The sequence below is a fragment of the Physcomitrium patens genome, chromosome 19, assembly GCF_059467195.1.
Source record: "Physcomitrium patens ecotype Gransden chromosome 19, ASM5946719v1, whole genome shotgun sequence".
Lineage (NCBI taxonomy): Eukaryota > Viridiplantae > Streptophyta > Bryopsida > Funariales > Funariaceae > Physcomitrium > Physcomitrium patens.
In genome coordinates, this window is record NC_143428.1 from 6,149,408 (window position 1) to 6,221,496 (window position 72,089).

The 72,089-nt window shown below is 33.8% G+C and overlaps 4 protein-coding genes and 2 long non-coding RNA genes across 7 annotated transcripts; 5 read left to right on the plus strand and 1 right to left on the minus strand.

The window, feature by feature from the left end:
* The first annotated feature begins 19,209 nt into the window (after positions 1-19,209).
* LOC112296094 (putative protein phosphatase 2C 59) lies at positions 19,210-23,695 on the plus strand. Of its 2 annotated transcripts, XM_024548253.3 has the most exons (9): positions 19,210-19,373; positions 19,475-19,731; positions 20,843-20,970; positions 21,211-21,309; positions 21,509-21,667; positions 21,935-22,021; positions 22,359-22,450; positions 22,582-22,656; positions 22,856-23,695. In XM_024548253.3, the coding sequence occupies exons 2-9, from the start codon at positions 19,658-19,660 to the stop codon at positions 22,985-22,987; spliced, it is 846 nt and encodes a 281-aa protein (XP_024404021.1). In that variant the 5' UTR covers positions 19,210-19,373; positions 19,475-19,657; the 3' UTR covers positions 22,988-23,695. The 2 variants fall into 2 exon arrangements, with proteins under 2 accessions (XP_024404021.1, XP_090100822.1); XM_090244696.1 differs by lacking the exon at positions 19,210-19,373 and having other exon boundaries at positions 19,472-19,731.
* A 5,854-nt stretch (positions 23,696-29,549) lies between these two features.
* Positions 29,550-32,257, plus strand: LOC149987366 (uncharacterized). Its single transcript, XR_016498711.1, has 3 exons — positions 29,550-29,811; positions 29,988-30,138; positions 32,127-32,257. It is a non-coding gene; the product is annotated as an uncharacterized LOC149987366 (long non-coding RNA).
* Positions 31,467-32,311, minus strand: LOC149987367 (uncharacterized). Its single transcript, XR_016498710.1, has 2 exons — positions 32,170-32,311; positions 31,467-31,811 (listed from the first exon to the last, which is right to left on the minus strand). It is a non-coding gene; the product is annotated as an uncharacterized LOC149987367 (long non-coding RNA).
* A 4,316-nt stretch (positions 32,312-36,627) lies between these two features.
* On the plus strand, positions 36,628-46,300 carry LOC112295975 (myosin-1). The gene is made up of 23 exons (XM_024548036.3): positions 36,628-37,697; positions 38,066-38,167; positions 38,333-38,476; positions 38,744-38,900; positions 39,079-39,106; positions 39,384-39,549; positions 39,731-39,794; positions 40,005-40,018; positions 40,288-40,372; positions 40,519-40,622; positions 40,834-40,972; positions 41,134-41,252; positions 41,443-41,595; positions 41,732-41,821; positions 41,997-42,074; positions 42,323-42,481; positions 42,715-42,924; positions 43,357-43,562; positions 43,819-43,957; positions 44,136-44,265; positions 44,582-44,728; positions 44,869-45,095; positions 45,241-46,300. Exons 1-23 carry the CDS (start codon positions 37,014-37,016, stop codon positions 46,003-46,005), a joined length of 4,110 nt encoding a protein of 1,369 aa, XP_024403804.1. The 5' UTR covers positions 36,628-37,013; the 3' UTR covers positions 46,006-46,300.
* A 1,531-nt stretch (positions 46,301-47,831) lies between these two features.
* Positions 47,832-49,665, plus strand: LOC149987368 (uncharacterized). The gene is made up of 2 exons (XM_090244697.1): positions 47,832-48,538; positions 49,361-49,665. The coding sequence occupies exons 1-2, from the start codon at positions 47,900-47,902 to the stop codon at positions 49,472-49,474; spliced, it is 753 nt and encodes a 250-aa protein (XP_090100823.1). The 5' UTR covers positions 47,832-47,899; the 3' UTR covers positions 49,475-49,665.
* Positions 49,420-51,801, plus strand: LOC112295976 (coiled-coil domain-containing protein SCD2). The gene has a single exon (XM_024548038.3). The coding sequence runs from the start codon at positions 49,669-49,671 to the stop codon at positions 51,352-51,354; it is 1,686 nt and encodes a 561-aa protein (XP_024403806.1). The 5' UTR covers positions 49,420-49,668; the 3' UTR covers positions 51,355-51,801.
* Positions 51,802-72,089: the final 20,288 nt, after the last annotated feature.

A 72,089-nucleotide genomic window follows, 5' to 3' on the forward strand; every position in this document is an offset into this window, starting at 1 on the left:
ATTGTCTCTTAATCTCCAATGAAATTGGCTCATCAATTCATCTTCTCCATAATTTATATCACATGCTAATTATTAGAAATCTAAAGCATACATTGATGCATAACACGTTCATTGTCAAAGGCTTCAAATTTTAGTTATTGAAGAACAAATCTTATCATGTTTACCAAATGCTTTCGCAAATGCTCCCAAAAATGATTCAAAATTGTACAATATAGGAGATTTTTTTTCAAATAATGGAGTAAATCAAGATAAAACTTGATCTGATAGCAAGGTTCCAACCAAACCAACACAAGATGCTTTAGTGGAATATCATTGAGGTTGAAGCAAGGAGATTAGTTGTACTTGATTTAAAAAGCCTTGAAATTTTGAGCGGTGTCATGATGTAATATGGATAACAAGTGAAAGGGTGAAGAAAATATCATGTTTTGAGGATCTCAATTCAAAAATATTGTAGCAAATTATCTTGGAAAAATAGATATTAGTCAAAGGGTAGAAAAATTAAAGGTGCTAATGCTGCCTATTTACAAATTATGCTTCTATTTACTTTGTAAGGCCATAAAAAAGTAAAACAAGGTAGATTAGAAAAATATATAATATAGGCATATGTAGGAAGGAGTTAGGAGTGTAAATTAGTAAAAATTACCTCAAGAAGACAAAAGTTAATATCCAAAGAGGAGCAGTTATGAATTTGGATCGAAATCAGATCATGAGACACAAAACCATGCTTTGACAGCGACTCAAGGGTTCTTTGGGAGATCAGAGAGTCAAATTAGGGGACAAAATTGTGGAGGATTTTTTTGAGAGGTGATTTCGTGTCGTTTGGATCAGTATTGGATTTTTGAGGGATTTTCAAAGCGAGTGATGTTCTTTGTGAATTTAGATCTTTGAGAAATAAAACCGGTTTACAAATTTTTGGATTTCGTGACTTTTGTAGCATTTTTATAGGTGAAAATTTAAAAACTTATTGGTATGCTTGTTGTGAATGTGTACAAGAGATTTGGGATCAATCGAATGGCTAGATCGATACATATGAAGGTTTTTGTGGACTAAGGTCTCGAGATTTAGGGTTTTGAAGACCAGTAAGGTTTTCTTAGATATCTAGCAATGTACCAGTTGGTTTTATCAGTAGAAGACTTGATTTCCTATATGCAAGTAAAATTTGGAAGAAATTGAATGGTGGAAAAAGGACATATTGGTGCTATAAGTTTGGCATTAGATTAGAAAAGGAGAGGCCGGCCGACATCTGAGCGGAATTTTGAGGTCATCACCTAATTGGATCTTTTGTTGCAATTTTTTTTACCTTCCACACCTAGGTGCTAGGTGCATTCTCAAGCAAGACTTCACGTATTACGACATATATGGTGAATCCGACATGAAACGCGTGAAGTGGAAGAAATTTAGTTTTCTTGGATTATTTGAATTTTGGAGAAGAAAGACAAGAAAGTTGGAAGAAGAGCTTTGGGTGATATGTGAATTGGAGCTTTGGATACTATCTTAAAATACAATGGTAATATTTGGATTATCATAGAGTATTATAAGGCTTTATAGATATGTTGGAGTATTGTGAAGTATCATAAGGTATTTATTGGAATATTTTGATGTACCATTTGGAGCATTTCAAGGAACATTTTTGATCATTGTAGAACAAAATGGAAGATGTATTATCAAGGTTTTTGGATATGCCGAATATTATGGATGGATCAAATATTAGTGAGTTTTTTTAAAGCTTTCTATATATTCATAGAAGAGCAACAAAGAATGCAAGCAATTGAAAAAGATATCACAAAGGCATTGTAAGGAGTCATCAACAAATTTGGGAGGTTTGAAGGATGCAACATCACTAAGTTTTTGCAAGTTTATACATGTGAGATGGAAACATGCCAAATCCCTGAGGCAAAGATGATCTCAAGCTTATATTTGACTATTGAACCTAGGTTTTAGAAAAAAATGAAGAGATTGCTTGAAGGAGGTATAGAAACATGGTCAAAATTTTAAGAACTTTTGAAGAAAGAATTTATTGATGGATATGAAGATAGGATTACTAAGTGAAAGTTTTTGAATTCGATAGAGTTTCAATCAAGCAAGCATATGGATCTTTATGAATTCTTGAAAGAATTTGATAGGAGATGTTATCAACTGTCACCCTCAGAGAGACGATCATTAGATATTTTAAAGGTAGATTTGTTTTTAAATAGCCTTGATGATGCCTTGAGAGACGAGCTTTTTATGTTTCTTATAGATAAATCTATAGAGAATGATTGTACCGATAATTGGGACAAATTGAAAAAAGTAGTGGTTGATTTAGCAATGCAGCAAGAAGCAAAAGCTAAAGAAGTTGTAATATTGCCTAAGAAATATTCTACTTTGGCTTCTATGCCATCTTTATCAATGCAAGGGACTAATCTTAAAAAAAGAGAAATGAAGGAGCAAGTAGAGGATTTTAATGGAGAAGCCAAATTTTTACAGATGAAAGAAATTAGATCTTATAGCAAGGATAGTGAAGGAGAGAACAAAGATTCTTTTCAAACTATTACTATGGAAGGCCAAGGTATCCAAAAATTTGAAGGTAATAAATATGAAGATCAAGGATTTGGAAACTAATGACAATGTAGTTGGAAGCTATGGCTATTCTATATTGAATAAGTTTGTACAAGTTGGTGGTGGAAATTAGGATGGAAAATCTCTTGGTGATAAAAAGATATTTTCTACATTTGAAGGATGTAAGGATGTGTTGCCTAATACTTTGGATTGTGTTGAAGAACTTAAAGTTGAACCTTTACAGAAAATGGATTATGGATCTATTAAAGGTTATAATCATGAAAATTGTATGAATTCACAACATTATAATGTGAAAAGTAGTGGGATTATGCATGGATATGATGAAGAAAGTCAAATCGCATATGGCTATGAGATCACATATGAGTTGGATAAAAAAAATTATGAATTTTTACATAATTATCATAAAGAGGGTTATGAAATTGAACAAGATTATGATACTAAATGTGGTTGTGAAACCACAAAGGATTATTGTAAAAGTTATGAGACTTTTCAAAAGCATGTGATTTCAAAAGGGCATGAGAATTTTTAATATTATGAAGTTATACAATGCTTTGAGACAACAAAAGATTATGATATTTCACAAGGATGCATTCAAAAAGATATGAAGGATGTTATACAAGATTATGTGGCAAATGAAGATTATGGGACAAAGGATAAGGATGCTAAGTCACTGACAATGATTAAGTTGATTGTAAGCACTTTTCTTTTGGACCAAGGTCAAAGTTACATAGATAATGCACGTGTAATAGAGACACAATTGGATTTTGACAAAGATGAGGTTTATCATCAAGTATGGAATTTAACGATTAAAAATCTAAAAATCTTCAAATATAAAGACATGGAAAATGGATTTAAAGATTACATGGATATCTTATATGGGACTTGGAATCAAAGAAATAAGAAAAAGGATACAAACAAGATGTATGTGGCTATGTGGAAGAGGTTTCAATTCAATCTTTTCATTTCAAATTTTGTACCTCACCAATGGTTTGGTCATGTGCAAAGGAGGATATTTGTAGATTACTTGTACATGAGGAATAAATGGAAACATTGGCATTGACCTATATATATATATATATATATATATATATAAAAGAATATTTGAGAGAAGTATCATTGTAAAGCAAGACAATGGAGGTATAAAAAAAGAGGGATACTCTTACAAGATATAGATGCCTTAGATTTCAATTTTATTGGGGAAAAAAAAAAAAAAAAAGATTTTAGAACAGTATCATTGTAAAGTAAGACTATGGAGGTATAAAAAGAGGGGGGGTACTCTTACAAGATATAGATGCCTTTGATTTAAGTTTTATTCAAAAAAAAAAAAAAAAAAAAAAAAAAAGAGATTTTGGAGAAGTATTATTATAAAGCAAGACTATGAAGGTATAAAAAGGAAGATACATTTATAAGATAAAGATGCCTTTGATTTCAATTTTATTGGGAAAAAAAAAAAAAAAAAATTAGAAAAGTATCATTGTAAAGCAAGACGATGAAGGTATAAATTAGAAGGTAAGTTTACAAGATATAGGTGCCTTAGATACTTTGATATGAGTTTTATTAAAAGATAAAAATAAAAATAAAAAAAATAGAGAAGTATCATTATAAAGCAATACTATGGAGGTATGAAAGAATGTACTCTTATAAGATATAGGTACTTTTGATTCTAGTTTATTGACATTCAAAATATATATATATATATATATATATATATATATGTTATGTGAATTATGAATATTAAAAGATGATGAAAGATTTTTGATATTTATCAAGAAAATGGATTGGAAGATTTTTGAAAGAAATTACATATATTGGATTACAGGATGATGATAATGGGAGCAAGTGAAGATATTCAAATAAAAACAAATATAAATAATTATAGAAGACTTTGTCAAAGATATAAATCTTTCAAGAAAACAAGATGACTTTGATTTGAATAGCAAATATAAAGAAGAAGAATTGGATGAAGACATTGAAAATATTATATGAATCAAACAAAGTTGGATTATTTGGTGCATACTGGAGGATGCACAAGTTCAAGGGGGGGTCGATGTTGTGATATAACATGGATAATAAGTGAAAGGGTGAAGAAAATATCATGTTTTGAGGATCTCAATTCAAAAATATTGTAGCAAATTATCTTGGAAAAATAGATACTAGTCAAAGGGTAGAAAAATTAAAGATGCTAATACTGCCTATTTACAAATTATGCTTCTATTTACTTTGTAAGGCCATAAATAAAGCAAAACAAGGTAGATTAGAAAAATAAAGGATATAGGCATATATAGGGAAGAATTAGGAGTGCAAATTAGTAAAAACTACCTCAAGAAGACGAAAGTTGATTTCCGAAGAGGACCAGTTATGAACCTGGGTCGAAATCAGACCCTGAGGCACAAAACCACACTCTGACAATGACTCAAGGGTTCTTTGGGAGATCGGAGAGCCGAATTAGAGGGCAGACTTATGGAGGGATTTTTGAGAGGTAATTTCGTGTCGTTTGGATCAATATTGGATTTTTGAGGGATTTTCAAAGCAAGTGTTGTTCTTTGTGAATTTAGATCTTTGAGAAATAAAACCGGTTTACAAATTTTTGGATTTCGTAACTTTTGTAGCATTTTTATGGGTGAAAATTTAGAGACTTATTGATATGCTTGTTGTGAATGTGTACAAGATATTTGGAGTCAATCGAATGGCTAGATCGATATATATATGAAGGTTTTTGTGGGCTAAGGTCTCGGGATTTAGGGTTTTGAAGTCCAATAAGTTTTTCCTAGATATCTAGTAATGAGCCAACTGGATTGGAGAGAATTTTGGTTTTATCAATAGGAGACTTGATTTCCTACATGCAAGTAAAATTTGGAAGGAATTGAACGGTGGAAAATGAGATATTAGCACTAGAAGTTTGCCATCAGATTAGAAAAGAAGAGGCCGGTTGACATTTGAGCGGAATTTTGAGGTCATCAACTAATTGGACCTTTTGTTGCAATTTTCTTTTACCTTCCATAGCCAAGTGCCCGATGGCATTCTCAAGCAAGACTTCACGTATTATGATAGCGGGTGCCATCAAACTTTTCTAGAAGGCTAATTCTTTGTTCTTTTATTGCTATTATTATCAGATCATTGCCTTGAGTGGATGTGCCTCCCATGTTTAAAGCATACATAGTCGTTTGAGAATTTGGACCATTTATTATAATTTGATGTAGTAGTTGAGGTGCTCTGGCTCCTTGACCATAATATATGATTATATATAGTTCTTCATTCTACTTTGACAAAGTCTTTATCTTGATCCTCAGTGCTTCAAGAGCATTAATAATAGAATCTAACTTAATTTCTTTGGAGTATATTATATTGACTTTTCTACCTTCTACTATAGAAAATCAGAGAAATACATGCCATCAAAAGAAAAAAACTTGATCTATAGTCTAAAACAAGAAATAAAAAGAATATTAAAAAATAGAATAATATTAGTCTAAGAGAGGATAATCTACAACTTCTAGAATGCTATAGTACTTCCAAGAAGAGAGATAATCCACTCTTTGTCAAGAAAGACCAAGCTTTTAATATTGCTTTATGGCAGTCTCAATAAATTGTTAGGGACCATATACAAGACAAGGATTCAAGATCAAGAAATGGAGTTAGCTTGACATTAGAACAACAACTGAACATAAGGCAAGAAGATCTTGACTAGACCACAAGAAGTGAGTTATCAAGACTGAGGATCTCCTCAGCCTTGATTCCTATATATACTAGGTCCTAAGAAGCTTCTTGAGAAGTTTTTATAAAGCTTGGGAATAAAGCAAGCCTAAGGTCCTTCTTTGGCAACTTCCTAAATCATCCAAAGTCTCTTAGAACCTTCCAAGATTTCCTATGACCGTCTAGAACTTTCTTAGAATCTATTGGATCTTTCTAAAATCTTTTTAGAATCCATTGGAACCTTTAAGAATCCTTTAGAACCTTTTGGATCCTTTTTAGATCCTATTGAAATGTTCAAGAACCTTCTAGAACCTTTTGAATCCTTCTTAGATCCTTCTAAAACCTTCAAGAACCTTCTTCAATTATATGTCCATGATACTTTGCATGACATATATCTTAACTTGTACAACAAGTTTTCTACATGGATGCTATATAATTAGCTTTTTTCATAAGTTATCAATATATATGGCACATGAGTAGCTTGTTAACTAAGTTTCTAACCTATCAATCAACTACAAACACATGTAAAGTCAAAACATCATTTAAAAAGCTTATAAGAAGCTTTTTTAGAAGATAATATGAAATTTATTTACTTTCAATTGTCCAACTTGTTATAAAGACAAGTAGTCTTGATATTACAACAAAGTAACTATACCTTGTCACCTACATTGAATTGTAGTTGTTTCTTTTTATATGCATCCGCATTGATCTTTTATCATTCTTGAGTTTCCTTTAATTATACCTTCATTGTTGCATGTAGCTCAGACAAATGATTTGCCAAATCTTCTACCATAGGATTATCAATTTTTGAAAGTCAAAAATATCAAGTCATAGATAGTAACCATAATTGGCAAAAAAAAAGGTATTTATTGCATAGAAGAATGCATTGTATTATTTTTAATAAACTTTACCAATGGCAAGAAGTTTCTCTAATCATCTTATTGATAATTGATGGTAGATCTTAAGTATTGCTCCAAAACTTGGTTTGTGCACTCTATGTGTCCATCAGTTTGAGGATGAAAGATCAAAAAAAGCTTTATGTCCATCTTTAGAATCTTAAAAAGAGTTCTCCAAAATCTTGATACAAATTGAATCCCCTTAACCAATATAATATCTTTTGGCAATCTATGATATTGATAGATATTGTTAAGTAAATACTTGGCAGTTTCTTCACCTGTGATAGATTTTGTGTATGATAAAAAATATGCCATTTTGGTAGAGTAATCTACTATCATGAATATAAAATCATACAAACTTGAGACTAAAAGATCTATAATAAAATCCATAGAAAAAAAAAAAAAAAAAAAAAAAAAAAAACCATGGTTGTTTTAGAATAGATAATAGTTGAAGAAGTCCATAAGATCATTCATAAGGCGTTTTTGACCTTGAACAAATGTCATATGATTGAACAAAGACTTTTACAACTTTTCAGATTTGCAGCCACTAAAAATCTTTGAGTATTAACTCTAGAGTCTTGTTGTATCCAAAATGTCATACTGTTGAAAAGTTATGACATGCTTGAAGAACACGTAAATGAGTTTCTTCTTGTAGCATATATAGGCATCCTTCAAAATAAAGTAGGTTGTTCTTGAATTCAAACTTAAAAATATCATAAGACTTAGAAGAAGTATTCTTGTTATTATGAATAAACAGATCAAAGGACATACTTGATTGAATTTGCTTGAAAAAAGTTGAAACAATAGTCAATGTTGATTTCACTCCTCAAAGATGAAATTATTTTGGCTTCTATAAAATTATTCTTTATTGATCAAAAGCTATATTTCTATCTTTAGATATAAGATAAGAATATCTAAAAAGTACATCACACAAACCTTATTATTTTCTTAGTTGATAAGTGATATTGAACTCAAATCTTGACAAGGACATGCTTCAATAGGACCTAGCCACGATTCAAAATACATGCTGACATGAAATATTTGATGTTCTTGTGATCCATATATATGATGACTGACTGGAAGTATCTTCAAAATAATAACGCCATTTTTAAAAAGAATCCACAATTATAAGAAGTTCTTTGTTGTGGATCTCATAGTTAAACTTGGCTATTGAAAATTTCTTAGAATAGAAAGCTAATAGGTGGAGCTTGTCATCTTTTCTTATATGCAACAAAACAACACCTATATCAAAATTTGATGTGTTTGTTTCTATAAAAAAGGACTTAGAAAAGTTGATGTCATACAAGATTGATGCAAAAAGAAATGTTGACTTCAAGGCTTCAAAATATGCTTCAGCTTCTTTATTCCAATCAAGTTTATCTTTGCATGTAAGACATATAAAAGAAGTTGCAAATTGAGAAAAAAAAAATTGATGAAGATTTGATAGTAATTGAAAAAGTTCATAAAGCATTACACATTTCTTATTATTCCTGAAATCTTTCAATGTATAATAGTTTGAATCTTCTTTGGATCTATCATAAGTCCTTTGTTGGAAATGATATATCTTAAAAAGTCAACTTGAATAGTATAGAATATACACTTTTTCAACTTGGCATACAATCCCACATCTTTAAATTTTTATAACATATGACAAATATAAACTTTATATTTTTTTATATTCTTAGAATAGATTAAAATACTATCTAAGTAATAGATAATAAAATCATCTAGAAACTTACAAAAAAAATCATTTATAAGATATTGAAAAGCAACTGGTACATTTGTAAGTCTAAAAGGCATGACATTATATTCAAAGTACCCATACCTTGTTTAAAATGTAGTCTTTCATTCATATCCTTCTTTAATGCAGACCAAATTGTATGCTCTTGATAGATCTTAGTTTGATTTAGTTGATCAAAAAGTCCAAATATCAAAGATAAAAGGTACCTATTCTTGATGGTAATCTTGTTGAGTCCTCGATAATCTATGCATATTTTCAGTGATGTATCTTTTTTCTTCAGAAATAAGATAGGAGCTCTAACATGAGATTTTGAATGACATATGAAATTCTTGGCTAAGTTCTTGCCAATGTACTTCTTGAGTTCAACCAACTCATTTTGTGATAAATTATAGATTGAACCAAACAGTGGCTGACTTTCCTCTTTAAGGTCAATTGAGTAATCATATGGACAATACTCTAGGAGAATATCTATATTTTTTTCTCAAAAATATCTTGAAAATCTTGATATTGACTCAAAATGCCACTTGAAGTCTTTCCATCATTAAAAATAGGTATGGCATAAATAACAAAAGGCCATCCTTCTTTTGTAGCATGTAAGAAAGCTTTTGCACCTATAAGTATGAGTTTGGCTACACTAGACTTATGGCTTTTTATAAAACTTTTAATAGTATTTTGAGGAAATCAAAGTTTATGAAAAATCCAATCTATCAAAGGATTATACTTTTCTAGCCACAATAAACTTAAAATGACCAAATTAGAAAGAGACCTAATTATATTAAAAATTACACAACTATTATGACCATTTATTACTACATCTATAGGAAGTATTCTGTAAATAATATCTCTAGAAGATAATAGACGCCCATCTATGACTTCTACATGTACATGTTTAGTTTTTTATACTAACGATATTCTATGGCTTTTAATAAATTCTTCATCTAAGAAACAAGTTAAGGCTCTTGAATCTATTAAGGCACAGATTTTGTGATTATTAGGTTCTAAATGCACATCTATTGTAAAATAAAGAGAGGGTTTTAAAGAGAGGATAGGACCTTCATTTGTACAAGATTTCAACTGCATGGTTCTAATTGTAGCTAGAAAAATTTATTTTTTGACATTTTTTCATCTTTGACAATTGTACTCCTCATTTTGTTATTGCATCATTTCTTTATACAATGTTGAGCAATGTGCTTAGCTTCTTCTCAATATAAATATATTCCTTCTTGATGAAAATGAGTCTTTTCTTGTTTAATAAGAAGTTTAAAATAAATTGCATTAATTTGCATGTCTTTTACTTTCAAATGTTTAGATTGAAAAGTCATTGGTGTTGTCATTAAATTGTAATAATGTGGAGGTTTTTTTACACGATTCTTAGATTGAAACTCAAAAATTGATTGTCACACTTCACAACAAAGTCAATCGCTTGATTCAGTGTCTGAGGATCAGATAAGTTGAGTGTTAATTTCTTTACCTCATACTATAATGCGTAGAAAAATTAGCTGATAAGGGCAATATCATTCCACTTGATATCAAATGCTAGTCATCAAAATAGTAAAGCTATGATGTCATTGATCAATTGCTTTGTCACAAGTTACGATCTTATTAGTTGTAACACAAATTACATCATGTTCTTTACACATAGATCAAAATTCTACCAAACGTGCTTCTAGATTATCCAATATTAGATCTTCTCATTCAAGAAAAGATGAAAATCATAATAATTCCAAATCTAAAAAAAAGTGTATAAATGAATTTAACTTAAAATCCCAGTGTTGACTTTGCATGATGCATAATTTGACTTGCCAAGCAAGTTTTGTATATGGGTGCTACATAATTAGCTTTTCTTATAAGCCACAAATACATATGGCACATGGATTGCTTATTGACTAAATTTCTAATCTATCAATCAACTTCAAATATATGTAAAGTTAAGACAATGTCTAAGAAGCTCTTAGAAAGCTTTTCTAGAAGGTAATATGAAATTAATTTACTTTTACTTCATTCTACTTTTTAAGATACCTTTCAAATGATAATACCATTCTTGAAATAAATCTAGGTTTTAAAAAAGCTCATTGTTGTAAATCTTATGATTAATCTTCATTGGTAAAAATTTCTTGGAATGAAAAGCTATGACATAGAGCTTATATTTGCTTCTATTTGTAAGAAAATGACATCTATAGCAAAGTTTGATGCATCTGCTTCTATACAAAATGCCTTGAAAAAATCATTTGGATAGAAGATTGATTAAAAAATAAATGTTATCTTTCAAGCTTCAAAAGATATTTTAACTTTATTGATCCATTCAAACTTATCTTTATTTATTAAATGTGTAAAAATAACTATCACTTAAAAAAGATTTTTGATGAAGATTAAATAATAATTAGCAAATTTCAAAAAAAGTTCTATATTTCTAAAATGTGTAAAGATATTTTAACTTTATTGATTCATTCAAACTTATCTTTATTTATCAAATGTATGAATTTGATTGATCTACTCCATTTGGCCATGAGTTTGAGGGTGGAAGGCAAAAGAAAGATTGATGTCAATCTTTAGAATCTTGAAGAGTGACTTCCAAAACGTTGATACAAATTGTGGCCCACGATCCAATACAATGTCATCTAGCAACCCGTTGTCATGATGTAACATGACTAATAGGTGAAAGAGTGTAAAAATTATTATAATGTAAGAGATCTTAGTTCAAAGTATTAGAGCAAATTATCTTAGAAATATAGTTAATAGTCAAAGGGATAATAAAACTAAAAGGTACCAATGTTGCCTTTTAGAAAGGTGACTTCTATTTACTTTGTAGGACCATAAATAAGGCAAAAAAAAGTAGATTGGAAAAAAAAATGATATAAGCATCTTTAGAAGAAAGATAAGAATAAATTCTAGTAAAATTTACTTAGTAAAACTAGATATTGATGCCCGGGGAGGGCCAGTTATGAACCAAGGTTGAAATCAGTCCCTGAGGCACAAAACCGAGTCTCGGTGATGATTCCAAGGTTGTTTTGCAAATCAAAGAATGGAGTTTGATAGCAGACTAGATAAGGTTTCTATAAGCATTAGTTTTAGGTGATTTGGAGTTGTAATGACTTTGTAAGAGCTTTACAAAGTCAAGATTGTTTTCGGATGATTTGGGATTTGTGAAATAAAATAAGATTAATGTACGCATTTATAGTACAACAGCGCTACATAATTAGCTTTTCTTATAAGCCACAAATACATATGGCACATGGATTGCTTGTTGACTAAGCTTCTAATCTATCAATCAACTACAAACATATGTAAAGTTAAGACAATGTCTAAGAAGCTCTTAGGAAGCTTTTCTAAAAGATAATATGAAATTAATTTACTTTTACTTCATTCTACCTTTTCATATTATTTAGGTAATAATTACAATAGATATATATTCGTGACAAGATGATTTTTTTGATCAACTTCAACATGCAACAATCTTTACTAAATTGGACCTTTGAAGTGATTATTAGCAGAGTCCTATTATTAAAGAGGATATGAAAAAGATGGCAATTTTTATGTGCTATGGATATTTTGAGTGGCTTATATTAACTTTTGGCCTCACCAATGTTGTGGCTTTTTTTTTGGGTCACATGAATAGATTATGTTGGGACCTTTTAAATAAGTATGTAGTTGTCTTCATTGATGATATCTTGGTGTATATTCTTAAGTGTCTCTTTTGAAGTCACTAAAATCTTTAGTATAGTCGCGGAGGGCCTAATCAATGCTTATTTGGTACAACCTTTGACCAATAGGGATGAAGATCTTTATCTTTTGCTTTCATCTATCTATACCTTGCTTTCATTTCTCTTAATAAGATTCTTAGATATTTGGATCTTCATCTTTGAGCTCCAATCTTCTCTTTAAGTTTTATATTCAATGTTTAAATCCTATATAATTTGCACACTATAATCAAAATAAGTAAACTTCAAAATAAATTTTCTTGCATCAATTTTTTAAAAATTAATCTATTAAATATTTTAAAATACATCAATATTTATAAATATATTATCTATTATAATTAATTTTTACATACTATAAACAATTATAATACAATATTGTCATATTATCTCTCTTCTTAGGGATGAATTTCTCAAAGAATGGTTATCATCTTTTATAGATCTTATAATTCTTCATCTTTGTTTTGATAGATATTGTCAATAAAAAGTGTCAACCCTCTTTGCTACATTTGTAAGATTTTTTAATGGCTTCCATGTGCATTCACTAGAATCATGTTCATACCAATGAACAAGTGATTCCAACCTATTTTGGTGCCACCTTGAATCTAAGACTTCTTCTACCTTGAATTCCTAATTATTATCTACTTTGTTAGTAAGAAGTAGTATTTGTCTTTTTTTCAAGATATTTACTATCTTATGTAGCTCAAAAAAAGACATTTGGAATATAAAATGGATCTTTATAGAATTTAATAAATATAATTAATAATCAAGAGAATTAAATTTTTTTTAAATAAAAAAGGTTCAAGCTTATAATAATCCAACTTGTTATAAGGATGAGTAATCTTAATATTACAACACAATAGCCATATCTTGTTACTTATAGTTAATTGTGTTTGTTCTTTGCAATATGCATCTGCATTGATCTTATGTCATTCTTGAGTTGCTTTGAACTACACCTTTATTGTTGCATGTAGTTTTGATAAACAATTTTTTAAATCTTTTGCCACAAGAATATCAACTTTTGAAATGTCAAAAATAAAAATTTATGAATAATAACTATAATTGATAAAGAAAGTTTTTTTTGTTGTATAGAAGTATGTACAAAATTATTGTATGCAAACTTTACAAATGGCAAAAAAATTGTCCTATTATCTTAGTGATAGTTAATAGTACATCTCAAATATTATTTCTTTACTTAATTCATTTTTGTTGTTTGTCTAGCAATTTGAAGATAATGAATCAAAGAGAGCTTTTATTTACCTTTCAAACCTTAAAAAGAATTTTGTAAAATTTTGATGTTAATTAAATCCTCTTATTTGATATAATATAGTTAGACAATCTAAGATAAAGATAGATATTTTTAAGAAAAAACTTAATATTTTCTTCATCTCTGATAAATTTTGTATTTAATAGAAAATATATCATATTGATTAAATTATCTACTATCACGAATTTAGAATCATACGAACTTGAGATTGAAAGATTTGTAATGAAATCTACAAAAATAAAAGACTTTAATTATTTTGAAATAATTAATGGCTGAAAAAGTTAATAAGGTCAATGACAAGGAAGTTTTGATCTTGAACAAATGTCACATGACTACTTAAGGTCTTTCATATCATCTATATTTGAAGTCACCAAAAATCTCTTAAAATTAGCTCTAAAGTTTTATTCTATCTAAAATATGTGAATGTAGGAAAGTCATGATGAGCTTGAAGGACCTATAATCATGTTTTGTTTTTTTGGAATATATAATCATCCTTTAAAATAGATTAGATTATTTTTGAGCTCAGATTTGGAAGTATCATGAGACTTAAAAGAACTATACTTGATATCATGAATAATTGAAGAAAATCACATACTTGATTAAATTTATTTGACAAAGTTTAAACCAATAATCAGTGTTGGTTCTATTATTTTATAATGAAAATGCTCTAGCTTTAAAAAATTCATTCTTTATTGATAAAAAGATGCATCTTTTTCTTTTGATGCAAGATTAAAAAATTACAAAAATGGTGACTAATTAATCTTATTTTTTTTTGGATCAATAAATGATTTTGAAATCAAATCTTGCTAAAGACATGTTCCAATGGACTTGGCAACAATTCAAAACACGTACTGATATAAAGTATTTGAGATTATTGTGATTTTTATACATAGTGACTAGTCTTAAGATGCCTTTCAAATGATAATACCATTCTTGAAATAAATCTAGGTTTTAAAAAAGCTCATTGTTGTAAATCTTATGATTAATCTTCATTGGTAAAAATTTCTTGGAATGAAAAGCTATGACATAGAGCTTATATTTGCTTCTATTTGTAAGAAAATGACATCTATAGCAAAGTTTGATGCATCTGCTTCTATACAAAATGCCTTGAAAAAATCATTTGGATAGAAGATTGATTAAAAAATAAATGTTGTCTTTCAAGCTTCAAAAGATATTTTAACTTTATTGATCCATTCAAACTTATCTTTATTTATCAAATGTGTAAAAATAACTATCACTTAAAAAAGATTTTTGATGAAGATTAAATAATAATTAGCAAATTCCAAAAAAAGTTCTATATCTCTAATTATTTTTGAGGTCTTTCAATACATGATAGTCTAAATCTTCTTATAACCATCATTTGATATGATTTATTTTAAGAATTCAACTTAAATAGTATAAAATACACACTTTTTTATCTTGATCTATAATCATGGATCTGTTTGTTTTTGTAATATACGATGAATATGAACTTCATGTTCTTTTATATTTTTAGACTAGATTAAGATGTCATTTAAATAACAGATAATAAAATCATCTAGAAACTTAAGAAAGACATCATTTATTAGATGTTGGAAAATAACTTCTATGTTTGTTAGTCCAAAAGGCATGGCATTAAATTCAAAATCTCCATACTTGATTTGAAACATATTTTTTCATTCATCTCTTTCTTAAGTGCTTACCAAATTGTTTGTTCTTCATAGATGTATTTTTGTATAGATGTTTGCTTGATTCTATTGATCACAAAGTCTTGTAATTAAAGATAGAAGATACTTATTTTTTATAGTGATCTTATTGAATCCTTGATAGTCCACAAATATCTACAAAGATTTGTTTTTTTTCTTTATAAATAAGATAATAGCCTTGGCCTAAGATTTAGAATGGCATATGAAGTTCTTAGCCAAATTCTCATCAATATATTCTTTAATTGCACCTAACTCGTTTTATAATAGGCTATAAATTGATTCAAATGGTGGTTGAGATCTTTTTTGAAGATTGATGGAATAATGATAAAGATGATGCTCTATAAGAATATCTACATTCTTTTTTTTAAAAAACATTTTAATAATCTTGGTATTAGATTAGAATGCAATTTGAAAATTTTTTTTATCAATAATAGATATGACATATATTGAAAAAAAATTTATTTTTTTGCAATTTATATAAAAGTTTTCACATCTATCAATAATGATTTGAATGTATTGGTTTTATAGATTTCTACTTACCTAATAAAATCTTGGATTAAATTATAGAAAAAATTAAGATTATAAGAAATCTAATTTATTTAATGGTTATATTTTTTTAACCATAATAATCCTAAAATAATTAGTTGAAAAGTAAATCTGATCACATTAAAAAAAATTAAATTATTATAACTACTAGTTACTAATTCTAAAAAAATAATTTCATGTGTAATATCTTCGTGAAATAACAAACAACCATCTATTACTTCTACATGCACGAGTTTGATTTTCTTAACTAAGGATATTTTTTTTTTTTTGACAAAGACTTAATCTGTAAAAGAAGTTGAGGCTCTTGAATCTAATAAGGCTAAGACTTTGTGACTTTTTGGTTCTAAAAGAACTTTTATTGTAAAACAAGATGAGGGATTTGAAAAGAAAATAGGACCTTTATTAGGAATTATGAAAGAATTCAACTACATAATCTTTATTATAACTGAAAAAACTTGTTTTCCAACACATCATCTTCTTTGTTAACCATGCTCCTCATTATATGATTGTGTTGCTTCTTTGAATAATATTGAGTAGTGTGATTGAATTATCTCAAATATAGGTACAAATCTTTTTGATGATGACAAGTCTTTTTTTGCTCAATTACAGGTTTAAAATGTACCATGTCAATTTGCATAAGCTCTAGCTTGGACAAGTAAGTTTTTAAAAATTTAAAAGGTATCACTATGGCTTCACTTGTATCGCTTCAACCAAATCTTTGTTCTTAGCATCTTTCTAAGAATCAATTATTACATGCAATAGTTAAAATAATAAATTACTTCAATGAATCTACTTTTGACATCATCAACAATAAATCTTTGGTATTATCTTTTAATCCATATTAAAACTAATTAATAAGAGCTTTATCATTTTAATCCACATTAGAAGTAAGATTTTAGAATTTTATAGTATATTTTGTAATTGAATATAATCCTTATTGTAGAAATAAAAGCTTGATCTTTATTATCCTTTTTCAACCACTTTCTTCAAATGTAGCTATAAATACTTCTAAGAATGAATTTAAATCATAGAGTAGTCATAAATCATTTTCCATCAAAAGTATAAACCAAAAGAAAGCACTTCTTAATAGAAATGCCCCTATGAATCTAATTTGAATAAATCCATCAAAGTATTAAAAATGATGCAACCTTAAATAGAACTTAACTTTTTAGAAAAATCCTTGAAATTTTGATCTTATTCCATCAAACTTCTCAGGGATATTAATATTTATATTCCTTGTGCTTGTAGAAGGAAGATTTCTTGAATTTGGTTGTAAAGCACGTCTTCTTGCTTCTACTAAGTGCACAAATTCTTAGTGTAGACTCTGAACTTCTTTCATATGTATATGAATAGTATCTCTATGATTCACATTAAAAATATGTGAGATTTTTACTCTTACAGTGTTGGCAAGCTGATAAAGATCTGCAATAGTTGCAAATCTAATCTTACTTTTGTTGAGAGTAACATCCATAATTTATCCTTCTTTAGATAATTCAAATAAATTCAAAAGATTGAATTAGAAGAAGATAATTTTTTTATCTCTAATATCAAGTAGAAATTTCTATAAAGAAAGATAATATATTATTTTAAAAGAAAAAATCAATATTAAAAAACTAAAATATTTATTTAAAAGTAGATAGTTTGTAATTTTAAAAATACAACAATAGAAATAGGTTAATCCATTCATTTTAAAAATAAGACAAGAACAATAAGTTAATATGCTTAAATTGTCAAGGACATGAATCTCAAAGAAAGAATTCCTCAATACATCCTTATATCACTCAAAAAGACTAAAAAATCACTCAAAGTTTGTAATATATTAAATTAAAATGGTTATTGTTAGAGACAAAAAGATTAGAAAGTTTTGAAACAAGACTAAGAATTGGAAAGGGATTGATAAGAGTAAAGAAGGCTTTATTCTTGCCTTCATATATACTTTCTAACTAAGAGTTACGTAGTGATATTCCATAAGACCTCCAACATGTGTTGGCTTTGCTAGACACATGTCTTAGCTTAGAAGGCAAGTTATCTATATGTGGACTACATAGTTGGCTTGTTCTACAACTTAAATATATGTGACATGTGACTAACGTGTTGACCAAGATTCTAGCCTATCAATTAACTATAGTTATTTGTAGTTACATGTGTAATATAGTATCAATTAACTATAGTTATACATGTGTAAAGTCAAAGCAATGTCTATGAAGCTTTTGTAGAAGATATTATGAAATTAACCTACTTTTATCTATTTCTACCTAATCATATAGGTAATTATTTGAATATATATGTATGTTTGTGACATACAATTATTTTTATTTTCAATGTATATTCAAAAATTATATTTCATCCTTTTTTATATGAATATAAATCACAATATTATTCTTATATTTTTTAGACTTAAAATTTTAGTTTTAGTTTTAGTTTTTTTTTTTTTTTTTTTTTTTTTTTTAAGAATCTAGTCATATGAGTTTTGTAACACTATTTGTATCATTCTTGGATATCACATTATAAGATTTTGGACCATATGCTTATAAACTTGGATCATATCAAACAATTTTTAAGTGATAATAATATATTTATTTATTTTTTAATTATTGTTGTTTGTTTTGTGTTTGTTTTGTTTTGTTTTTGTTTTTGTTTTTTTTTTTTTTTTTTTTTTTTTTTATCTCATTAACACTATCAAACAATTATCACACTCATTAAACACAAAACTAACGGCCTCAACAATTTCGTTTTTTGAACACCTGTTGCAACCAGAATTCAAAATTTACATCAATAACAAACAACAATAAATTGTTGAACATATATATATATATATATATACATATATATGTTTCAATCACCTGAATTTATATTTGTTTCACAATTCAGTACCAAAATGCTTTAAACATGCTAATCACAAACTTTCCAGAAGCCAGAATGAGTTACTTAGCAATTGCATAACGAGTAATAGTAAAACAGACTGTGAGATCATATGAGAGCAGAGTGAGTGGGGTTTGAGGTAGTACCCTATAACCGTGGGAATCCTACTGGGCCAGGCAACGTCCTCCTGGTGCGGTAATAGGGGTGGTCCAATTTTGAAACAACCCCAGTCAAATTTTGGATGAGTAGTAAAGCACGGTACCATCCCAGAGTCAAACTGGTGTGAGCACTGGCCTGGTCCGCGTTGATCGGGGTGGGGGGGGGGGGCCGGCCCGGTCCACCGTCCTCCTCCTCCTCCTTCCCTCTGTGGTTCAGGCTTCAAACCCTTCATGGCTCTTTCATAGCGCTCCCATTTGTTCGTGTTCGCACCAGGTATGGCTCGATGTTGTCTGTTCCTTCTTGCCTCGTGAAGTGATTTGTTTGTCGCATACCTTAGTGTCTACGCACATGCTGATCTGAGCGTGGTTAAGCAGCTGCTCGAGGTCAGTTTTCGACCGACAACGCGAGAGTGCCAGGGGTTTCTACGCCGGAAGGGGAGGATATTCAGAGGGGAAGCGAAGTGAAGCGTTGCAAACGGAGACTTAGCGACTAGCATGAAACAGGAGACCACCGAGTAGTTCTGCAGCCTGTGGTAGCAATCGTTGAAGAGAGACACAATGAGTGGTTACAACTCTGTGTTCAACCCTTCGCAGCCGGAGCCGAGTGTGCCCATCAACGGAGGTGGCTTAAGGTGTGTGTCTGTTGTGGCCGTTGTGAAAGTGAGTGTGGGAGATTGATTTCGGTGTCGTTTTTGGATGTTGCCTTTGGCTGGGATATGATCGCTTCCTTCGGACGGGCTTGTTTCTAGCGTGAATCTAGGGTTGGTTAGAAGGATAATATTCTAGTTCGGATTTTGAGAATATCTTGTATTGAGGATCAAGAGTATGCGCAAATCTTTGTTATTGTGTGAAATGTAACGAATCAGATCAAAATAAGTGAAGCTCGGACTGGAGTTTGCAGTCGTTGTGTTCTTTGATTGAACTTGTACTTGCGAATGCTACCGTGCTGCTCGGGATCGAGCTAGAACCGTCGTGTTTGGTTAGTTTTGGGCGCTGTTTGAACAACAGTTCTGCATCGTTTTTCTGAAATCTTGAACAACGCGGTGTTTTCTATCGTTAGATTTTTGATCTGTTTTCCATTTTGTTCATCTTTCTATTAGTTGTAGTTCTAAGTAACTTATTGCAGACATATTTTCATTTCTTACTAATCCATCCTGGACATAGGTATTGATCTGGGTGTTGCCCTTGTCGTCGTTAGGGAGTTCGTAACGTTCTTACGAGTGCCTGCTTTGATCTCCTCGTAGCATATTCTGAGTTGATATTCACCTGTAGATTCCACTTCTTGCGTATCTGTTGTCGTTGTCATGACTATTTCACTGTGCCCTAAATGTTGCTCCCTTAGCTGGCGTTCTGTCTGGCTAGTCTCCGCCAGATGGTCCTAGTCTATGAGTGGAAATGTTTACGAGGTTCTGTTGTAGGCGTTGTGCTCACACTGACACAGTTTCAACTTCCTCTGAGTATCCTTATTGTATTATGGTTTTTGCTCACTTTACTGGTTTAAAACCAGATTTCATTGTCCTGGGAGTATCAGTGGTTTAGTTTCTTTTAATTCGCTGTTTTAGTAATCAAATGTAAGGTTCGGACAGGCTGCTAGACAGCATTATCTGAGTTGTGCGTTGATTATTGTAGGAAACTGAAATCCAGTTGTTGACGTATGCATGATTTCAGAATTGTTCAGTAGAATTTGAACATATCACTGTACTTTATGGGATACTTCAGGACATGTCTGTATTTTTTGGACAGTGAAAACAAGAAGTTTAGCTATGGCTTTTCCAGTTTACGTGGGAAGAGGGCCTCTATGGAAGATTTTCATGATACCAAAATATCAAAAGTTGATGGTATAATTGTTGGTTTGTTTGGCGTATTTGATGGTTAGTATCTCTTACCTGCTAAGGAGCTAAGTTACACTCTCCCCTCTGAATTTGTGGTGTGTCAATATATTGGTCTATCTTCTGCTGTTTTATATCATGCTATTGAGCTTTGCTTTGAATATTTGTGATGCAAAGTTTGAAATTCTATAATTCAGCTGTTATTTTTTGATAGTCTCCCTCATGCAAGTATTATATTTTTAATTGACGGAGTCATTTGGTTTTGTTAATGATGATTTGCAGGACATGGTGGTTCCCGAGCAGCTGTTTATGTTAAGCAAAATCTCTTCAAGAACTTGTTAGAACATCCTCAATTTGTCACTGACACGAAGGTCGCAATTGGTATGTAATGGTTCACCCTTGAGAATGACTGCTGGTGTATTTGTCAGTGTCTCACCACCGAATTGTTCCTGTATTCTTGCGGAAGGCGCTACTAAAGGAATTGGTCCATTTAGTTAAGCTATGATTGTTCACCCTGTATTTTGGAAGTCTCCGTAAATAATATCGCCTGAGTCGTTAATATCTTGTGTTGATCTGACAGCTGAGACCTACAAGCAAACAGATAATGAGTATCTTAAGTCTGAGAACAACCAGCACCGGGATGCAGGATCAACTGCCTCCACGGCTGTTCTGGTTGGAGATCGTCTACTTGTTGCCAATGTAGGTGACTCAAGGGCTGTCATTTGTATCGCAGGAAAAGGTGACAGCGTAACTTCTCAGTGGCTTTAGCTATCAGTCAACTCCACCAATCTATTTCAAGATTACTTGTTTAGAATTTTAGGGTCATATTAGCGCCTTTCGTGTGTGTGCATGGTCAGCTACTTTTTGGTATGAAGCATGTCGTTAGTTTAAAATGAATCGCACTTGATCCCAATTTTTGTAGCTTTGGTTTTGTATAAAATGGGGTACGATATTCTGTGGATACGCCGTAGCCCATTAATGCTATACTTTTGTCGTGTGCTTTCAGCGATTGCCCTTTCCACTGACCACAAACCAAATCGATCGGATGAACGACAACGCATTGAAAAAGCTGGAGGAGTGGTCATGTGGTCTGGTGAGTATGTTCAGTTCTATCCGAGTGCAGCTCAGTTTTATATAACAATGCGTAGCTTATATACATTCAACTTCCACACACACACACACACACACACACACATATATATATATATATATATATATATATATATATATATATATGTGTGTGTGTGTGTATGTGCGCGCGTGTAGAGATAGAGGGATAAGTATATGCAATTGAGGTCGTCACTCTGATTGTGTCGAGGGGTGATTTATTGCTCCTTCCTCTTGTAGTATGCTGTTCTCATTTTTGGGCTGTGTGGTCCACTGCTCCAATTGAAGAAATATTGGCTTAAGCACGGTATTCGTTTGTCCAGGCACTTGGCGTGTAGGTGGCGTTCTTGCAGTCTCTCGGGCGTTTGGTGACCGATTGCTCAAAAAGTATGTTGTTGCGGAACCAGAAATTCAGGTATGGCTAACTTTCGTTGACTGGCGTCTTCATACAGCAATTGATTGACCCAGTTAGGGTGAAGTAGTGGAAATGTGTTATCTCTGATTCTGGATTTTTACATTGATTTTATTGTTTACTGGTGTGCTCAGGATCAGTTGATCACCAGCGATGTCGAGTTTTTGGTGCTCGCCAGTGATGGTCTATGGGACGTTGTGTCAAACCAGGTTGGTTTCAAGATATTGTACTCTGTTCATCTGACAGCTGTTTTGCAGTTGCATGGAGGAATGTTGCCCATTATGTGGATATTATTTGTGTTTGTGTTAGTTGTCAATTCAACTGCCTCTGGTGTGAATAACCACCACCTTAACATCAAATTGTATGTCTTCATGTACACTTACGTACTTTTGTGGGGCTTTTCTACAGGATGCTGTGACAATGGTGCAGAATGTTCAGGATGCTCAAGAGGCTGCCAAGAGGTTGACAGACGAAGCCTACAAGAAAGGAAGCGCTGACAACATTACTTGTGTCGTTATTCGATTCCATCACAATTTTTAGGTTTCTGTCGATGTGTCTATATTAACGCCCTCTTCCTCGAAACCATTCAGTAATTTTTCGTATTAAGTATATTTGGCAAATGGTACTGCCAGTTTTGTGACCAGGCTGGTGGATGTGATGAAGGTAGAGAGAGCACCAAGATATGCACAAGTTGGTTAGGTAGAGCTCGATTTATATGCTTGAATCAATGCAGAAAGTCTGTAATTTAAGATGTTCAGCCTAGTCCAAAATGGTTTACCTTGTCATTGTTATCGACGTCGAGGGACTCGGTTACAACAATTTCAGGGTATTTATGTTGCAGGTCCTCTTCAGGGTTTTCGTTTGAACTAGTTCCGTACTATCCTAAATTTTTCATTTACAATTTCTTCTGCTCAGTTGGCTGGTGAAAATGAGGGCTGACATTTCCGATCGAGCAGATGCTGGCTAATTAGGTTCTGTACCTCACGTTCCTTCGACACGTCACCTTTATATCCGACAGTCTTGTAGATAGCCGCCTCCGTGAAATATCTTGTTGATTTGGGACGGTCAACGCTAGAAGTACTAAGGGCCTGGACTGCCGAAATCAAAACGTTGACCCCGCAAATTTTCATAACATCTCCGGCTTCTGTTTTGGGAACTTCTATCAGAAGTATATGGATCTTGAATCCTTGCTCGTTCAGTTGTACTGTAGACCTTTTTCTGGAACCTTTTTGTTCTTTTCTCCTGTCATTAACGACTATTTATTGATTGGCCTGAATTGCTGACCGTAGCTAAACTTGGGCCTTTGATGGTTTGGTGCCCCTTGTTGGTGGCGTTGAATTTGATGTTCGTTCCAAGGTTGAAGAGTACAATGCCGAATTGATGGATTTCTTGCAGTGTGCCTACGGTAGCTATCAGAGGTTGCGTAAAAGTACTTCTAGCGTCAAAATCATAGTTCATTTTCTACACCCTTTAATTTCACACGTGTCTGATAGTCAACGAATCCCAGTCACATTCTTCTCCCTGTTTACTTGATGGGAAAGTAGCATTCAGCTCAGTTCGGGGAAGTTGTGTCGATGAGTACAATCCCGACGGCTCTTCTAGTGTTTAGAACTTCCAAGGCCAAGCACGTTGTGTAGTTTAGGTTGTGCATTTGTTCTTTGTGAGTATCGTCTGTAGCTGGTCAAATTTTAATGCGTAAATGTTTATTGACTTATCATTTTTGACAATTCAAGTGATGAATTGTAGGGTTTTGGCATGTGGGGTCCAAGTGAATTGTCGTACCAAGTAATCTCTTGCGTTTTGTCGGGATTGTACCAGCCCCAACAAGTTAATTTTGTGATCTTAAATCAGAATTGTCACTATCTTTGTACGTGGAAGCTAAAACTAAAACTACCGGCAACTGATAGTATCAACAACAAATTACTACATTGTTCTTATTATATTATCACATGCAAAAAGATGGGATGTATCAATGATTGTTTTTTTTATCTTATTTACTGTAAAAGTCATGCTAGTATTGTTTTTTTTCGTACATGAAAAAGAGAAATAAGTAATCAAATAATTGCAATCATAAAAAATAGAATTCAAACAATCAATTTAAGGGAATTGTTAGGGGGACGCTCCTCTTTTATTGTATAGACATCTCAATATGAGGTTCCATTAATTTATTAGGATTTTTTTAAAAGAACAAATATTATTATACTTTCAATCATTTATGCAAGTTAACTGCATAATTTTTTAGTTTGTTTTTTTTGACATAGAACATCCATTTGGATTTTAATATGTGATATCAATCATTCAAGCACAAACCAACACATCAATTTAGATATTTTATTTTTTCATAACTCTTTTCGAATAGTAATAATATAATCATTGAAAAACTCATCATTAAAAAATAGTCAAGTAGGAATGATATTAGTCTGTGGATGTGGAGGTATGTAGCACAAAGGTGTCCACTTAGTAAAAAGAGGAATGTCCACCTAATGGTTCCTTTAATTAATTGTTTGTTGAAATATTTATGAAACAAACACACGTACGGATTTGGGTAAACCCCAGTTGTTTAAAAAGAAAGGAAATACATCTTTAAATTTGCAATGTATTAAATACTCAAGTTGCCTCCACGAAACAGTAAGTCACTTTCCATGGTTTGCACAATTCAATTCGTCGTGGATTGTGAATATTCTTTTGCTGCTTTGGTCGAATCAGTTTGGCAGTATTCGTAGGATTAGTGGCTCTCGTACTTGCCTAATCACGCCCTGAGAACTAATGTGTTTTCCTGGTTTTATGGCTTTGTTTTTGTGATTGGAGTTTTTCCTTCAGGGCATCACTTTTGGGGTTCACATGTGCTGTTGTGAAAAGCTTTCACAGAGCGTCAATTCCAGAGACATTTCGACATGGCACATGGTTCGGACAAGCCCATGTTCGTAGCCTTAACCACATCAATTCCTGAAATGACTTCTTCTGCAAGAAATTTTTCTACTTCGTACGCTCCAACATGCTGTTTGATACATTGTACAGTGAGAACTGACGTGAATACTGAGGTAGTGAATTCATTCATATTGTTGAAGTTGTGAAGAGTTTCATAATCTGGTGGACTGCCGGATCCTAGCTCAAGAATACAACTTCAGAGATTTGATTGAGCTTATGAGCATGCAATTGGATATTTGGCCAGATATGAGCACTTCAAAAGTTGGTTACGATGTTTGTGGATGATATTGCAATGAGAGGTTGTCTTCTGCAGAGAGAGAGCTATGTCGGCATGGTTCTCGACTTCGGTTAGTAACCCAGTAAATCTTAGTATCCTATTTTCATATTTTGTGAGAGCAAATCCATAGAATGTCAACAACCATCCACCGTTTACTGACAATACATTTCGAGGAATTATTTTTCAATGGCCCAAGATTTCATGACTCGCACTCTTGGTTGTTGATTTCATCCTTCGTTCACGATTGCAGCGCGTCTAACTCCTTCAGCTACCTGTGAAAATTACGGGTGTGTGGTCGAGGCTCAGGGATGCGAAGACATTTGTACATTCATAGCAAGGAACAGTAAGCAGAACCTTCGCCTATTATCACAACTTTCACTATTCCTTACCTCTACTCCAAGTGCGTACGCAAGCATTGAGAACAATTAGAGAAGGCGAACAAAGAGTTTCAGAAACGAAACAAGCGTATGCTGAATCATTGTATAATTTGACTTCTCAAAGCTCAATGGTATGCTTACTTTGCTGTGGCTTGTGGAATGCAGTTGCCGTAATGAAAGGATACACCCAGAGTGGTCAGCTGAATCACGAACAGTACTTACTAGAAACAGCCTTAAGTGCATTATCAGATACATGGTTGCCATATATTGCCAAGTTATGATATTTGTAAATCCGACGCTAAACAGTCGGTTGTTTTGATGAGGTACTCCGCGGGGGCCCGAGCGAGTTCTGAGTGTAATGCATGAAAGTATGCAGTGAACTTTCGCTCAACAATTATGGCTCCAAACGTGTCATTGGTTTTTTTTTGTCATTATGCCGTGGGTCCCTGCGTAGCTAGTGCTCTTTGACTGCACCACTGCCACATGGAAAGCATTATTTAATTTTTCAGAAAGTCTGGTTCGTTCGACTGGAGCAGTAAATTTTAACTCAATAATCTGATACATGCCTACTAATGTATATTGTAATAATATTTCATGTGCGCATCATAAATGCATGCACAAGAGTTTATCTCTAGAGTCTCGATTTTTTCGTAACCTAGATGCTTGTTAAGCTGAATCTTGAGTTTATATGCCCGTTTCTATCCATGTTGATTCTCTTCAACCTGACGTAATTGCAGTCTGGCATCATACATGAATTCACACACAAGTTTCTACAAATTCACCCTTAGTTCTGTCAGCTTCTGAAAATCGAACAAGTGAAATACGAGGTTGCTGCATGCTACTTCAGATGTATTTCAGCACAAGAAGAACAGTTAGAGAGGACGCAGAGACTAGTAACAGTTCAATACAATTATGCTATCGTAGTTCCAGAATCCGTTGCCGTAGCAGGGCCAGTTCATGAATTTGAAATCTGCCACCTGACAATCGGCAGCACGGTCATGTTAAAAAATGTTTATGGTTGTCATCGGAAAAGCCTCGAATAAAATAACCTCGTTAATGTTGCCACTAGCTCTTCCAATTCAACAGTCAGAAAGTGCTCCTGAAGCGCCTTGGATCCAAAAAATTCCAAGAGAGGGTGACCAACGATGTTGCCATATTAACATAAACATGTGAACAATGGGGTAAGAACCCAACGTGACACCAACTCAAAGATGTAACAGATATTCTAGATCACACATCACACATAACCACAAGTCATCCAAAGCTCCAACCCAAAAAAAACTCGATTGACAAAGACAAGGTCTACGGAATCAAAGCAGACTGCACCGCAACAGCAACATCAGGTCCGACAAAATAAGAATCGTCACCCAATCCACAACAGGTGCCTCCTTCAAACCCGATCCTAGATCGAAATAGCAAACACCGGAGAATGTTGTGAGATGAGCACACACAGCATTGGAGCGTTGTATTTGGTGACTTCGAATGGTAAGAAAAGCGACGGAGTTAGAAACCAGCGACGAGAAAAAATCTGTGCGGAGGTGGGAAGGAGTGGAGGACCAATTCTTCTTCCGTTTGAAAATGCTCCAATGAAGACTAACTCAACAGGATTCGTATGCACCGCGCGGCCTGATTCGAAGGTGGATGGACGCTTTCATGCGCCGAACATTCCAAGTTGCTGAATTTCCTGTGCATGCCGAGAAAAGGAGCGGGTTTTAACCCGATTTAGACGTGGTGCATGCGTGATGCAGGGCCGTTCACCCCAACAGCGACCATACAAGTCGGCTTTCAGCAAACTGAAGCGTAAACTTAGTAAACTTGTGGCTGGGCCACTGTCGGCGTGTAGCCACCCCTGACACTTTTGTGAGCTGTTGGGCTTGGTATTGTCATGCAAAAAACAGTATTCATCTGATGAAGGCAACCCAATTGTTTAATATTGCACTTTAGTATTCTGTGAAAGATCCAATTCACTTCAAAGAGGACGAGGAAGATCAACTTTGAAGAAAATTCTTTGATTCCACTCACAGTTCTGGTTGCTCACCGTGATTATGGCAGGCTTAGAGTGACTCTTACTGCACCTCATGCATTTGATCACAAAATGTAGTTATTTTATGTCATTTTTACTGTATTTGGGTTTTCAAACATGGCCTTTTTGGGAGATATTTCACTCCTGATGCAAGTTCATAGTATCCTATGATATTCCAATATATCACTTGATACTTCACCAAATCATCCACCCTGCAAAGTGGGTGATTTTGAAATCAAAATATCAAAAGAGGGGCAGGTCAAATATCAAAAACATTGCTTACCTCAGCTCTCATCCCTCTTTGACTCCATACTAAGTTTGAATCAAGGAATAATAAGGTTTGAACAATTATATTTTGGATTTGATATTTCAAGTGATGTTGGAAATATCAAGTGCTGAATCCCAATAAATTGGTTTTGTGAAAGTGCCATGTTTAAACTCTCATATTGGGAATGATCTATGAAGCTGAATATTTTGTATTTGTGTTTATTCAAATGTATTGTTTGGAGAGGTTCGAAAAATTTCACCATCTCCATTATGTTAGAAATATAAAGATGGTAAGGTATGAGCAGCCTCCTTAATAATACAAATTAGCCTCTACAATACTTATTTTCTATAACAATTGTATAAATATTCAATTAAATAATACTTTGTTCAACCTAATAGATGATAATTTAATGGACAATATCCATTTATAAATTGAATATAAGGATTTTCTTCTATAACCTCTAATAATTACATTCTTTTGCATTTGGACTTGTCCCCCACAATTACTCTATAGATTTTTTTCTATAGATGTTTTGTTTGATTTAATACAACACTTTTACAGTCTTTAATTGTTTTCTTAATTTTCTATAGCATAATAAGGTCTCTCTCTCTCTCTCTCTCTATATATATATATATATATAATTATAAATTTTTTATATATGATTATTTAACAAATGAATATTAAAACATTTATGAAATTATTATTACTTATAAGTTTAACAATAATTTTTAATATATCATTTTAATCATTTTAATTTCAACCGATCAATTATTAATTTTTAAATTCTTCATTAAAGATTAATTAATCTAAATTTCAAATCTAAAATTTAAAAAATTAATTAATTTTTATAAAAATACTCCATAATATAAAGATAAAATAGAATTTAATATCATTTTTTAATTACTACTTAATGTGAGCCTTGTTATAGATTTTCTATAGGAAAAATTATTAAAATTACTTATATTATAAGTACATGTATTTTTGTCTTATTTCCATTCACTAAATTTAAGCATGTAATTCAGGTATTAATAAATTAAGTAATAAAATATTGTATTGATTTTATTATATCATGATTCTGTTCAATAAAAACTACTTAATAATAAAAACATTATTATACTAATTCCAATAACTGGTTTTATTACTTATTACTAAAGTAGAAAACTTGCAAATTAAAAATAAATAAATAATAATAAAATCCTGTCAAGTAGAGACATGTCTGAACCTTAATCTGACATGATTTTTTATTTTATTATAATATTTTTTAAAAAATAATAATAAAGATTCAGACATGTCTCATAATACTGCAAAATTGTTGAAAGTACAGTAACAAATCTTCAAATACGTACTACAATGAAAATACTGCAAATGAATACCAATTTCAACCATGTCTGTTGTGTTGAAACTCATTTAATTTAAGAACAGTGTAAGAACAATTAAACATCATTAAATAATTATATTTTATGAGAGTTATGAATGCAAAAGAAAAAGAATGTGTGTACAGTATCAGCCATATTTACATTGAAGTCATACTTGCTTCAAGCAGATTGTTTTATTTTGTGTCGAAATAATCTAATTTTTTTTTTGTTCTTGAAACAAAGTTATTTGCAATTGTAATAAGATAAAATAATACATATATTACTATAATATAAGACAACTGGGTGTAACAGAAAGAAACAAAGAAGCCATTTAATTGGCATCGTGAAGAATAGATTGCAAGGAACTCAAGGAACATGGAAACCAAGGAAAATGGGAATATAGGAACAAGGAAGTGTGGATGAACAAGGGGATGCATGGATGTGTTAAAGATTGTTTCTGCAGGTGTGTATATAGATATGTATATGTTTATAAATAAATATATATATATATATATATATGTTATGAACCATTGAAGTAAACAGAATATTTGATTCATGGTCAAAAAATTCAAATACAAAATCAGCATATGTACAATTGTTAAATTTTAATATGTGATTGAGAATGTGTTAATGTGTGCATGAAGTGGAATCATATGTGATATTTTTCATTATCACACTTTCGTATTTTTCATAATTTATGCTATTACACCTCAACTTTATGATTATTTTTCCTATATTATCCACATTCTTTATCATATATATATATATATATATATATATATATATAAATAAAATTAAAAAATCTTTATGATTTTTTAGAAGAAAAAATATCTATATATATATATATATATAGAATCTTATTTACTTGTATCATATGTTTGAATTGTATTAAATACTAAAAATAGTAAAGTACATTATTTGTGCTAATGAAATAACACAACACATTTTTATCATTTATAACAGTCATTAATCAGATTATTTCAAAATAATAAATGTTTTTGTTATGTTTTCTTGACCAAAATAATGAGTATTATTGCTTAATTACTATGGAGTATGTACAAATAAAACCTACAAAGTTGTAAGCAATTATTTCGTGTGTGAGTTGCTTGATTATTGATTTTCATCATATCTAATTGACACAAAAGAAATAATAAACAAAGTTTTACAAAAATATTTTGCCTGATATAATAATATAAGTCTTTTCTTGTAATTTATTATCATTATTTTATTCAATGAAAAGGAGATGTTTACATAGCAATTCTTTTATTTTATTATAATTTATTATTTTTTAGGTATATTTTAATTAGTATCACTATTTTGTAAGGTCTTTTTCTTTTGTAACATTGTAAGTTAAATTACATGTACATTTAATATCTTTTTATTTTAAGATTGGTCTAAGGATGTATTCATATTTAAGAAATAACATCAAAGGCCACAACTTTTATAAAAAGATTGATTGGATAAAATTTAAAAATCTCACTTAATTGGCTTCACATTTAATACAAAAGTAGCCTAAAGGCACCAAGAGAAAAATGTGAAACAGAATGTATTTTTTTCCATATGGCATGAATAGTGTTGTTTTTAAAAGCCTACATTGATCTCATTGCAAAAGGTGATCTTTAGAAAAAAAATTGAAAAGCCATATTATAAATTGCTAAAATATTTAATAATTAAAAATTAATCATTTTTTCATAATTTATAGAATCAAGATATATACAGAGAGAGAGAGAGAGAGAGAGAGAGAGAGAGACTTGTAAGAAATAAACAAATGATCTGGTCTATTTCATTGAGTTTTTTTTTTTTTTTTTTTTTTTTTTTTACTTTATACTGCATCCATTTACCAAGGCTTCTGAAGGAGAATTTATTTTTTCACGAAGCCAAAAACCTTGGAAAAGATTTTGTGCTGTAATATTTTGACTTGAATTTCTAATTACAAAAACCTTCTAAATTTATTGCTTAACTATTAATTCCTTGATCTCCCTATTGAGTCATACTTATCATTTAAAAAGAATAATTTGTAGCATTTAGAACTCCTTTGGTGCTTTCAAGATTCTCAAATTTCCACAAAAAATAAATAAATCATTTATTGATTTATGATTTTTGAAACAAGGAGAAATTCTGGCCTTTCAAGTTTCTCTGCACAAACACCAAAAAGGTAAGAAAATTTTTCATTTCATTTTACACAATGATTCGATACTATCACGAATAAGAGCAACAGTGAACGGTACGTAATATAAAACATCGACCTGCCACAAACAGCACAAAGAGCCACAGGCAATACAATTGAGCAGAGTTGATGAATCAAACGAGAGGGCGATGTAACGCTTGCAGTGAGTGGAGGCAACCAGAATTGTATCCATGAGTAGTGGAGTTAGCTACAATCATACACTTTTTTGTCTTTTCGATGAATGCTAGCATTTCCAATGAAGAACTATGACACCATCTATGCAGGCTACTTGCAGAAGAAACAACCAGTGAAAGGTGAGAGGCTTGCCTGCGTGAGAGTCTGCAACGCACCACTCTGCAAAACAAACTAGCTGTAGACCCCATATGCTCAAGAGCATGTATGTGTGTGAGTGAGTGAATGTTCGTTGGTTGGATTCTGAATGAGAGACTGTCACTGAGCCAAAGATGAAGCAGGCACAGATGTCTGTCTTTGTTGGAGATCCCACACATGACTGATAACTTCCCCCACTGGAAGTTATCAGTCCCAAGTACACTGCATTCGATTGGGTTCCATGCTTTTGGAGCGCGTCTGTGTGGCAGTGTCCTTGCAAAGCAGACAGAAACGAAGCAAAGGATTAAGGAGTGAGTGAGTGGGCGAAAGTCCCCAAGTGCTGCCAGGCCATCACCAGACGGCAGTCAGGCCCCTTTCTCTCACTCATCACTCTGCTGCACCTTCTGCTGCAGAAGCCCTGCCATGGTGACGGCCACGACTCTGGCTGTGGTCTTGGCAGCGCCGGTGCGGAGGATCTTAGCAATTGTGGCCAAACGAGAGAGAGAGAGGAAGAAAGAGATGAGGAGTGGGGATGAAGGAGCTGCTACCATGTGCGGCCGCGACATTGCAACAGTGCTCATCATACCCACGCTCACTAACGCCCCCACCTGCAAATGTGTGGAAGCTTTGCAACAACGTGAGCTCTGAAAGCAGAGGACCCTCGGCAAGAATCAACAAAGATAGAGACGATGATGTAACGCAAAAGGACTGTGGTCAACATCTTTGATGATTTTCTTTCAACTGCACCCCATCATGCAAACGGGAGGAACGTGCCAGCATTGATTTGATTTTTTTATTATTATTATTTGCTATTTTTTTTTTCATGTTTATAAACTCCAAATATTTGCCTAGTCAAATTGATAGAATACTTTGTGTGGAGGGGGAGAAATTTTGGAGTTCAAACTGCTTGCGTAATGGCGCCCAAAGGTATAATATTTACCAATAAAAACGTTGAGCCTTCAAAGGTGTTCTGTACCTGTGCAACGTGTTTCTAAAGCTTCTAATAATGGAATCCCCAACCTGAAAATACAGCCACCATCAAAAGTATTGTGCACTTTTTACAGTCACAACACAATTCTATACTTTATTTATTTACTTGTTTGCTTTCATTATTCTGTTTAAGTGTATTTCAAGGTATTTATACGAATTGGGGATACGAAAACTTGCTAAACAACAAAGTTGAACCCAAAATATTTTAATGGTGAATGAATAATTTGGGAGCCACGGTGACTGTGAGATCACGGCACCACATTGGAGAGTGCTCACAGACATCCCCCTCCCCAAACTTCCCCTATTCTCATGACCGCATTATTTCCCTCTAGCACAACTTCTCATCCACAGAGACTATGATAACTCTGTCCATATGGATGGATGAGAACCTGGCAGAATCCCCTACCCTATCTATTTTATTTTTTTAATATGCCCTTTGGATAACTAATTGAGACATGATACTTTTTTTGATGCATAATCAATTTTTGCTAATGTGAATAAAAATATATATTTTTTAAAAAAATAGTGTGGTATGTTAGTGTTGGCTTGTGGAATGAAATGCTGCACAATCCTTTGATTACATTGCAAGGACTTCTGTTCTGCCATACCTTGTTCTGATTAACAAGTCATTAGCATTTGTCATTGAAAAGTAACTGCATCTTTATGTATCATTTGAAGTGATTATGCATGTTTCTTTTGATATCTTGTTTTCACAGTTATTTCACACGGTCAAAAGCACTATAGTGTTCAACACTTGTTCATAACTTCTACTATTCACATAGGTAAAATAAAACTCCTGTACTGTTATAAAATTGATTCAAGGGCTAATTAGGACATTAACCTTTTGTTTGATGCTAAAGCCTGGTTCATTAAAGTTTTTGATTTTTGATTTTTGTTTTTTAATTAAAATTCTTTAATTGATGATGCAAGTCAATTTATATGATCTTTAGATGGAACTTTTGGTCTAGGTTAATAAAACTAATGATTGAAATTCAAAAATAATAGAAATTCAAATTTTCAAAAATATATGAACAAGATTTTAAACAGAAAAAATACTTTATACCTTATTTTATTTTATTTTTATAGTCAAATACATGTTTACAAGTAAATGATATGGATGCCCATGAAGAAAATGAACTCAAACAAATGTTACAATAAAGTTTCAAATATAGTAAGCAACACATATGTAAGTTAATCAAAGGAGAAAGTTTTCTTAAAAACAAAGAAGTTATTTTCTTGAGATAATGTTTCTATAGGTGCTATTGTTTTTTTTAGAAGAAACCATTGGTAGATGTGCACATTGCAAGTAATAATTAGTGCCATTTATCTTTTAATAAGAAGTAGACAATTTTGGATTTAGAAAAGTCTTAATGTTCAAGAGAAATACTAAGAAACCACAACTTTCAAAGCTTATAGTTAATTAAAATTAAGAAGTATCTATTGGTTGGTTTTACACTTAAAAAAATTAGACAAAACATCATAAAAGAAAAAGATGAGATAAACTCATTCTTTTTCTATATTATATTGGTAGTATTTCTTTCTAAAATTTGAATCAGGCCCACTTCAAGAGGTAGATTTTATCAATGTTTAAGAAGTTATGTTAGAAATTGTTAAAAGTACTTATTAAAAATTTTAAAAACCATTTATACCAAATATATATATACACACACATTGGGAGAGAGAGAGAAGTTGGGAGAGAGAGAGAGAAGTGTAAATGCTATATCTCCAATTAATATTGCTACATTTAGTGTGATATCCATGTAGACAACTAGCTAATAATATGCATCTTTCTTTCGAGCATTTTTTCCTTCCTTTGCCATAAGAAAGGGTGGTGGTTGAGATTGGAGCAAATAAATATTTTATGAAAAAATATGTAATAAGTCGTTTTTAAAAAAAACATAACATTTGGCTTAAAAATGGTTTGATCTAAAAGTAACATTAACAACTCTCTCTCTGTGTGTATAAATATATATATATATATATATATATATATATTTCATAATCATCAACATCAAAATATGAAGTGCCATCTTTAGAATCATAATAATAAATAATAAAAAAATAAGCAAATGTTAAGTCATGTCATGGCCTCTTCTCACTTTATATTGTGTCAATGGCTAAGGCTTCCCAAGGACAACTTTTTTTCACCAAAAAGAAGACATTCAAAATATCTTTTGGAGCATGACCTTTCAATCTTCTGAGTATAAAGACCCCTTCATTTTTAGCCATGACATTTTATTTTATTATATATATATATATATATATATATATATATTAAAAATCATCAATAGAATAGAATGAAGGTTTTAGATTAGAACTATATGTGCATTTTTTTTAAAAATAATTATGATTAACAAAAAAAAACAGGGTTTGAAAACAATATTTGATGAAATAGAGAGAGAATAAACCAAAAAGACAGCATGTTGCTCATTAGGGGCAAAGAGTCGATTATTACTTGTAAGTGTTGTCCATGTTCAAATTGAATCCTCAATCCAAGGAAATTCCAAAAAAGAAAAGAAGAAGAAAATGTAAAAAGGAACGCATAAGTGGATTCCTATTCCACAAGAAAAAGACCAGGACCACCAGAAAGAAGAGCAGTTTAGAGAAAATTTTCCCGGAACTGATTTCCCTCGTGACCCAATTACAAATTTCCCTCCTCATGAGACCACCACCCACCGAACTCACTATTCACTCACTACTCACTATTCACTATCCCCCCCCCCTCCGAGCAATTCCCTTCTGACAGAAATCGCACCGACTTGGACGAACGAACGAAGAATTCCACATCCACGCAAATACTCATCCTCATCCATCGACAATTCCTTCACACTAGATTATTTCAATCGTTCATCCATCCATTCATTCATCCCCCCCCCAAGGCCAGACCCAGACTCTCTCGATGAATACATGGCGAGTACATAGTTAGACCGAGAGAGGGACGAGTGGGACGAGTTACGAGGACGCCGCCGCAACCAGCACAGCACTGCATCAGCAGCAGCAGCAACTGGCCACCAGGAGACGAAGAGGAAGGAGAAGAAGAAGAAGGAGACGGAGAAGAAGGAAAGAGGAAAGGGAGGAGGGAAGGGAAGGAAGGGGAGAGCTGGCAATACAAATCAGACTCGGCCTGGCCGTTGCCAGCAGCAGGCTACATCGCCTCTCTCTCATCGTGTCCCTTATGGCCAAGCCCACTACTACTACTACACCTCCTGCCTCCTGCCTGTTTGGCCCTTCCGCGCTTGGATTTCTCCGCCCCTGGGCTTGCGGTGGGTGGTGGAGTAGACTCTGAGTGAGTTTTCATCCAGTGGGGGTTGTTGGGATTGAGTGGGGTGCGAGCTCCCGGAAGGGGAATGTTGGCTTGTGGCGGAATTCATTCGGACAGTGTGTGGGGTGGTGGTTGGAGTGAAGGAGAGTGTGGAGTGTTAGAAGGGCACGGTGAGCTTGGAGGGAGGGAGGGAATGGTGGTTGCAGCAGCATTTGGATCTTTCGCTTGGAAAGTGATGATAATGTGAATGCGTAGCGGTGATAGTTGCGGTTTTTTTTTTTTTTCTCCCCTCCCTCCCCTGAGTGTAGTTTCTTCGGGGGATGGATCCGGGAGTCTGTTGTGTCAGGGTTGGTTGTCACATCTCGCGGTGCTGTTGTGTGAGAACGAGCATTGTCAGCTGAAAAAGCATTTGTCCATTTGTGAGGAAGAATCTTTTTGATGGTCTTTCTTAAATTCAGCGGCATTCTAATTCGACATCGGCGAGGTTAGATAGGAAGTCTTTTGTGTTTGGGGAAGATGGCGGGATTCCCTTGAGAGAGTTGGAAACGTACAGGGCATTGAACAGTTGCGGTATTCTTCGAAGGTCACAATGTTTTCCTCGGTTGGAAACGATTCTAGGACCCCCGTGCGGGGAGTGCAAGATTTTACGACGGCTGAATACATTGAGGAGGATGACATGTTGAGTGATGAGACGGAGAACGATGTGGTTCTGTCTGCACCTTCGATGCCCACATCCAGAGCGCGCTTATCATCATCAATGCGAGCTAAGAAAGCTCCGGGCGCGTGTATAGACAATCTCGCCATCCCGAGTAAAGGTTCCGGGATGCTGTTGAAGGAAAATATCGCCCTCGGGTCCCCCATTTCAAATCTGATTACAGCAGTCGATCCTGCAGGCTTGGCTTCAAGATGCCTGTCAAAACCATTCGACCTTGCATCTGAAAATAGTCATGCCCCTCTTGCGGAAAGAGAGATAGTTGCGAACTATGGAAGCTTGCCCAATCCCCAGTTCGTATCGTCCCCTACCATCATGCCTACTCTTTTCACGCCGGCAAAGGAAAGCAATGCACAAATGGGCAGTATCTTTGATGACAGAATAAATGTCTCCGGCGATAACCGGGGATTTTCTCGCGAACAATCAACTTTCAGTTTTCTAACTGCACAAGAACCTCCTGCACCTCAAACTCCTGGCGCGGAAAATTTTGCCCTTCATCCTGCCACTACTCCATCATCTGGCAAGAAATGGAGGGATGATGGTACATTGCGCTTGAAGAAGGTATACTTGGCCGATCCTCTGAAATCCTAATCAATCTTTCTTGTTAGGGTTTCATTTCTCTTGCGCTACAGGGAAGGGTTATTTTTTCAGGAATATGACATAGCAAGTAATGTGCGCACTTTTCAGTACCACCAAAAATCGTTCCCTAGCTTTTCCACAGCTGTGATCAGCTGAGTTCGAGCAATTATAGGACTTTGTTGCCTGAATGACCATTAGGGGAACCTGTCCTGGCCCTAGAACTTTTGTAAGTTTCACGTTGTTGTAGGCAGTGCTTTCCAGTTCGAGGAGATTTTTGTCTCTTAGTATAAACGTTGCCCTTGTTTTGGAATGCGTGTGGCGATGCTTATAAGGAGGTGTCGCAATTGCAGAATCTACGGGTGTGGTTTTTATCTTCAGATTACAATTGGATTGCTGGAACAGTAATTACTATCGAGGATACGGAGGCCGTGGTTCGCACTCCTGATCAACTGGTAAAATTTTCATCGCATTATTTTGTTTCTACTTTAATTTCAGATTCTCATTACTATTGATTGCTTGCTATTATACTGAGTTCTACCATTCGACCTATCCCTGTGTCAAGGACTACTCCTCGTATAATTTCTTTGTTGAAGATTTTTCCTTGTAAATTGGTGCAGATGATCAAAGTAAATGCGTCAAGTCTACAGCCAGCAAACCCCGAAATATTAGAAGGAGTCTTCGATTTGATCAAACTCAGCTACCTGAACGAGCCTTCTGTTCTGCATAATTTAGCCTTCCGGTATGCGAAGGACAAAATATATGTAAGCATAATCAGAATCTGGCTTTTCCTTCAACTGCTGGTGAATTCTGTCTCTTTGTCTTCGAGCTTTTGTTGTTGCTTGTAAAACATCTAGCACAAGTGCTACTACAAGCTGTGGCGCCTACAGCTCATTTCGTACGACTCAATTAAGAATTTTCTGGTACTCAGTGTCTTGTTACATTGCGATCCTACTTGTGACTTTCCTCGTAATCGTAGTGAGGACATTTAAAACTCTCTCTCAGCATCGTTGTGGAATGTCGCTACGCAGACTAGAGCAGGTCCTGTCTTGATTGCAGTCAATCCTTTTAAGAAAGTTCCCATCTATGGTCCAGACAGTGTACAAGCTTATCAAAAGAGAACTCCAGAGAGCTCTCATCCTCATGTATATATGACAGCGGACACTGCTTTCAATGCCATGATGCGAGGTACCCAATCTCGATACCTGTTTAGTGGCGGGCGACTAGGTTTATTTTCAGTAATGTGATCTAGTTTATTCTTTTTCAGTAAAGTCCGAAACTTCTATTGAATATCGATTCAGCTAAGGAGTTCGATTTTACAGATGAGGTCCTGTCTCATTGGGTTTTTATGGTGGCACATGTGCAGATGGAATCAATCAGTCTATTATCATTAGGTATGTTACCGTTTTTATTTGTTGTGAACTGCAGACCTCTTAAATAGCTCTTAGTCTTTCATTCTAAGAAGTTCAGTGATGAGCCCAGTGGGCAATCTTGTTTCTAAAGTGCGTCGTTGACAGATTTACTGATATGGTTTAAGTTTTAAAACTCATTAAATAATTTCTTTTTCATTACTTCTTCTTCCTTTTCTTCCAGCATCTTGCGTTTACAGACATAATCTCTTTGTCTTCTGTTGTGCTCGAACAATTGTATTGAATCCTGGACCTTCTACAGTGGTGAGAGCGGTGCAGGGAAGACAGAAACCGCCAAAATTGCCATGCAGTATCTAGCTGCACTTGGAGGCGGTGGTGGGTTGGAAGATGAGATCTTGCAAACAAACCCTATTTTGGAAGCATTCGGCAACGCTAAAACGTTACGAAATGACAATTCCAGTCGCTTTGTAAGTGTCCCGACCTTCTTTATTGGTTTCATTTGTACTAAGCTTCTACATAATAACAGTGACGGAGACATTGGAAGTCGTAGTTCTTGTTATTTCGTTTGAGGTCGATATGAGTTAGGAAGAACTTTAGTCTTCAACTGTGCTCTTGTACTGTTGGTGACACCGCTGTTTATGTTCACAGGGCAAGCTGATTGACATCCACTTTGATAGATCAGGGAGAATATGTGGTGCATATATTCACACTTGTAAGCTTTTATAAGACATTGCACCTCAATTACAAGTAGCAATAAATGGACGTTTAAGAGGCACTTGCATAAATTCAGATTCTTGTTGCTGCTATGCTGTTTCTCTAGCACACATTCTGCATTCTTTTTCGATTGTCTTGGTATATTTGCTTCTTACTTTGGTTTGTGTGTTGTGGCCTTGTTGCAACTCTTTCACTTATGTTCGAGAAGATTTACTAGAAAAGGTAATCTAGCTTTTTGTGAGTTTATTTATTCATTGTTGATAACGGTAGCTAATTTCACCTTATCAAGTAAAGAAATCTGTTGATTTGCTCATAACCTGGTGCTTGACCTACATACTTCAGCAGATTATACTCTTGTTCAGTGGAGCTGCAGTCGAATGGTTATTGATATATAGAAGTACTGTATCCTCTGCCACAAAGATAAATACTGAGTGCAGCTTTCCAATGAATGTAATCATGTTGTCTGACGTTGCAATGTGTCATGATCGCAGTCACGAGTTGTCAAGCAGGCTGAAGGCGAAAGGTCTTATCATGTCTTTTATCAGCTTTGCGCTGGAGCTAATAGACCTTTACAAGGTAACATAATTTAACACATTGAGCCTTTTTAATTGTAACTGATTCCGTTTCTTTGAACCGGAAGTATTTGATTGCGTCTATGATGGATTGTGAATTGTAATCATGATAAATATTTTCTAATTTGCGACTATTCCATTCTGGAGCAGAACGGTTACATCTAAAATCTGCGAAAGAGTATCGGTATTTGAGCCAAAGCAACTGTTTGTCTATCGACAACGTTGACGATGCAGAGAAATTCCAAAATTTGAGGGTGAGTCCTAGATCCTGCTGTATTTGGTGCCTATCTTCTGAAAACTTGCTGCATGTGCTGTTTATTCTGACTCGTTTGAAAAGCTCATTAACTTTTTCAAGCGTTGTTTGAGTGGAACAAACTACTGAATGATTTCCAGGTATCGATACATGTATTATGTCTTCATTGGTGACTCTGCATTTAATTCCGTTGTGGGAATCTTGTCTTGCAGAGTGCCATGAATGTCGTGGATATCAGCAAGGAAGACCAAGAGCAATCTTTTGAAATGCTTTCAGCTGTGCTGTGGCTTGGGAATATCACTTTCTCCGTTGTTGAATATGATAATCATGTCGTTGTTGATGAAAATGAAGGTAATTAATACTATATTTTTTGCGACTGAGTGCAAACGTAAGTCAACTTGGTTTTCTAGCACAAACCATGCTGTTGAGCTTAAGTTCAACACTATATAGTTTATAGTTGTAATATGTTTTCGATCTTACGTTAAATGATTGTATATACTTCCTGTGTGCAGCGGTAAAAGTGGCCGCAGCATTGCTTCATTGCGAGTGCAGCGATCTTATTGCAGCCCTCTCCACCCGAAGGATCCGTGCAGGAGGTGATCATATTATACAGAGATTGACCCTAACTCAGGTATCCTTTGTTGTTTTAAAACCCTTGAATAGAATTGTCAAATCCTATCAGCATGCTTGGTTTACAATGACTAGAAGCTTTGAATTTTTTTGCTAATTAGATGTGAAGGGTTATTCTAGTCTGCTTTTGAAAATCCATCGGATACAGGAATGAAAACTTGGCGCAGAGGCTAATTGTTTTCTGGTTGCAGGCAACCGATTCCAGAGACGCCCTTGCTAAAGCTATCTATGCGAACTTGTTTGACTGGTTGGTGGAACGTATTAACAAGTCCTTGGAGGTTGGCAAGAAGCGAACAGGAAGGTCAATCAGCATACTAGATATTTATGGTTTTGAATCTTTTCAGGTGAAATCTTCTCATACACTAGAATGAGATTGTAAGCAGTTTATTATTAATTGTTTCCTGATCTAGTCAAAGCTTTGATTTCTGGATTGATGGCTCTTCTTATGGTCTAGCTTAAGCATTTCCCTCCTGATTGCAGAAGAACAGTTTTGAGCAGTTATGCATAAACTATGCAAACGAAAGGTTGCAACAACATTTCAATCGCCATCTGTTTAAGCTTGAGCAAGAGGTACACAAAAAGCTAATTATTTGCAAACTAGTCTTTCTTTCTGGGTCTTTTAGGTTGTTGTACGATTCCAATGTTTCCCTGAAATTCGATTTTTTTCATCTCTTGCGTCTGAATGGATCTTGGAGTAGAATTATGCAACTGATAGAGTACGACTTTGGCTGTGACAAATTTACAGGAGTACACCTCAGAAAACATTGATTGGACCAGAGTAGATTTTGAAGATAATCAAGAGTGTCTTGATCTTATTGAGAAGGTAATTATGCTTTGCATCACACAACTCAAGTATGTGAAATTAAACGACTTCAAAAATCTTCTATCATAGTGTCAACTGGCAATCTTGGTTCTTTTGATTGCAACTCAACTGGCGCACTTCTCCACGAGCATCTGAGTTTATCAAACCAGGGCATGTTATCGTGAAAGATTGGAAATGTGCGCGACTTGTATCATGTAGGACTTACACAGTCATAAAGTTAATTGTATTTGGGTACATGCGCCGTGCAGAGACCATTGGGATTGATTTCACTACTGGATGAAGAGTGCATGTTTCCACGATCTTCAGATTTAACACTTGCAAATAAGTGGAAGGAGCATCTGAAAGGGAATGTTTGTTTCAAATGCGAACGAGATAAGGCATTCCGCGTTTGTCACTACGCCGGGGAGGTATTTATCTTGCAGTTCCTGTGCTATGGGTTCATGAGAATAATTCTGGTTCACGAATAAGATACAGTTTTCTTTGAATTTTTTGGCAAGTTAAGCTGTTGAGAAAGTGAAAACGGGTCATTTGTGATGGTTCACTGACATCTGGGCTGGGTTTTTTGACTTTGGAGACAAGGTTGTAGTTATCGATCTGCCTGAAACCTCTCCAGACGATTAACTGCTAGTCCTGGCTGTAGGTGGTGTATGAAACCAATGGGTTTCTCGAGAAAAACAGGGACCTGCTTCATGCAGATCTGTTGCAGTTGTTAGCTTCCTGTGATTGCGCATTATCACAGCTCTTTGCTGCCTCTATCGGAGATGGTGTGCAGAAGCTGATCAGTCCCACCCGCAGGAGTTTCAATGGCAGTACAGAATCACAAAAGCAGAGTGTGGCTACAAAGTTCAAGGTGTGTTCCTTCTACCAATGCAGTCCTATGTCAGTTGTGTTTTGCAGATAATTCTTTATTGTGCTACATCTTAAACTTCTAGTGGCATCTAGTCGGCATTAAGATGATGGTCAGTGACGCGTCATTGATCTAATCATGTTACATTTATTATATATTTTAATGGCTCTCTTTTTGTTCGAGAACCCATGAATGTGTAATGTTCTTGATATTCTCTTGAAATTTAAGATATATTACCTTCACTCAAATGCCTAGCTGAATTTATTAAGTCAAGAGTATGCATCTTACAACCAATCTTATTTTGTCCATGTATGCCAGTTTTAGAGAACTCTCTTCACCTACAGTAAGCTACGGTGGATTAGCAATCACGTAATGAAGTCGACTTAATAACTTGGATAACTGATTGAGATCTCGTTAAATACTTGGGTTTTGAAGGGTCAACTGAACAAGCTGATGCAAAGGCTGGAGAGCACTGAGCCCCACTTCATCAGGTGTATCAAACCCAATACATCACAGCTTCCTGATATATTCGAGCAGGGGCTGGTATTACAGCAGCTTCGGTGTTGTGGAGTCCTTGAGGTCGTTCGCATCTCACGATCTGGCTATCCAAACCGTCATTCGCATGATGAATTTGCAAGCCGGTAAAACAATGCCTGGGGGCTTATATTAACACAACTTCATCTGAATTTTTAGGGTTGAGTTTTCAAATGTTAAATTTTACTTCCAAGGCCCTTTGTCATTGCTAGCTTCGTTTCACCGTTGCATAAATACAAGGCAAAACGGTCTAAGTGATGTCTAATGTTAGATGTGAGCATTACAGACGGCTTTGCTTCAGATCTGCATCCTCCTGTGAAATCACGAGTGCAATATTCAAACAATATTTAGGTGAATGTGCAGGTATGGCTTTCTTCTTCCAAGAAGCCTATCCAACCAGGAGGATGTGCTAGATATATGTGTTTCCATACTACATCAATTTGGCATTCCTCCAGATATGTATCAAGTTGGCATCTCAAAGCTATTCTTTCGTGCTGGACAGGTTAGATTTGTCTTCCTTTCATAATATGGCCTCTCTTTTTCTTATGTAACAAAATTTTTTACAGAAAAATTCTCGTAAAATTTAAAATAAACTTAAGACACATGTCGATCCAGGCTGACCTCATTATCTACCTTCGAGATTAACATCGTGAATATCTGTTATGAAATTCTTAACGCAGATAGGACATTTGGAGGACGTTAGATTGAGGACCCTTCAGGGTGTCACTCGAGTTCAAGCAGTGTACAAGGGTTACAAGGCCCGGTGCATTTACAAACAACGACGCATGACCACAATCATTTTACAATGCAGTGAGACTATACTCTCCTATCAATGTTACTTTCTGTTAAATTTAGTTATCTACAAGCATGTCATGGAATTTAGAGCTATGTAATTGTTTTTTTATGAATTATATAGAGAAGCATTACTGTCTGGATTTTTTTGTTGAACATATTATTATTCTTGCCTTTCCTCTTTCTACAAATGGAAATTGATTGTAGTATGCACGCTTTTTCATGTGTGGTTGCGTCAAAGTTCTTAGTAGCTTTTTATTTACATCCTAACTGTTGATTGACTATGTGAATTTGTCTTGAGCTTACTGGCGTAATTCCTGTTGCGATATTTCAGTGGTGAGAGGGGCAATAGCAAGAAAGCGATTCGGGAGATTGCTAGAGAGGCATCGTGCAGCTGTAATTGTACAAAAGTATGCACGACAGCAGTCTGCCTGTCGTAAATATCAATCAATAAAAGAAAAAATCGTCAAGGTTCAAGCAGGTACTGATTACTCTTCAAAGCTAATTACTCCATTTGAAATAATGCTCTAAGGAGTCGTTTCCTTTAATGGTGCCCAGCTGCTTATGATATGAATTCCTGTGATATATGATTCATTCTAACTGGAAAGCTGCAAACGGCAGTCATTCGTATGTGGTTGGCTAGGAAACAATTTCTTGCCCAAAGAAGGGAGGCTGAAGAGAGGCTGGCAACTGAGGCGAAGCTAAGAGTCGAGGCCCAAGCTAGGGAAGAAGCTAGGATCAAAGAAGAAACTAAGTTAAAGAAAGAACGCATGATTCACGAACAACATACTTTTGCTGATGATGAGCGTGATGAAGAACCAGAACTCATTAAGGTGGTGGCAGCAGAGGTAAGCTATGTACCTGTAACTCAATGTCGTCCTGCACCAATCGATATAGTTTAGTTAAATACTTTTCCAAACAGTGTCGCATCGACACAAACCAGGCCTCGCTGTGTAGGGAAGAAATTCACTGTCGTTGCTGTGTTTTTTTTAGGAATTGCAAGAGGTCACCATCAAGGTGCGGCCCTCATACCTTCTGGAGCTGCAGCGGCGTGCAGTAATGGCAGAGAAAGCACTAAGAGAGAAGGAGGAAGAAAATGCCTCGATGCGGCAGAAGATCCTGCATTACGAGGCACGGTGGATGGAGTATGAAGCCAAGATGACGTCCATGGAAGAGATGTGGCAGAAGCAGATGTCGTCCCTGCAGCTCAGCTTATCAGCTGCTAAGAGGAGCTTAGCAACGGATGACTATTCAATGCTGCAAACTCCAACGAAGGATCATGATTCTATCAATGATCGCTTTTCTGCCGGTAAGCATCAGCGCACCAAACGGCAACTCCTGCCCCCCCCTGACGACGAAGAATTTGATTGGGATGACGCCACCACTAACGGCACAAGGAGCCCGGACCAGTTCTATAACAGGTACTTGCTACCAGGCCGTGAGTGTAGCACCCCACGTGGTGATGTGGACGCTGCTCGGTCTGTGGTCAATCACCTAGTCAGAGAATTTGATCACCGAACACAGGTCTTCAATGACGACGCTGATTTTCTCATAGAGGTTAAGTCAGGCCTTACTGAAGCGCCCCTGGACCCAGAAGAAGAACTCCGGAAGCTGAGAATGAGATTTGATACCTGGAAGAAAGACTTCAAAACCAGGCTGCGAGAGACCAAGTTGGTCTTGCAGAGATTGTGCAACGTAGATTCGGCTGAGAAAGAGAAGACACGCAAGAAGTGGTGGAGCAAAAGAACTACTCCTTGACCAGAATGAAGAGATGGGTTTTTCTGCAGCTGGAGCTCATTGTGACGTATCATGTTGCAGCTAATTTCTTGTCAGCAATCATACTGCTAGAATCACTCTATCATAGAATTGTATATATTGTTTATTTAGAGACATTTTTAATCCATGCTTCTGACGACGCCCATGTCGTTGGGTTGGCTAGACGGACGATCTCCTTTCAATTCATAGTATCATCCATTTTTGCTTCACATTCTCCATCGTGAAGCCTTTCTTGTCTGGTTCTAGTTTTGATACCATTGTCCTCGCGTTTTCTTGATGATTTGTGTACTTCTGTGGTTGTGTGTATATTTTTTCCCGAAAAACCCAGGAAGAAAATGCACCAAGGAAATTTTGTTGTGGGTGTTCAGTTCAAGTACATGATTATAAAACATATTACCTTAACTGGTATAAGCAAATACTACATGATTTCTTTGACAATAATCTTGATTGGAAAAATTAGTGTAACTGGTTAAATTATTTCCAAAAAATAAAATAAAATAAAATAATATTCTTGTTTGTTTGTTTGTTTTTTGTTGAACAGATCTTTAACTCACAGCTTTTATTGAAAATTCACATCTATAATCAGATCTATTAACCCTTTAAAACATTTGGACAAATAGGACTTAAAATGCATTCCTTTTATGGAACTATTTTCTTATCAAAGTATTTTTATGTCTTATTATTTGTTTAGAGGCCATAAACTCTTTTACAATTTCTTAAAATCTTTTTGTATTACAGAAAATATTCTTAACAAATTATGTAGAAATTTGTATTATCTTAGTAAATAAAATTCTAGCGACTTAAGCAAGAAATTTCATAAAACTTTAGTATAGCAAATCACAAAAATGTTTATTTCGCTTTTTAAATAACTAACAAAATAAAAAAAATACAGAAATAAAATGATAAACATTTTATAATTTTGGATAGATTGATTGTAAGTGTAATGCTCTAATACTATTATTTGGAATGCAGCTAATTAAATATCCCTTTTGGTGAAAACAAAGAAAACACAATATGAACTCATGAAGTAGGATTCAAATTTTTATTCTTTATGCACAAAATTTAGAACTTGTACATATAATTGTATTTTTTGTGAAATATGTGTAAATACATATAATCATTTTAGCACTTCAAGACATACACTATTAAGATTTATTTGGTAATAAAAAAATATATAGCTTGGAACTATGTTGAGTGAAAAAAGCTAATGAAAAATTAAATTTAGTTTGAAGAGAAATTTCTAAAATAATAAATACATTGTTTATGCAATAAGTCTTGTTGATAACATCACTGTAATAACGTGTAACATACTATATTTTTTTATGGTAAAAAAGAAAACCATTAACATTATATTTTTTTATATTAATGTAGTTCAACAAATAATGGTTTTTGATTATTTTGATGATTTCTCAATACGAATTTGAATTGTTATAACAAGTACAGAAAAAAAAAGTTTTTGCTAATTTTTGAATGTGAATAAGCATGACCTCATTTTTCAACTTTTGTATAAAGACCAACACAACACGAATGTGCTAATCCTTTGCATGTTTCTAATACACAGCAAACTCATCACACAGGATATGTTAAGCCACATGAATAAAAAACTTGGATGAGAAATCTCACAAGTGCTGGCACAAATTAAAAGCTTTAGTTATCTAACTTACAAACACTACAAAATCATAAAACAAAAATCAATTGTAGCAGTTTTTGTCGTTATAAATCACATTTTTTCCACAGAATGAACAAAAGCAAGTGCATACCAAGGGTGATAATGTCAAAAAAGCAACAAATAAAGCAACGCTCCCATTGTAACAAGTCCAAATGCTCACACTATTAAGATGCACAGACTACCCATCAAACTGTAAGGCAATCACAGATGGAGTGGAGACAAATTCAAATGGACCCCAGATTGGAAGGACCAAACGCGGAGCCCGGGTTCACAGTCACGAAGGGGGTCCACAAGTGCAGGCAGCCTCAGAGCAAATGCGGCACTGCAGCCTCATGCCAGCGATTTGGTCAGCAAAATCCCAGGCACACACGCTCGGAGCAGCAGCAGCAGGCTCACCCCTCACTTTGTATTTATACATTTCTTCCCGATTCCGCATCGCCCCATCACAAGGCCTCGGAGGAGGTGGAGGAGGAGATACACTGTTTTTCTACTACAACCGTAGCATCACAAGCAAGTCTGCACTTTCTCGGCACTTTTTTCCGATCGGGCTGCTCCATAGTTAGGAGTTGGCAGGTGGGTGCAGAGAAGAAAGGGGACGAGGACGGGGTCGCTGGTTTGCTCGCTGGTTGGGAGACTGGCTATGGATGGTCGCCCTGCGCCTGCGCTGTTCCGGTTGCCCTCGCTTGCGCGCAAGTCGTCCGCTCCTCCGCAGCTGCTTTTCTGCTGGGGTGTGCTTCTCATTGCCGCAGGTGTGGTGGGTTTCGGTGTGCTCTTGTACGCTGCCCTGCTGTCAAAGCTGCTCCCGCCCTGCGGAGTACCCTTCCTGGACGCTGTTCGCGGCGACTGGTACGTCGGCATGGCACCCCGTTCTTGCCTTAAGTGGTCCGATTTTGAATGGTCCGTGTCGTGGGTGTGGTTGGGTTGGTCGAGGGATCGGGGATTTCTTGTTGTGCGTGAGAAAGTCGGGTGGTGGTATTGGAAGGCGATCGACTGAGTGTCGGTGTGGAGCTCCGGGGTTTGTTGAGTGGATGCGGAGGTCGAGGGTTGGTGGGTTGGGATGGCGGAGATTCTTGGAAGGATGAAGGAGCCCTAATCGAGGGTTGTGTGATTGGGTGGCAAGGGACGATGCGTGTGGGGGTGGGGTCGCCATTAGGTCTAGTTGGAGTGGTGGAAGCAATGCTGCAAGGCACGGATGTTGTGAGGGGAAGCTTACCTGTTTGTTGTGAAGGTCGGGTGGTTGGCGACGCATGGCAAGTGCGTGGCATGGATGGTGGGTGCGGATCTGGAATGGTTGTAGGTTGGCATTGTGGGCGTTAGTCCGAGCGATTGGTGAGGTCTAATGGTGTTTCTGGTGGAGAGAATTGAAGGATCGGGGATTAGATTATGCCCAATCCGGGTGCTCGTCTGTTTCAGTTCAATCCATAGAGTCAGTAGAATTAGCGAGGACGTCCCGTTCTCGCACAGTAATAGATGGCACTGGTGCATTGCTTCATTGGTGAGGTCGTGGACGCTGTAGGTGAGGTAGCAGGAAGCTCCAGGCTACCAGAGTTGCAAAGCTGCAGCTGAATTTAGAGTTGTGAACTCCAGGTAGAGAATGCGTACAGCGAGTGGGAGCGGCAGTTGGGATGTTGCGTGACACTAACAGGGTATGGGTGTGGGGGTATGCAGGTATTACAGTTTGGTGGTTCCATTGACTGGACCAGTGTTTGTGGCGGCTGTGTACTTCCACTGGCTGAGCATGAAGCTGTTCAAGCATGCTTGACATGGGAAGAGGCGGCATGAAAAAAGCGGTGCGCATCGGTAGACCTCAACAGTGCGGAAGGGCGATGGGTGTGCATAATGCAGGGGTTGTAGCGATTGGGTGGTAGCATTTGTGTGTTGAAAGTGAGGAAAGTTTCGGCGGGACGGAAGCGTCTGTCGTGAGGAGCGAGGACAGATTTGGATACCCAAAGTGGAAGAGAGATCGGGAGTGAGTTATGGCGGAGAGGGAGAGAAATGGCAGCCCTGTGCATGGGCGGCAACAGAGGGGTGTGGGCATCCCCCATCCGCGATCGGGGTCTGCGTCCGGTTCGGTGCAGAACTCCGTGAAGAAGAGCCAGAATTATGCTGCCAAAGCCGCGGCAGCGCGTCTTGCTCAGGTTATGCAGGCGAATCGCGACTCCATAGACGACGATGATGAGGATATTGATATTCCTCGTTACAGTCCATACATGCCGAGTGCGAGGGATCCTTCGAGAGATCAATCTCCGCTTCTCGCTCCGAGGGGGCGGTATGACAGCAGTCCAGCGACGCTGGGGAGCACGTTGCGGCCGACGGCGAATCCTCGGGGTTCTCTGAGGCCTACGGCAATAAGTGGAACGCAGGGAGCCGCTGTTCAGCGACCGAGACCAGTGTTGCCGTCGGCTGTGATGAGGTCGACGTCTCCGACGCCGGAGCCTCTAGTAGAGCGCGCACGGAGGTTCTCGTCGGACTCGACACCTTCGTCTAGTAGCGGGTACGATTCGTTGGGACCGAATGCGAGGAGAGAGACTGCAGCTTTGCGTGATGAAATTGACATGCTGCAGGAGGAGAACGAGTCGCTGTCAGAAAAGCTGCGGATAGTGGAGGAGAAGCTACAGGAGAAGGAGTTGAGGTCGCGAGAGCTGGAGAAGCAGGTGACTGCACTCGGGGAAGGTATCTCGCTTGACTCACGCATTCTGAACAGGAAGGAGCAGTTCCTGAAGCAGCGAGAGGCTGCCCTGAAGGCAGCCAAGGAGCAGAGCAAGGATGTGAAGGACGATGAGATCGCGGCGTTGCGGGTGGAGGCGGAGGTGGCGAGAGAGGAAGCAGTAGCGGCGTCTGAAGCCGCACGGGAGGTGGAGATGGAGGTGAAGGCATTGCGGACGATGACGCATCGCATGATTTTAACGCAGGAGGAGATGGAGGAGGTGGTTCTGAAACGGTGCTGGCTGGCGCGGTACTGGGGACTGGCTGCGAAGCACGGTATACATCCGGAGATCGCAGCTGGGAAGTCGGAGTTCTGGTCGTCGCTGGCACCGCTGCCGCTGGAGGTGGTGCTGTCGGCAGGGCAGCGTGCGAAGGAGGAGCCGAGTGGGCGGAGCCGAAACAGCACTGCGGCGAACGCGACGAAGGGCAAGGTACGGGACGTGAGCGACATAACGGGAGAGGGGAACATCGAGAGCATGCTGGCAGTGGAGAAGGGGTTGAGGGAGCTGGCAGCTCTGAAGGTAGAGGACGCCGTGATGCTGGCATTGTCTCGGCACCGGCAGAGTTCTGGTCCGTCGACTTCCGCAAGCCCGAGCGGTCTGAGGGGGCTGGATGGTTTCGACCTGAGCCCTGCGGAGGTGGAGGACGTGCAGTTCAAGCAGGCGTGGCTGGTGTATTTCTGGCGGCGTGCGAAGACGAACGGCGTGGAGGCGGACTACGCGGACGAGTGCATACAGCTGTGGATCAGTCGGACGATGATGCAGCCGTCGGTGCGAGACCTGGTGGACGTGGAGCGCGGGCTGATGGAGCTTCGGAAGTTGGGGATAGAGGAGCAGCTGTGGAACGTGTCGCGGAGGGAGATAGCGAACGAAGCGGCGAACCAGAAGGTGGATGTGCTGGAGGTGTTGCAAGCGCCAGGGACGCTTCAAAGGGTGACGAGTGCACCCGCTATGTAGGAGGTAGGGGGCGTAGTATTAGATGGGAAGTAATGTCCTGATTTTGATTGTAGGATGTGGGTGCGCATGGAAGAGGAGCGCACAGATGGGGAAGCGAGATGATGGGCGGCTGTGTAGTGTAGATGCGTAGGGCATTGGGCAGAAGTGGAGAAGCAGTGCAGTGCAGTGCAGTGTTGTTATGGTTATGGTTGGTGGAGGTGCGGACGCGGGAAGTGGTGGGTGAATTGGGGTTTATGCGAGGTGATGAGTGTGTAGAATGAAGCAGGGTGGCAATGGTGGACTAGGGAGATTAACGTATATGTGAGTTCGGGATGGTGTAGTGATTAGAGAAACGTTGGTGTTTTGGGATGCATGGATCAGGGACTGGACACAACGTGGGCATTGTTGAGTAACATCGAAGTCTGAGTGTAAGCAAGCACTTATACAATAGATATAATTTTTCTCAGACCTCGATGTGGATTTTGCGTCGCCATTTCATGGTGAAGGCTTTGATTGTTTTTTTGTGTTTTTTCCGTGTTCATCCTCTCTGAGTGTCGGTTACGCAGACTGTAGGACCAGTCTTTCTAGATCACAATCTATAGACACCCTCCGACATTGGGAAGTTGAGGCTTGTGGAGTGGCATGGAGTGATGGGATGGTAAAATCAAATGGTAAATGCGGCAGTGAGTAACAGAGTTGAATGGCCTGTGGAAGTTCCTGGCAGAGTGCGTATGTTCACTGTCTTCCAAATGTCAAATGGTTTCTCTGTACTTCACGAAGGGCCATTGTAGCAATTTCAAGCTCCTTTGACTTGTGCCACCAACTCTCTGAGGGCATCACTGGCGGTACCTAGCACTTGATCGATCTGGGCGTGCAGGCAGTGGTTGTATATCATTCGCCAAGTGAGAGTATTTAGCCAGACATGTATCTAGTTTGGAACGGCCAGCAACATTTCATGCTATCGTCCTTCATTGTTATATCCATAGTAGCCACTTCTGCAGTTGAAGTGTTTAGCAGCGTCTAAATTTTCTTGTATCCTGATGCAAACATTGCCTGAGTCATGCTGAAAATAAGTCTAAGTTTTTCACTATGCAGAGGGGGCTTACGATCTTCAGACAAATCACAACACGAGCGGCAAACATCACCACCGCAGATACATGTTGCCAGAACAAATGCGCCGAACCGTTCCGTTCGCCGCACCCCTGCACGCCCGTCATATCGCCCAACAGGATCCCGGTCACCGTTACCATCTTGTGTCCGTGAGGAGTAGCGCCCCGCTTGAACGGAAGTAACACTACGCCAAAACGTATGGGTGGAAACAACACCAGCCTGATCGTCGTCTTGAAGCCCAGCTCCGAGCTTCCTGGCCCTACTGAAAACGTCCCACCCAACACCGTCATCACGCACGGTACTATTGCTGCGCTGCTCCCAGTATTGTCAAGTAAGTCCGCGAACCACCCCAGATGTGCGTCATCCCCGAAAAGCAGCACGTTGATATTGAGGATTATCTCCACAAAGATAGGCAACACAGACGCTATGATCAGAGGGTCAATTTAATGCCGGATTAAGGTCATCTTTATGTCACGCGAGACTCGGCCAGACTCCGCGAGATACCGGATAGTTCTAGAATTGCCCCCCACCTCGGCAACGCCACCAACCACTTCTGTTGGTTGTCAGAAGCTTGCAACCTATCAACGCCGACTCTACCAACAATGTCCACCAAGAAACCCGGGAGACCAGGCAGGTGATATAAAATCAGCCAAGTAAAATGTACCCAAACGCTCTCCACGGTTGTATCACGGGGATAAGTGTGGATAGACGCCTTCCAGTGGACATCTATCCATGCTTTGGTTTGGACAAAAAGTTCTCAATCATCAGCTTTTCCTGTTCTGCTTTATATCTATATAATGGGAATTGTTAATGCTACACCTCCAATTGATATTGTTACTGTGATTTTTGAATGAGGAGATTCTTTTTTGGAACTCTAGTTTTGGAAATCTTTTCTCTCTTTAAATTTATTTTCTAAGATAGAAGAATTTGCTGCTAGATTGAAAGGAACAAGGTTGTTACTATTGCATTGAAGCCTATGGATGAGAGATGGATTGAAGAAGTGAGAAAATAAGGATGTGCTAGAAAAGAAAGAGAATGAGCTAAAGAAAAGATAGAGAACAAGCTAGAGAATAAGAGAAAGAATAAGATAGAGAATAGTAGAGAGAATAAGTGGAAACAAAGAGAAAGACAAAACAAGCAAAAGATATAGAGAGAATAAGCAAGAGAGAACAAGAAGTAACCTAATAATAAGTGACAATTGCATGGAATTACATTGCAACATAGATCATCTTTTTGATAGCCAATATAATACATTCAAAGATCTCATTATTGACATTTAACAATTTGCACTTTTTTATAGTTATATCATTATTAAAAATCAATCAATAGACAACAACAAAGTTTGGTTCAAATACAACAAGGACATACAACATGTTTGAAATGAGACCAAACTATGTTGAAAATCTAAGATCCTTCTAATCCACAACAACATAAATCCTATCATAATATAGGACAACGCAGACTATAATAAAAGAAAATAGAGTAGAATTAAACAAGAAGATGTAAAATCAAATCTTACTTAGAAAAAGAATCTGAAGCCATATTTAATTAGATGCCCAAATGACCGTGGCCAATCCTATTTATACTTTGTTCAACCATCTTCGGACTTTTTAGAATGTTCATAATAATAGACTCTACCTGGATAACCATCCTAAGTCCTTTTTAGAATGTTCTATGATAGATCCACCTAGATAATCATCATAAGTTCTTCTAGATTGTTCTATGGTAGGTCCTACATAGTCCACTATCTTAGCCCCAATTCAAGAAACTTCTATAAACTTTTCAAACATGGCTCTAACTATCTATTTCTATGCATCAATAATACAAATATCTTATCTATATCTTATTATAATTAATCTCCTTCTACTAATGTGGAACATTATTATATAATAACACAATTATATGGTAAAAAATAAAAATAAAAATATTATTATAGAAGAAACTAATAGAAAGATGTAGTAGAAAAATAAGGATAAATGATAGGGAGGTAATAAAAGGTTTAGTCTTAATATTGCCTTTTAGAAAAGAGGCTTTTATACGCTTTGTATCGACATAAATGCCTCAAATAAAAATAAATGAGATAAGTAATTGATATAGACATGTTTAGAAGAGAATGATCAATAGGTTCAAGTAAAAATTACATCAAATTACAAAATATTGATATCTGAAGAAGACTGGTTGTCAACTTGGATTGAAATTAGATCCCAAGGCACAAAACTATGCACCTATGGAGACTTTGAGATTCTTTTATAGATCAAAAAGTAGGATTTGATAGCAAACTTGATAGGATTTCTTTAGGCATTGATTTTTAGGGATTTAAGTGTATAATGACTTTGTAAGAGCTTTGCAAAGTTACAATTGTTTTGGATGATTCTAGAATTTGTGAAATAAAAAGGATATTATGTTTTGAAAATTTTTGTGAGTTTGATATTAGATCTATAGTTCAAATTTTGAAGACTTATGAAAATAATTGTTTAAAATGTATGTTCTAAGTTTGAGCTTGATCGAACAATTGAATTGAAGGTTATTGAATTTCAAGTAGGTTGAGCTCACAAAAATTGGACTTTTGAGAGGCAATTAGGATTTCTAAGATTTTTAGTAATCTATTAGTTAAATTAGAATGAAATTTATTTTTTAAAGATAATAGACTTTATTTTCTATACATATATGAATTTTGAAGATAATTGAATAGTGTAAGAAGAAAATATTAGTACAAAAAGACTAACATCAAGATTGAAGAAGGAGGCTAGCCAACACCTTAGTGAATTTTGATATTTTTCTTCTATTTAATAAGTTTAATTCTCTTTAAATTTTGTATACTTGTTTCCAACTTAGTTTTTGAAAAGTAAGTAAAATTTTAAGCAAGATCAATGGTTTAATCAATACATATTGAGGTTCTAAATTATATTAGGATTAGATTAAGTTGGTTATGTTATGGTTAAGATTTGATTTAGAGTTAGGATTGAATTAGGATTTAAGATTTGATTAAGATTTGGTTTAGGATTTAGGATTTAGAATTTATTTAGAATTTAAAATTTGGGCTAAGATTTAATTGAAGTCCATTAAGATTTTAACTAAGATTAGATTAGGACTTTGTTGAAATTTATTTAAGATATATTTATAATTATTTTAATACTTCTTTAGGATTTCTTAAGGTTTCTTTTAAGATCTATTATAGATTTCTTTTGAATTCCTTTAAGATTTCTTATCGCTTCTTTCATAATTCCTTTAAGGTTTCTTTTGAATTTAATTAAAGCATATTCAATATTATTAAGGTTTAATTAGAGTTTATTTAATATTCTATTAGAATTAGGATTTTATTATTGTAATTTTCATTCTACCTTCCACAGCTAGGTGCCTAATGTATTTTCAAGTAAGACTTCATGTAATACAATAACATCCTCGTTTTACTTCCAATGCTATTTTAAAATTATTTTTTGGCAATGGATGAGGTTCCATGCAAGTTCTTACATTGCATCGTGGATGGAATAACCTTTCAAGAAGACTTTGTACTGAAATTATGGATGTCCATTGCCATGTCAAACGTAATGATGCTTCAAAATATTATCCACTTCATACTCTTATTGGTCACCAATTATAATTAGTGGTGGTGGTCGTTGGTGTCGGTTTGGAAGTGCCTTGGTTTGATATGAAATTCCTTGAGTTGCAAAACATAGAAGACCACATGGACCCAAATATATGGTGGAAGCTCAAGGTAATATATAACATCAAAAATCATTGCTGAAATATGAAAAGCTCTAAGTCATTGAGTGTCACAAATATACACATATAAACCAATAATTACCTATATGATTAAATAGAAATAGGTAAAAGTAGATAAAAATAAGTTAATTCCATAATATCTTCTATAAAAGCTTTATAGACGGTGCTTTGATTTTATGAGTATCTATAATTGATTTTTTAGATTAAAAATATAATCAACAAGTTAGCCATGTATCACACATGTTAGTAGCTTGAAGAAGAAGCTAATTATGTGGTACATACACAAAAAAATTGCCTTGTAAGCTAAGGGATGTATCTTGTAAAGTCAACATATATTACAGGTCCTATAGAACATTGCCACATAGCTAGTAATTAGATAGTATGTATAGAGATAAGAGTGAAGCCTTCTTCACTCTTATCAATTTCTTTCTTGCTTCTAATTTAGATTCAAGAATTTCTATTCTTTTTATCTTTTGACAATAGCCATTCTAGTTTCTTTTTAATATACATTTTTTTTTTTTTTTTTTTTTTTTTTTTTTTTTTTTTTTCATTTTATTATACTTGTTTATTTACAATCATCAAGTTCTTATTCCTCACAGATTGATAAGAGTAGACTTATGATATCAAAGCCTTGTCTTTTCTTGATTAAGAGTAGATTATTTCTTTCTTTTGATAAGACATAAGCATATTAAAAGTTACAAATTACCCTCTTTTAAACTAATATTGTTGTTAGTATCTTCTTTGATGTCCAATCCTTTCTTCTATAATACTTGAAAAAAATTAGATATTTTTTTCTAAGTATTATTATGAAGAGTGTAATGGCAAAAATACAAGAGAAATTGTATGAGTTAATGCTTGCGATGCATCAACTCAATTGACCATGACAAGGAACAATAAGAATGACAAGAAGTGAAGATATACATATGATTAAAGTTGCTTCAACATCTATACCAAATCATGTCCCTTCTCTTATAGTGGAACATCCTTCTGATACTAGAAAACCAAAAATTGCCCCGCTTGAGAAGTTTGGTGGTAGAAGATCTAAATTTTGAGGATTTATCAATTAACTACAACTTGTGATTGAACTTCAACTCTAAAGTTATTCAACTTCAAGATCACAAGTTAGATTCATTGGTACACTTCTTTCAAATTCAATATTATCGTAGTTTTTATCTGTTTTTGAATGATGAGATTCAATATGAGATAATTTGGAGGCTTTATTGATGGAGTTTTGATCCATGTATATAGAACATGATGCAACTTGTCTTATAACCAACAAGATACATATTTTGCAATAAAAAAATCAATTATAATATTATATGCTTCATAATTTTCAGAACTTGTAACTAATATCAGGTGAAATGATATTGCACTTATTAGCCATTTTTTTTTATAAATTATAATATGAAATAAAGAAATCAGTGCTCAACTTATTTGATCCTCAAACATTGAATCAAGTAATTCACTTTGCTGTGAAGTAAGACAATTGACTTTTTGAATTTCAATCTAAGAGTCGGATAAGTGGGCCTCAATGTTACTATAATTCAATGGCAATATCAATGCCTCGTCAATATATATATTCAAAAATAGAGGATATGCAAATTGATGCAATACGTTTTAAACTTCTTATGGACCAAGAAAAGACTTGTTGTGCTTATATTATGAAAAATCCAAGTACATTACTCAACATTATTTAAAGAATTGATGCAATTATAAAATAAAGAACACAAATATCAAAGAAAATGATCTCTCTCTACTCCAATCATTTTAGGCTTATTGTGGCTAGAAAAATACAACCCTTGAGTAGATATAATTTCTTGTACTCTCAACTTTTCTAAAAGTATAACTAAAAGTATAATTAATTAAGTAAAAAATCACAAATCTAGTACTATTAAACCTATATTTGTAAATAGAAGAGCTTTCTTGCATGCTGCAAAAAAAAGATCACCTTGTGTCATTTATGCCACACCTATTTCTAATAGTACAAAGACTTTAAGTGGCATTCTAAGCCAATATCAAGAATTTTAAGATGCATTTGAAAAAAAAAATGTGGATACTCTTTCAAAACATCGTCCCTATGACTGCTCAATTGACCTTCAAAAAAGAGCACAACCTCCATTTGGATCAATCTACAATTTATGACAAAATAAGTTGCTTGAATTCAAGGAGTTTATTAAAGAAAATCTTGCCAAAAACTTCATATACCATTCCAAATCTCCAACAAGAGCCTCAATTCTATTTGTGAAGAAAAAAGATGGATCATTGTGGATGTCTATTGATTATCAAGGACTCAACAAGATCACCATCAAAAACGAGTATCCATTATTTTTAATATGTAGAATTTTTGATTAGTTAAATCAAGCTAATATCTATACAAAATAGATCTACATGGAAGATACAATCTGGTATACATCAAAGAAAGAGATGAATGGAAGATTACATTTCAAATTAAGTATAGATATTTTGAATATATTTTCATGCCTTTTGGACATATAAATGCACCAATAGTTTTTTAACATCTTATAAATGATATTTTTTTGAGAGTTTTTGGACAATTTTATTGTCTATGATCTAGACAACATCTTGATCTATTGTAAGAATACAAAAGAATATGAACTTCATATTTGTTGTGTGTTATAAAAATTAAGAGATGTAAAATTCTATGCCAAGATAGAAAAGTGTATATTCTACACTACTCAAGTTAATTTTTTAGATTGTATTATTTCAAATGATGGACTTATAATAGATCTTAAGAAAGTTCAAACTATTATGGATTAGAAGATTTCAAAAACAATATGAAATATCCAATGTATTTTAGGATTTGCCAATTACTATTGGATCTTCATAAAGGACTTTTCTTAAGTTGTAGTTCCACTTATACGTTTGACTTGTAAAGACAAACTTAAGTACAATCAAGAAGCAGAGGTAACATTTGAAGCTTTAAAGACAACCTTTATTTCTATATCAATCTTATATTGTGTTGACTTTTCTAAGATATTCTTTATAGAAACAAATGTATCAGACTTTTCTTTAGGTGTTATATTATCACAAATAGAAACAAGTGATAAACTTCATCCTATAACTTTTTATTCTAGGAAATTTTCAACAATTGACATTAATTATGAGATCCATCATAAAGAGCTTCTTGTAATTGTGGATTCTTTTTAAGAATAGCGTCATTATTTAGAAGGCACTTCTAATCTAGTCATTGTATATATAGATCATAAGAATCTTGAATATTTTATGTCAGTACATGTTTTGAATTGTTGCTAAGCTTGTTGGAGCATGTTTTTATCAAGATTTGATTTTAAGATCATATATCAACTTGAAAAATAACAAGGTTTATTAGAAACCCTTTCTAGATGTTCTTATCTTGTACCAAAATAAGGAGATGTATCTTTTGATTAACAAAGAACAATTTTTTTGAAGCCCAAGCATTTTCATCTTTGAGTAATGAAATCAACATTGTATGTTGATTCAACCTTGTTAAACAAATTTAATCAAGTATGTCTTTTGATCTTCTTATTCATGGTATTAAGAATCCTTCTTCCAAGTCTCATGATGCTTCCAAATTTGAATTCAAAAATAACCTATTCTATTTTAAAAGATGCTTATATGTTTTAAAAGAAAAAGCACGTTTACGTATTCTTCAAGTATGCCATGATTTTCTAATAGTTGGACATTTTGGATACAACAAGACTTTAGAGCTTATATCTAAAGATTTTTGGTGGCTACAAATGTAGAAGGTGGTCAAAGATTTTTTTCAATCATGTGATATTTACTCAAGATCAAAAACTCCCTGTCATCAATTTTATAAACTTCTTTAGCCATTATCTATTCCTTTATTTCTATAGATTTTATGATGAGTTCTCTAGTCTTAAGTTTGTATGATTCTATATTTAAGATAGTAGATTATTTTACAAAGATGACATATTTTATACCATATACAAAACCTATTATAGATGAAAAAATAGAAAATTTTTTCATTAACAATATCTATCGATATCATAGATTGTCCAAAGATATTATATCGGATATGGAGTCTAAATTTGTATTAAGATTTTTGAGAATTCTTTTTAAGATTTTTAATATAGATATAAAACTATCTATTGTCTTTCATCTTCAAATTGATAGATAGACAAAGCATGTAAATTAAGTTTTTGAGCAGTATTTAAGGTATATAATCAATTTCCAATAAGACAATTAAGAAACTCTTTTGCCATTGACAAAGTTTGCTTATAATAATACAATGTATTCTTCTATTCAACAAACATCTTTTTTTTTGCCGATTATGGTTATCATCCATGACTTGATACTTTTGACTTTTAAATAGTTGACAATCTTACAGCAAAAGATTTGGCAAATTATTTATCAAAGCTACATGCAATAATGAAGGTGGAATTAAAGAAAGCTCAAGAGCAACAAAAGATGAATATAGATGTCTATTAGAAAGAACATCTAAAATTCAACATGGATGACAATATATGATTTCTTTGTCACAATATCAAGACTACTCATCCTTGAGACAAGTTGGACTATTGTAGGCTTGAACCTTTTTCTATTTCTGAACAAATCAATCCAGTTGCATATGAATTATACCTATTAGAATCAATAAAGATCTATCCTATATTCCAAGTATCTCTTTTTGAACCATATAAGATAGTGAATATACTAAGAAGAAGAAAAATACCACTTCTTCCTACAGAAGTAGACAATGATGAAGAATTTGAAGTGGAAGAAGTCTTAAATTTAAAAAGGCATTGAAATAGATTAAAATATCTTATTCATTGGCATGGATATGATATTAGTGAATATACATAGAAGCTAGCAAAGAATCTTGGAAATGCAACAAAGAAGGTGGAGGATTTTTATTAATGACATCTATCAAAATCAAGATGAAGACCTTTTCTATAAAAAAAATAAGATCTAGGCAAGATAACATTCTACTTTCTATCCTTGTTGTAGCTTCTTTGTATTTGTGATACTAAGGAGATGAAAAATCAACAACCAATGGATTTGATTTAAGAGCCTTTATTTGTTGACCTACTGGACGAGACATTGCAATTGTCATAACCTTCAAGACAACACAATCAAGATGAAGATTCTCAAGAATGAAATGTTCTTCCTCAAATAGATGGCAAGATACAACATATTTGGTATCATGACCTTAGAAGAGACTCTCAATGTTTGGTGTTTTTACTAGAAATAGGAACAACTTCTGATGATGTTCTAAATATTTTATTTGAAAGAAGTTATGAAGGCTTCAAGAATAATCAAATAAATAGGTGGTCTTTCTACCCTAATATAAGATACTATCGATGATTGAGAGGCCTTATCAACCATCTTCAAAGATAACAAAGTTCAAAGTATGTGGCAAATATAATTTGCTGCATCTTGGATTTTATCAACATATGATGAGTACTTGTTGTGGAACTTGTCTTTAGAAAGGAAAGAAATATCATAGACAAACACGTATAAACTAATAATTATCTATGTGATTAGATAGAAGTACATAGAAGTAGATAAAAGTAAGTAAATTCTATACTATCTTCTATAGAAGCTTTATAGATGTTACTTTAACATTATAGGTGTCTATAATTGATTTTTTAAATTAAAAAATTAGTCAACAAGTTAGCCATGTACTACACATGTCGATAGCTTGAAGTATAAGCTAATTATGTGGCACACACATAAAAAACTTACCTTGTAAGCTAAGACATATGTCTTACAAAGTCAACACATATTAGAGATCCTATAGAATATTATCACATAGCTTCTAATTAGATAGTATATATAGAGGCTAGAATAAAGCCCTATTCATGCTTATCAACTTTTTTCTTGCTTCTAATCTAAATTCAAAAGTCTCTAATTTCTTTGTTTTTTGATAATAGCCATTTTAATTTTCTTTTAATATATATACTTTTTTATTTCTATTTTATTATATTTATTTATTTTCTTTCATCAAGTTTTTATTCTTGACATGAAGGTGCCAATTTATAGATTTAAATTGATGTAATAAGTTGCAAGTTGATATTGAAGAATAACACTTAATCACCTTCTCGAAAGATCTTGTATTGTCAATGATTATTTATATATTGCTCTGTCAATTTTGTGTAATAAGGAGGTAATGCCATGCCTTATGTAAGGCCATTGTATAAATTTTTTCATTGTCGGATTGTTGGTAGCAATAGAATGATGAAGAATTGATAGCATAATTAGATGCTGACTAGTATTAAAGAAGAATGGTGAATGACTAGTACTTGCTTGAATACTATTATTATAAGAAAATTCTATGGATGTCAAATATTCATTCGAGTCATTATAATAAAATATCACAAATGCATGTAGCATATCTTTCAAGGTCCAATTTACACACTCTATTTTCCCATCCATTTGGAGATAAAATATTGTGGACATGGTAAGTCATGTCCCAATAACTTCAATAAGATTTGTTAAAAACTTCTCTTAAAGTATGGATCTTGATCTAAAATGATGACATGAGATAATCTATGAGGTAACGAAAGATAGTATTAAAGAAGATTTATGTAAATATTGGAGCATAAATATTTGAGTACAATACAACAAAGTCAAATTGCTTCCAAAGTTGGTCTACAAAGACAAAAATTGTAATATAATTGTGAGGCATCTGCACTAAATACATAATGAGATTTATAATCATGTGCTTCTATTATGCTATAGGTATCAAAATTAACTATAATAGTCTAGGAGATGCTACATTATGTATTTTGTTATATAGGTATGACTTATAAAAGCATACAAAAGTTTAAGGATCAAAATTCAAACGTGCCTAAAACCATAGTTTGGAAATCCATTGTAGAGTCTTCTCATGTCATAAATATCCAAATTTTGGAATATCATGTCCCTTTTGAAGTATGTATATCTAGAATATAGCATTATCAGGTATATAAATCTACTTCTTGAAATAGAGCAAGCCATGACTGAGATTATAATCTTGATATTATATATTGCTCATCTTCAGTTGATTGCTAACTATCTTAAAATAAGCATCCAAATACATAGCTTCTTTCTATTTTTTTTTATTAGTTAGGTTTGAAATAATACTACTAATAGTAGCGACTTCTGTCTTGTCCTTCGATTTGACCTTTAAGTCTGATCTTTGTGATAAGCTTTCTAGTATAGTATATTACTGCCCTTGCTTGTATTCAAGCTACATGTCAAAAAACTATTATTAATCTTCTTAACAATGATGTTGTGATTTCATATTTTTAAGATGCAAATTAAATAGCAAAGATCAATGGTTAGTCTAAATAATCAATGTCTTCTCCAATAGATAATATTGCCACACCTTTGTGTCATATATAATTGCTTTCAATCACATGCAGAGTAATTGTGCTCTATCTTTCTAAGCTTGTATGATTCATATGCTTTAGGTTGAAGGCCCTTATCAAAGTCTTATTGAAGGACTGCTCCAATAGCAAAGTCGAAAGTATCAATGTCAAGTATACATGGAAGATTGGAATTATATGGATGTAATATCAGAGCAATAATGAGTATTTCCTTCAACCTATCAAAGGTACTTTGCTGTTCTAGTTTCCATTCAAATGAGGCATTATTCTCTAATAAGCGTATTAATGAAGCAAAAATATGTGCAAATGGTCAAATAAAATGATAATAATATCTAGCAAGGCTTAAGAAGGAACAAATTTCAGAAGCATCTTTGAAGGTTGGCCAATCCTCTAGTGCTTTCACCTTATCTTGTTCCATATGTATGCATTCAGATGATATCATATGCCTTAAATTGGTAATCTCTAACTTCCAAAATTCATACTTTGATTGCTTATAATAGAAGCAACTATCTTGTAGTCGGTGCAATACTTCTTATAGATGTTGTTTATATTCCTCAAAGTTTTTTTTATATACTAAGATATCATCAATGAAGTCAATTACATACTTGTCTGAAAGATCTTGAAATAATATATTCATGTAATTCATGAAAGAGACTGGAGTATTGATGAAGCCAAAAGATTAAACAAGCCATTCAAAATATCCATAGTGTATACAAAATGCCATTTTTGCTATATCCTCTCTTACAATAAGTATCTGCCAATAGCCACTTCAAAGGACTAATTTGTTAAAGATGATCGCACCTTCAACTTGATCAAGAAAATTGTCCATGCATAGAAGTGGATATGTATTCTTAACAATTTATTTATTAAAGCCTTGATAGCCAATGCAAAGCCAAAGTCCACCATTCTTCTTAGATGTAAAGAATATAAGTGCTTCCTATCGTGATGTGCTTTTTTAAATGAGGCCCTTCTTTAAGAGTTTGTCCAATATCTTTTACAACTCTTCAAGTTCATTTTGTACTAGACAATAAATTGACCAACTTGTCAATTTGGTCTCAAGAAATAGTTCTATTTGAAAGGATGTATCTCGATCAAGAGGCATGTCATTAATTAAATTGGTTGGAAAGATATTCTAATATTCTCGTTTGAACTACTCTACCCATTCTGCTTCTTTGATTATCTTTTTTTACCATTGACATAAGATTTAGAACCACTGTATATATCAATTTCTTATGATGTATTTGTTTCTTTATAAAGGTCATTCCTACAAATAAGTCTTTAGTTGTAGACCAGTTTTCCTCCTCACTCAATGTGGAGGTACAAAAAATCATTTTACGTCCACCATCTTTGAAGGAAATTGCCATTGGTAGTCAATCAACTTACTTATTTTTCACTTCTAGTCATGGCATACCAAGGATAATATCATATCTTAGCATTATTATTTTAAACTTCTGTCTTAAGATATAAGTGTTATTCAATCTAAAGATTTTTTCTTCACATGTCTCATTCAATATATTCTCTTAGTCATCTATAAGATATATATTTCCTCCTTTGATTGCCTTAGATCTAATCTCAAGTTGGTTGATAATTTCAATCGAGATACAATTTTTCATGGAGCCACAATCCATAATCACTTGATATGGCTATCTTTTTGGTTATCTCGTTAAATATATTAGTTGACTTTTTTTTATAGTTGTCTAAGATTATGTTATTTGTCTTTCAAAGATACTAGCTATTTTTAATATTGGCCCTTGGCACCTTTATTGAAGAGCCCCATTTTCCTACTCTATCTCATTATTGACTTAGTGAGTCTTGAAATTATAAATCCCCCCTTGATTTGTTGGTACTTGAATTTTGATATTTCAAACAACCTTTGATTTGATGGCCTGGATTCCAACAATAAAAATATAATCCTTTCTATGCTAATATTTGTCATTTTTGTAGTGTCAATGATCTTTGTAAGGCATCAATCTTTATTAGCATTGGTTGTTGTGCCATAGTATTAAATAGCAATATAAGACTTTGTGCTATAGATCATGCTCTATAATTTCTAAAATCTATAGCATTGATTATTTCTACAATCCTAATTATATCTACAAATATTTGTAGATACTTTAGTTCTACGTCTTGCTGGATTCCATGTTTTAACTCTTATAGAAATCAATCCATCATTTGTGCCTTTAAAACATTACCAATTTAAAAACATAAGAATTTGATTCAAGAGACATAACCTTGTACCAACCTAGATTGTGAAAGATTTGCCAATTGATTGCATGCTATCTTCTCTACATTAATAGGCCAAAAATAATTCCTAAACTTGGTGTCAAACTCCTCTCAATTATAAAATCTACCTAAAGCTCCATAACTTTGAATTTGATGTCACCACCAAATGACTACTACATTTCTCTAATAACTAATTCCATACATAATTCTTTTAGTGGTATTTGCTCCACATAATTAGAGGTATTGTTGCATGCTAAAGAGCCATTGATATACATCTTCTTGCCTTCAAGTCCCAAAGTATTTATTAAACTTATTTAATTTTAGCCTAACAAATATTAATTTTCTTGTCCTAGAGGCTTCCATTTGCTCTTATAGAATAACTATTTGGTTTGAGAGGTGTTGTATTTGAACCTCCATCCATGATTGCTCCACCATATCTTCCATGCTATAATTTCTTTGCTGGATTCTACTATTATAATGCCTTCTCTACTTCTAGCTGACTTCTTAAGATTAACTTATGGTAGCCTCAATATAATACAAGTGTGACTACAACAACTAACCTTGAACTAGACGGTGGCTATTGACATGCTACCTAAGAACAATCTAATCTTTGCTTTAATACCAATGAAACAAGATTGGATTTTCTCAAAAATCTAAGATCTTTTTAATCTACAACAACATAAATCTTGTCACAATGTAGAATAAAGTAGAATACAACAAAAGAGAATAGAAAAAAATTGAATAAGAAGATGCAAAACCAAACCTTAGTAAGAAAAAGGGTCCGAAGCCATATTTGACCAGATGCTTAAATGGCCCTAGCCAATCCTATTTATATTTTGTTCAATCATCTTCGAACTTTTTAGAATATTTATAATAATGGATTCCACTTAGATAACCATCCTAAACTCTTTTTAGAATGTTTTATGGTAGGCCCTATCTAGATAACCATTCTAAGCTCTTTTAAAATGTTCTATAGTAGATCCTATATAACTCACTAATCTAGTCCCAATTCTAAAAATTTCTATAAACTTCTCAAACATGGCTCCAACTATCTATTCTTATACATCAATAATGCAAATATCTTATCTATACTTTGTTACAATGTTGATAAAACCACAATTGGTATGTGGTATTAATAAATTTATCTAATTAATTTTTTCTTTAAAGCTATTATACAATGCAATAAAATATTAAAAAAGTAACCAAGTAAAAATTGATATATTTAACCATTTATATATAACAAATATGTTTGCACATACTACATCATGCTACCTAAGTTCTTATATATACATGTACATCTAAAGTCTTTTTGCTATAAGAAACAAACCAACTAACGTATTGACCTTTATAGAACAAGAAAATGATAACTTACTAATAATTTAAAAAAATATATACAATGAACATGTGGATATGCAATATAAAAGGCCATAAGATTATACTTCCATCATTGCACTTCTAAATACAATGGAAGCCTTTGATTATTACTTTGACTACTTTTTTGATATCAAAACAAATTTTTTTTGTGCATTTTTTTTTATACATCTATCTTTGATTTGTTTAATTTGTAATTATCTTTATGTCTTTTTATTTGATTGTACATACAAGACCAAATTTTTTTTCATGCCTTTATTGCATGTCATAGGTATAACATTACTAAATTCTACATTTTTTTCTTTCTTTTGTTTTCCATAGGAAGAAATAAAAGCAAATTATATTTGGATTCTTGAACAAGTGCAAAATCTCTTTGCTGATATAATCATGCTAAAGACCTTTGTAACTAATTGCAAACTTATATTCATGTCCATATTGTAAATTATTTTTTCTTCATTTACAAACCTACTCTATATATGGCACATTAATATGAATATTTTTAGTATATTTTAAATACAACTTCTCATATGATAAATAGACAATATTCTTGCAAGAATTAAATCAAGTTATACATAGCTATATAATATAAGCCTTTGACACTACTTAAAAAAAATTCAAGACAAAACATATGTTTGGTGACTTAAGTTCTATCACTTATAATTTTATAACTTAGATACCTATCAAAAGAATACTTTGTGGCATCTTAGTCCTTTCAACATCTCTACTTTGGCAACATCAGCACCTCTTGCATAGAAGGGGGTAACTTAGAATTGAAATGATGGCTTTAAGTATCAACACTTGATTTTTATGATGTTTATCATTAAATCATTATATATCTTGATTACCAAGAGAAGAAATTGAAGGCAAAGATTGGAGATGAAAAGATGCAACTTTGACTAGATATTGATGAACATTTTTATAATCTAATGGTAGAAAAGATATTATATTTTGCATTGTTGAAGGTCCACGCCTTGCAATGTAAGAAAAGAAGAGAAGAAGAGACAAATTTTGGACATTTTATCACCTTATTTAGAATACCTTCCAAATATACAATGTAAATGTATCTTACAAGAGATGATATATTATGCATTGGCAACTTCCATCTTTAATGGCATCTTAATCCTTAGACTTCTTTGCTAATTATTATTTAAAAAAAAAAATAACTTGCAATTATTTTGATTCTTACATCACTTGCTAATACCTATTTTAGTTTGGATCTAGATCAATAGATTGTAAGATTAGATACAATGATCTAGTTGACATCACAAAGCTTTTGTACTCTAAATAATGCAATCTTGTAATAGCTAAGAAGATGTCTTCCTAAAGCTTTAAATTGTATACTAGTATTATCTACACAAAAAGTTCTTTTATTGTTTGAAGTTGTAGAAGGTTGTGACATTAGATAAAAAAAATGTGAGAAATATAATCAAGTTGGATATAATATTTGTACTTTTTTTAGTAATTTGAAAATAAGCAATTCATAAATAAAAGGTCTTAAGAATTGGCCTTTATAATAGAATAAGAAAAATGTAGAGAAAAATGATAAATATAAAATTAGATTGAAAAATACATGATTTCTAAGATTGAGGTTCTACAAAAAAAACCCCTCCATTTAAAAATTACCATGCTACTACCGCTGCTATTTTTTTTTTTTTTTTTTTTTTTTTTTTTCTTCATCACCTCCTTTCTTGCATAATTGTTGCAAGTGTTAATTAAGGTGTAGTAATTTCAATTAAAGATATAATATTAATAATTTTTTAAATATTAATTTATTTAATTTATTTATCTTATATAGAATTTATCTAATTCAATGGTTAACAAATTAGAGTATATTAATATCTCTAATTTTAAAATTTTCTTATTATCAATAGAATATAAAATATTTTAATATATTTTAATTGTATATTTATTTTGTTGTTTTTTTTTAATTTTAATTATAAATTATTAACTTTTTATGAATTTTTTAATCTCCTATCCAATCATCAATCTTTAATAATTTCTTATGATCTTTTTTGATATTAACATGTTTTTTTTTTTCTATTTTAAAACATAATATTCAATTGATTATAAATTTATCACCTTAATAAAAAAATTATCTACTGCTAAGAGAGTATGTGACTATTATATAGTTAGATTGTTGTTGGTTAAGATATCAATTCTATAAAACATTTTTTCTCTCTTACTTTTTTGTTTTTAGTTTCTTAGATCTTCAACAAAAGAAATTAAAATGAAAAGAAATGCAAAAAGTTGAAATAAAAGAAGTAAAATGATAAGAATTGATATCTATTCTTTATGATTTATGAAATTGGTATTAATGCATAGAAATGAATAGAAGAGTGTTGTTGATGGTTGTCTTCTAGTATACAAAAGGAAGTTGGATATAGTTAAGGTTAAAAGTTTTATTAGATAAATAAATCAATATAAACCCTACTAATGTATTATAATTTGTAGATTTATTAAAAATAATATTATAGTATTACTAAAATAAAATAATATTGGATTATAAAATTAATTTAGTCTTTTAAGTATTGAATTAGAGTCATAATAAGTCTTGAAAGCAATTATTTTAGTTGATTTAGTATTTTTTATGTATTTTTTGAAAAACTGTATGCAACAATGAAGGTGCAGTTATAGAGAGCTCAAAAATGATAAAAGATCAGTGCGGATGCTTATTGCAAGGAACAACCACAACTCATCATAGGTGACAAAATATGGTTACTTTATTTCAATATCAAGACTATTCATCCTTATGATAAGTTGGACTATTGTAGGTTTGGATATTTTTTATATTTGTGAATAAGTCAATCATGTTGCTTATCGATTACATCTATCAAAATTTATAAAGATCCATCTTATATTTCATATATTTCTTCTTGAGCCATATAAGAGTAAATATCTTAAGAAGAAAATAAATGCTACCTCTTTCTATAGAAGTAGATAATAATCAAGAATTCAAGGTCGAAAAAATCTTAGATTTAAGGGACCACTAAAATAAGTTGAAATATCTAATTTATTAGAGTACATATGATACTAATGAATACACATAGGAGTTAACAAAGAATCTTATAAATGTAACAAAGAGGTTGAGGCTTTTCATCAACAATATCTATTAAAACTAAGATAAAAAATAATAAGATCTATGAAAGATGATGACTGCTCCTTATAGAACTTGTCTCTAGAAGGGGACATAATGTCATGGACTCATATATTTACTTTGATAGTTACTTATATGATTAGGTAGAAGTAAAAAATAAGTAGATTGATTTCATAATATCTTCAAGAAAAGCTTTTTAAAAGCCTTATAGATGTAGTTTTGACTTTATACATGTTTGTAATTGATTGATAGGTTAGAAACTAGATCAACAAATTAGCCATGTATCACATGTGTTTGTAGCTTATAGAACAAGCTAACTATGTGGCACACATATAGAAAACTTACCTTGTAAGTTAAGATATGTGTCTTGCAAAGTCAATATATGTTGGAGATCTTATAGAATATTATTACATAGCTCTTAGTTAGATAGTATATATGGAAGCAAGAATGAAGTCTTCTTCACTCTTATCAATGCATTTCTAGTCCTTAGTTTTGTTTCAAACCTTTCTAGTCTTCCTATCTTTAGCAATAATCAGTCTAATTCAATGTAGTACCATCTTTGAATGACTTTTTAATCTTTTTGAGTGAGATAAGAATATATTGAGTTTTCTTTATTTGAGATTCATGTCCTTGACACAATCTAAGAAAAAAAATCCAATTATTTAAACTCCCTCATAATTAATTTAATCTTTAATTTGTTTGATTTATATATATATATTTTTTATCTTAAAAATCTACTTTGAAGTAATAGTATATTTTTCTTACAATAAGTTCATGATCCGCCAAGTGATATTTTTTATTATCAAATCTATCTTTTTAGGTATGGCTTTCTTTCATCTCTCTTATCCAATAGCTTATTTGTAGTTTTGTGGTTCAAATGTTTTTTTTTGCAAAGAATGTGAAGTAATCTTTGAGCCTACTATTAAGCTATCTTTCTTTAATAAGATATTTTTGAAGATTTACAAGCTTATTCATTTCTATGCTACTATTGAATTTGACCTTGGTATTGATTTTGGTCTTTGCTTCTATATTAATAATAGGTTTGGTTTGAGGATCTAACTATTGATTAAACTTCATTGTTGGTATATTTGACAATGTGATCTGTTGATGATTTCACACAATAAGCTTGGATTCATGATTTTTTGTATTTTAGAAACTAGTTTTGTCTTGCTTGAAGTGATTTAGGTTGTAAGATGCTAAAAATTTAATTTAGTCTTATTGCACATTACATCTCTAAAAATTAATATCTTTTGACTTAATAGTTTAAATAGTTGATAAAATTTGATTTGTTTATTAAAGTCCAAAAGTATATACTTTTTAGTTTTTGATTCTATTTTTTCTTTCCATGTATTTGGTAAATAAGTAAAGGCTATATATCCAAAAGTTTTTAAAAAACTTATGCCAAGTTTTAATATAGAATAGTACTGCAGTTTGCTATGGTTGAGCTTTTGTTTGCAAGAAAAGTTATTATCTTAATTGTTTCACACCACATATATCTTTTATTGCAATGACTTGCCATGGTGAGTTTGTTATTTTGATTCATAATCTAATATTATTTATTAAAGAATCTTACTGTCTTTTTAGTTTTAACTAAGTATCCTATTAAATTTTTTTTTAAGCTAAACATATAAAAAACCTTGTTGATTTTTTTTTTTAGTAGTAAATAGAGTGGTATTACTAATGCCTTCTATTATATATATTTTTCTTCTTCTTGTTGTAACAATTTGATAATCAAATGATGCATATATTTCTAAAAAATTCTTGTTCTTTGTAATATGGCAAGTCGGTTTATAGTTAAGATATTAAGCTAGTTCTTTTCTAATGTTCTTGTGATCTTCATAAGTGATATGTCAATGTCTTTGACTACCTTAAAAATATCATAATGTTTATAAGTGACAACATCAACA

What these genes read in the sequence shown, in the direction of transcription:
- LOC112296094 (XM_024548253.3), top strand. Translation starts at nt 19,658, where the DNA reads ATGAGTGGTTACAACTCTGTGTTCAACCCTTCGCAGCCGGAGCCGAGT. An exon ending in TGACACGAAGGTCGCAATTG is followed by an intron (nt 21,310 to 21,508) that starts GTATGTAATGGT and finishes TTGATCTGACAG; the next exon opens with CTGAGACCTACAAGCAAACA. An exon ending in AGGAGTGGTCATGTGGTCTG is followed by an intron (nt 22,022 to 22,358) that starts GTGAGTATGTTC and finishes TCGTTTGTCCAG; the next exon opens with GCACTTGGCGTGTAGGTGGC.
- LOC112295975 (XM_024548036.3), top strand. Translation starts at nt 37,014, where the DNA reads ATGTTTTCCTCGGTTGGAAACGATTCTAGGACCCCCGTGCGGGGAGTG. An exon ending in ATGACAATTCCAGTCGCTTT is followed by an intron (nt 39,550 to 39,730) that starts GTAAGTGTCCCG and finishes TTATGTTCACAG; the next exon opens with GGCAAGCTGATTGACATCCA. An exon ending in AGCTAATAGACCTTTACAAG is followed by an intron (nt 40,373 to 40,518) that starts GTAACATAATTT and finishes ATTCTGGAGCAG; the next exon opens with AACGGTTACATCTAAAATCT.
- LOC112295976 (XM_024548038.3), top strand. Translation starts at nt 49,669, where the DNA reads ATGGCGGAGAGGGAGAGAAATGGCAGCCCTGTGCATGGGCGGCAACAG.
- LOC149987368 (XM_090244697.1), top strand. Translation starts at nt 47,900, where the DNA reads ATGGAGTGGAGACAAATTCAAATGGACCCCAGATTGGAAGGACCAAAC. An exon ending in GACGCTGTTCGCGGCGACTG is followed by an intron (nt 48,539 to 49,360) that starts GTACGTCGGCAT and finishes GGGGGTATGCAG; the next exon opens with GTATTACAGTTTGGTGGTTC.